We start from the raw sequence: 72,089 nt of genomic DNA on the forward strand, positions 1-72,089 counted from the left end.
GGGAAATTCTTGGGATTCATGGTTAACCACCGGGGAATTGAGGCCAACACGACAAAAATCAAGGCTCTGTTGGACATGAAATCTCCCAGCAGTGTTAAACAAGTGCAGAGCCTGACAGGAAGGATTGCGGCCCTAAATCGATTTGTCTCAAAGTCATCAGATAGATGCAAGGAATTCTTCAAGGCAATCAAAGGAATGGAGAAGGATTTTGTGTGGACCCCTGATTGTGAAGAAGCTTTCTTGAAAATCAAAGAGCAGTTGGGAAATCCTCCAATGTTGGCCAAACCAGAAGATGGAGAGACATTGATTCTTTACTTGGTAGTATCTGAATACGCTGTCAGCGCGGTGTTGGTGAAGGAGGAAGCAAGCCATCAGTGGCCCGTGTACTATGTGAGCAAAAGGTTGCTGGATGTAGAAACCAGATATACCAACATGGAAAAACTGGTGTACGCTCTTATTCTTGCAGCACGAAAGTTAAGACCATACTTTCAGGCTCACCGAATAGAAGTTCGCACCGCTTATTCGCTCCGGCATATTTTGCACAAACCTGAATCGTCGGGAAGAATGTTAAAATGGGTAGTAGAGCTAGGACAATTCGATTTGGAATATTTTCCTCGCACGGCAATCAAGGGATAGGCATTGGCTGATTTCATACTTGAGTTTGATTCTGAAGTTGATGATAAGGCCATAGTATTGGCAGAACCTTCCTCGCAAGGAAAATCTCATAATAGTAAAAGGGAGGAACTCCCACACCCGTGGTGGATGATACATGTTGATGGGGTCGTGAACAACAGTAGATCAGGTGCCGGGATTGTCTTGATCACTCCGGAGGGGTACCGTTTGATGAGTGCTATCCATTTCAAGTCTTATGTCACTAACAATGACACTGAGTATGAAGCTTTGATCAACGGTCTGAAAGTAGCTCTGGAGGTGGGGGCTGTGAATCTGATAGTTCGGAGTGACTCCAAATTGGTTGTGAATTTAGTCAACGGAGGTTTCCAGGCCAGGGGACCACGGACGGAGTTATATATGAGATGTGTGCAACGTCTATTGAAAAAATTTGAAAATGCTAGGCTAGAAAGTTTTCCGCGAGAAGAAAATAGTAATGCGGATGCTTTGGCCAAGATGGGATCACAGATGGACAGCGTCCAACTTGGACAAATCCCTTTGGAAATCCAGGAAATCCCGAGTATTCCAGAGGTAGAGGTATTTCAGATGCAAGAAATCCCGCGAGAAAGCTGGATGACCCCCATTCATAACTATATTCAAACAGGAGTTGTACCAGAAGACAAACTACAGGCTTGATGCCTTCGGTACCAGGATGCAAAGTATGTTGAATATGATGGGATATTATACAAGAGAGGGTTTAACCAGCCACTGTTACGCTGTGTAGATATAGAAGAGGGAGATTATATTCTCAGAGAAGTGCATGAAGGGATTTGTAGCAATCAATCGGGGGTGGTTCGTTGGCATTAAAGGTACTCAGACAAGGATATTACTGGCCAACTATGAAAGAAGATGCCTTCAAGTTTGTCTGGGCCTGTGATCACTGCCAATGATTCGCTAACTATTTCAACACCCCGGCATCTACCATTACCTCATTGGCAAGTCCTTGGCCTTTTGCCATGTGGGGAATCGATCTCATCGGAGAGTTGCCCAAAGCAAAGGGAGGTGTGAAATACGCCATGGTGGCTATGGACTACTTTACCAAATGGGCGGAGGCTACGCCACTAGCCACGATCGCAACAAAGAAGATAAGGGACTTTGTTTTCAATTCCATAGTATGCAGGTTCGGTATCCCCTATAAACTCATCTCGGATAATGGGAGGCAGTTTGATAGAAGAGAGTTGAGGAAACTTTGTGAGGACTTGAACATCAAAAAGGACTTTGCCGCAGTTTATCATCCGCAAAGTAATGGTCAGCTGGAGGCTATAAACAAAATCATAAAACATACCTTGAAGGCAAAGTTGGAAGAGAAAAAAGGAGATTGGCCAGAGGAGATGCCCATGGTCCTCTGGTCTTACAATACAACTCCCAAATCGACTACAGGAGAAACCCCATTTCTGCTGACTTATGGGTATGAGGCCATGGTCCCCGTGGAGGTAGGAGCTGGATCCCTCCGGAGAGACGTGTTTGTTGAGGGAGATGCAGAAGTTAACCAGGGGCTCCACTTGGATTTGTTAGACGAAGCCCGGACAAACTCTCAATTAAAGCTTGCTGCATATCAGCAGAGAATCGCAAGGTATTTTAATAAAAAAGTAAAATCTGTGCCATTCAAGGTTGGGGATCTTGTGTTGCGAAAGGTTATGCCTAACACTAAGATAGCTCAGCACGGGGTGCTTGGAGCTTATTGGGAAGGACCGTACAAGGTCAAAGCTATACTCTGGAAGGGAACCTATTGCTTGGAAGATCTGGATGGTAAACCTATTCCTCGAGCATGGAATGCGGAACATTTATGGAAGTATTATCAGTAGGGTATGGCTGTGTCCCCCTCATTTCCATGCTTAATTCCTATGTAATAGACTAGTAGCAAATAAATTCCTCCTAGCCTAGGGGGGTAGTACATATGACTACAAACCTTGGAACTAGCAGAAGGAAGAAAATTTTCAAATAATTTCCCCAAACAGCATAGTAGCCATGGGACTGGTGTAATTTGTACACTAGAGCGCATTATCAATAAAAGAAAGAAGTTACTTCAAATTGCTTTATCTGCTTGGCATAAATTTTTTTTGAAGAAAACCAGAGGCGCGCCCTATCGAATAATTGTTATTCTATAATCGAGATAATATAGTATGCATACATGAAAGGACACGCCTAAAAACTGATAACGAAGAAATAAAAGTATATGGCTAGTCAAATAAATTAAGGTAAAAGTCCTTCAGATGAAGGCACGCCATTGGGCTAACACTTAAATAAATTATCGCAAGGGAATCACTAATAAGAAAAAGTACTTATCATTTGCATTTTGAAAAGAAATAAGGCGCGCCCTGATTTCTGAATGCTCCGGGAAAGGAGTCTATAGATCTCTATGACATGAGGACAATTTCGAGATCACATGAAAAGAAAAACACCCACAAATATGCTAAATAAAAATTCTCTAAATGTCAAAGAGCGCGCCCTGTAGTGACATAGGTCATAACAAACTGACTGAAGATTTATGAGAACATGATATAAGGGCGCGCCATCATGGAAGTATGCGTCTCATGTTTTTGGAAGTATAAAATGGCCAAGAAAAAGTCGAAGTGCCTTAACAAATTTTTATGCATATTAAAAAAATATGAAATTATATGAAACCATACGAAATATCATGGTGCAAAAGGTGAAGAGTAGCAAAATAATAAGTCATACAACCTTGCACAGCATCAAAAGAGGGTTGGCTCCTCAGAAGTATTTAAAACTTAAAGTATAAATGCTGGATAAACATGCATCAGGGCGCGCCCTGAGATTTCTCTGTTAAGGGTTGGTTTGAAGAGGAACAGTAGGGTCGGCTTCAGGCACGTCCTTGGGGGTTTCCTCTCCTGGCGTGCCCTCACCTTCTTCCGCTAATCCAAGCTCTACCCTCCTCGCCTTGATTTCAGGAGCATGCTCCTTCTTAAATTCTACCATCTCAGCAACCATTTCTTCCCCAAACTTCTCAAAAGTGTAATCAGGGTCATTGGTCATAAAACCAATCCCGTAGAAGTGGAAACCATTGGCAAATGCTTCATCAGTCATTTCCCTCTTCTCATCAGGCCAGCCCGTTTTCTGTTGCTCCTCAAGATACTCAATCCTTAAGTTGGCTCCACCAAGCTCAGTGTGGAGGGAGGTAGCCTTTTTATTGGCAATCTCCAGCTGAGAAGTAAGATTAGCCACCTCATCCTTAAGAAAGGAGATTTTAGAGTCCTTGGCTTTGATGTCTTTGGCATGCAGAAAATCCTTGTCTTTAAGGGTGTCCTTCAAGATGTTATTGTCACCCTGCAGCCTCTTTAGGCGCGCCCTCTCTTCAAGAAGCTTGTCCACCACTCGGGTGGAGTGGACGAACAATTGGCAGGATGCTTTTATAGAAGCACGAGTGGCCTCTTCCAAGTCCATGGCTTGCCACTGTTCCACTTCTTCATCAGAAACATGAAGGGAACCCACGGGGCCAAGAGAACTCAAAGCAGCAGATGAGCCTAAAGGCGCGCCCTCTGTTCTGGGCCTTTTAGGCGTGCCCTGTTTCTCCGTGAGATCAATAATGGGCCTTTTCGGGATATGAGTTGTTTGAGGAATAGGAGTAGCAGTTGGGACGGATGCCTGTGCTGTAGGAACATCTCTCTTTGGATTGGGCTTAAGTTTATCACCAGGGCGCGCCCCAAATGACTTGGGAATTCTTGGAGGAGCCATTTCTGCATAAAACATAGAACATGTTAGTTAAACGTGACAAATAGGCATGCTGAACAAAACAGTAAATAAAGGCAATTTATAAAGATAACATCGACAAAATGTATAAAGTGCTACGCCTAGGGCGAAAGGGCGCGCCCTGAGGGATGGAAAGTTTAACAATATTAACAGGAATTTATATCTAGTATGCTAATGCAAAAGCTAACAAAAAGGAAGCTAGGACGCGCCAAGTATGGAAAGGCGCGCCTTTAGACTCTGGAATGATTGAACCTAAAGGGTCTTGGCCTTGAAAAGGGCTGTCTTCTGCTTCTTCTTCTTCTTCAGCCTCTTCTTCACTATCTAGGTCAATGGCACGGGAAATAGGGGCACATTTCCTAAACTTTATAAATTTACATTTCGTTCCTACTTGGTCAGAAAGGATTCCGACTCGCATCAAATTGGTCCGGGTGACTAAAGTCTTTAAGTTCCATCTGTCAGCAGCCACTCTGAGAAGGGCTTCAGCTCATTTTTTGGGCTCGCCCTTAAGTGGTTTGGCCGTTGGTCTGTCTGAAAAGAATAAAGATGTAAAAAAAAGGAACATAGAAATAATATAGGGTAAAGAGAATGAAAGGGCGCGCCCTTACTTGGTGACTTGTAGAATCTTATTCATAATCTGGGAACATCATACAAGTAAAAGAAGTTTTCCTTCCAGCCTTTTTCATGGCTGAGCTTGCCAGAGGAGAAACCTTTCTTATTATGTTGCTTGTCTACAACCAAGTAGTAGTACCCGTGGTCAGACTTTCTCAGGTTAAAGAAATAAGTGACTTCAGCCATTGAAGGCTGAGGAAAACCCAGGTCCGTGTAGAGAATGAACATAGCCAGAATAAATTTGTAGCTGTTGGGAGAGAGTTGGAGTGGAGCCACATCATAAAGTTCTATCACTTCCCTAAGATAGTGATATAAGGGCGCGCCTAAACCTAAAGATACCAGCTTAGGACTGGTTACCATTCTGGGGATCTTGAAGTTCCTCCCATAGTTGAAAATATGGGGACACATCATGCTTAAAGGGCGCGCCCATATGCCTTCCATCTCATAAAACTCCATGAGTCATTCTAGTTGCTCGTCTGAACAGGCTGAGGACAGGCCCAAGCAAAAAATCTTCCCATGCTCCTTTCTAAAGCTTTTCTTCAGAGCTTCACTACATGGTTCGAATTCATCCCAATCAAATTCTAATTCACTGTCAGAAACTTCCCAGTGTTGGAAGGGGATTGGAGAAGGTTCAGGAGAGGTGGAAAACTGGAAGGAGTCCTTATCAAAGAAATTTCATTCATCGCGAAGGGGCGATACATTTCCTTCAGGCGCGCCGTCAGAAATAGGAGAGGTAGGTGCGCCCTGTGGTTGTTGTGGAGATAGGCTTGGAGAAACAGCCATGTGGGAAACTTTGGAAGGCCCTGCATCTACATTGATGCCCCTTTCAACACCCGTATATCTGTCAGCGTTTAAACTCTCAAACCAGTCATCATCGTCCAGTTCTCTACTAATAAGGGGCTGGAGATCTCTCTTTTTGGATTAGTTTCTGCTTCCCATATCTACAAGACAAAGGAATGTTGTCCGTGGAAGAACTGTTTGAAGAATCTGCCATCAAGGTACCCTTTTTGGAATCCTGAACAAGGCGCGCCACCTGATTCAGAAATTCGGGAGTATGGTGGGCGTTTGGAGGTTGAGGGTCAAAGTAAGTGTTTGGAGGCGAGTAGATTCCCAAATTGGTAAGAAAATCCTTGAATGGGTGAAAAGGAGAGGAGGCGCCTGATAAGTGGCATTTTATACCACTTAGAACGTCTTAAAATGGCTTAAATTGGTGTCTTGAAATCAAGTATTTTGTGTATTTGATGCGTTTTTCTAGTGTTTATGCATTTCAGGGTATTAGTTACATTTCGGAGGAGGAATCATCAAGAATAAGCCTTGGCATGTGTTCACCATTGCGAGAGGAAGAGAACGGGCAGATTACGGCGAAGAAACGGAGCAAACCGGGAATTTTTCCAGTAGGGTCCTGCGCGCCCGCGTAGCAATGCTGAGCGGCCGCGCAGCAGCCTTGCGCGCCCGCGCAGAAATGCTGAGCGGCCGCGCAGGGTCGGGGAAAAAGATATATTATTTTAGACTTCTACTTCTGTTTGGCTTCCAACTTCTATGTAATCTGAGTTTTATGGGACTATTATATAAGTAGATTTGAGACATTTTTCACAGAGTATTAAGAGGAGATTATGTTTTAGATTGTGTTTTGCAAGAAGCGAAGGAGATAAGGAGGAAGACCGATTTAGCACACCGCAACGAAGAGGAAGCATATATTCTTGTGATTCTTGTTTCGTTGTAATGTTGGATGCTAGTTTTCTTGCTTTGACTTATTTACTCTTGTGACGTACTCTGTTTTAATATAATTAGTTTAGTTATTATTTTCTTGTGTCGTTTATCATGATTTCATATGAACCCATGATGGCGATAAGTTCTATTATGGGTTAATCGTGATCATGGGGTTGCAACGGATTTATTATGGAATTCTTTAGTTAATTGTTTAATACTTTAGTATGTGATGATTGCATGATATCTAGTATTGGTTGTGCGTATTCGTCTTATGTGCGTCGCGAACATATAAGATAGAGTGTTAATCTCTTGTGAAGCGACGGTGGATCTTGAGATTTAGAACTTGCCATGCTAGCATAGGTTCATGTAAGTTGTGCATGATTAGTGGGTAACTCTAACAGTTTTATTTGCCTTATGTAATCAAAAGGAATAACTTGTGCTTAAATCGTTGTGTTGTCAATTTCTGTAGACATATAGGAACTCAGCATAATTGATGACTATTCAACTTCGATCTTAATTGTGGATGCTTGGTAGAATGGTATTAGTACAATGAAAGTTGGCTTTTATCAGTTTCGTGTTATTCGATTAATATCATCATTGTCACATGCTAAAGGTAGTAACAATGGCTATAGAAGGAAGTAATAATGAAGTTGTGATCTCATGAGTGTTTTATTATTGATAAATTGAAGTGTTAGTTAAGTGGTTAATTAAGTAGTTAATTATAGTTAATATTTAATCAACAATTTTAAGTGTTATTATCTTAACATTGAGAAGTAATCATACATTGGTGAGTGAGTTAAATTAGACAATAACTTAGTCTGAGTCTCTGAGGGAACGAACTAGAAAGTATTCTATATTACTTGCGAACGCGTATACTTGCGTGAATATTATTGCGTGATTTCGCCCTAACAAGTTTTTGGCGCCGCTGCCGGGGACTCGACGTATTTGTTTAGTTTATGTACTTACCATCATTGGTCATTAGGACTCAGTGATTAGGACGTAGTAGTTAATTACTCTTTTCGGTTGTGTTTCAGGTACTTTAGCAAGAGTTTATGCAAACTCGTTCTCGTGCTCGCAAGAGGACCTTAGATACAGCTGAGGAGAAAGACGAAGTTCTTGATACTCTGGAGAAGTTAGATTTTGAGGATTCGGATTCAGGAACTGAGCAGAAAGAACCAGTAAACATGGGAGATCGTATTGTTCAAGCTGATCCAGCTCTTATGGATTTTTCTCAGCCTAAAATTGATGACATTCAGTCAAGCATCCTTCATCCGGCTATTCAAGCTAACACCTTTGAAATCAAGCCGGGCACTATTCAGATGGTGCAGAATTCTGTTTCTTTTGGAGGAGCGGCAACTGAAGACCCCAACATGCACATAAGGAATTTTGTTGAGATCTGCAGCACTTTTAAGTATAATGGCGTGACTGATGAGGCTATCAAGTTGAGGCTTTTCCCATTCTCACTGAGGGATAAGGCTAAAGACTGGTTCCATTCTGAACCAGCTGGGTCCATCACTACGTGGCAAGATCTTGCGCAAAAGTTTCTGGTGAAGTTTTATCCAATGGCAAAGACTGCTGCTATGAGGAGTGCTCTTACTCAGTTTGCGCAGCAACCTACAGAATCTATGTGCGAGGCTTGGGAATGCTACAAGGAAATGTTGAGAAAATGTCCACATCATGGAATGCCGGATTGGATGGTAATCACTGGTTTTTATAATGGTTTGGGGGCCCAATCTCGGCCCATGCTCGATGCAGCAGCTGGAGGCGCCTTATGGGCTAAAAGCTATACTGAGGCGTATAATCTTATCGAGACGATGGCTGCAAATGAGCATCAAAACCCAACTCAGAGGATGACGTCAGGCAAGGTAGCAGGTATTCTGGAAGTTGATGCAGCCACCGCTATTGCAGCCCAGCTCCAAGCGCTATCAATGAAGGTTGATTCTTTGGCTACGTATGGAGTTAATCAAATAGCTATAGTTTGTGAGCTTTGTGCAGGTTCTCATGCTACGGATCAGTGTTCTCTTGTCAACGAATCTGTTCAGTATGTGAATAATTATCAGCGACAACAGCAGCCTGTGCCAGCAACCTATCATCCTAACAACAGAAATCATCCAAATTTCAGCTGGGGGAATAATCAGAATGCTATTCAGCCACCATATCAGCAAGGAGTGAGTAAACAGTTTAACCCACCTGGATTCCAACAACCACAGCAGTATGCTACAAGGCAATCATATCCTCAACAGGGAAGTGCAGCTGCACCTACTAGTGCTGATTTTGAGGAACTTAAGCTGTTGTGCAAGAGTCAGGCGGTTTCTATCAAGACCTTGGAAAATCAAATCGGTCAATTAGCCAATGCAGTGCTCAATCGTCAACCTGGCACTCTTCCCAGTGACACGGAAGTACCAGGCAGGAAGGAAGCTAAAGACCAAGTCAAGGCTATTACCTTAAGGTCAGGAAAAGTAGCTGATGCTGAAAAGGCAAAAGAAGTAGAAGCTGAAGTTAGAGATGAAAAATCTAAGCAAAAGGAGAAAGTGGCGGAACCAAGGAAGACTACTGTTGAACACACTCTGCCTGAGGCTAATACAGGGGAGAAACAGCTCTATCCTCCACCACCTTTTCCTAAGAGATTGCAGCAACAAAAGCTGGATAGACAGTTCGGGAAGTTTCTGGAGGTGTTCAAGAAACTTCACATCAATATACCTTTCGCTGAGGCTCTGGAACAAATGCCTAGTTATGCGAAGTTTATGAAGACTATTCTTTCAAGGAAGGTGAAACTGGATGACCTTGAAACCGTTGCTCTCACGGAAGAATGCAGCGCTGTTCTGCAGCAAAAGTTACCACCAAAACTGAAAGATCCAGGAAGCTTCACCATTCCTTGCACCATTGGCAATCTAACTTTTGACAAGTGCCTTTGTGATTTGGGAGCAAGCATTAATCTGATGCCCTTGTCGATCTTTAAAAAGCTGGATCTGCCTGATCCAAAACCCACATACATGTCGCTACAATTGGCGGACCGTTCCATTACTTACCCAAGGGGCATAGTTGAGGATGTGCTCGTCAAGGTGGATAAGCTCTTCTTTCCTGCAGATTTTGTTATTCTGGATTTTGAGGAAGATAAGAAGATTCCCATAATCTTGGGGAGGCCTTTCTTGGCTACTGGCCGTACCTTGATAGATGTGCAAAAAGGGGAACTTACTATGCGGGTCCAAGATCAGGATGTGACCTTCAACGTATTCAAGGCAATGAAATTCCCTACAGAAGATGAGGAGTGTTTAAAAGTGGATGTGATTGATTCCGCAGTTACTTCGGAACTCGATCACATGCTAATGTCTGATGTATTGGAAAAGGCCTTAGTGGGGGATTTTGACAGCGATGATGAAGATAGCAACGAGCAATTACAATATCTGAACGCTTCTCCATGGAAGCGAAAGCTCGACATACCATTTGAATCTCTTGGTACTTCTGACCTTAAGAATGCTGAAGGGAAGCTCAAACCATCAATAGAGGAAGCACCTACCTTGGAGCTCAAACCATTACCTGAACACTTGAGGTATGCTTTTTTAGGTGATTCATCTACGTTACCTGTTATTATTTCAGCTGACCTTTCAGGTAGTGAGGAAGACAAGCTCTTAAGGATTTTGAGAGAATTCAAATCGGCTATAGGATGGACCATAGCAGACATCAAGGGGATAAGTCCTTCATATTGTATGCATAAAATTCTGTTAGAGGAAGGTAGTAAGCCAACTGTGGAACAGCAGCGAAGACTGAACCCGATCATGAAGGAGGTGGTGAAGAAAGAAATTCTGAAATGGCTAGATGCAGGCATCATTTATCCTATTTCTGACAGCTCGTGGGTGAGCCCCGTGCAATGTGTACCTAAGAAATGAGGTATCACTGTGGTCACAAATGAAAAGAATGAGCTCATCCCTACTCGAACAGTTACAGGATGGAGAGTATGCATGGATTATAGAAAATTGAACAAAGCCACAAGGAAGGATCACTTCCCTCTCCCATTTATTGATCAAATGCTTGACAGATTGGCGGGACATGAGTATTTTTGTCTTCTGGATGGTTATTCCGGGTATAATTAGATTTGTATTGCACCAGAGGATCAGGAAAAGACTACCTTCACTTGTCCATTTGGCACATTTGCTTTTCGTAGAGTTTCGTTTGGGTTATGTGGCGCCCCGGCCACCTTTCAGAGATGTATGATGGCTATATTCTCTGACATGATTGGAAATAACGTCGAAGTGTTCATGGATGACTTCTCCGTCTTTGGACACTCATATGATGAATGTTTGAATAATATGCGCGCCGTACTCAAAAGATGCGTGGAAACTAATTTGGTGCTTAATTGGGAGAAATGTCATTTTATGGTGCGTGAAGGCATTATCCTTGGGCATAAGGTCTCTAGCAAAGGTCTGGAGGTGGACAAGGCCAAGGTGGGAGTCATTGAAAATCTTCCCCCACCTAATTCGGTGAAAGGAATCCGTAGTTTTCTCGGTCATGCGGGTTTTTATCGGCGATTCATCAAGGACTTTTCAAAGATATCTAAGCCGTTGTGCAATTTACTTGAGAAAGATGTGCCTTTCAAATTTGATGATGAATGTTTGGCAGCATTCGAGACTCTCAAGGAGAGTTTGATCACGGCACCAGTTATTACAGCACCAGATTGGACAGAACCGTTTGAGATGATGTGTGATGCGAGTGACTATGCGGTAGGTGCAGTTCTGGGACAGCGCAAGAAAAATCTCTTCCATGTGGTCTACTATGCGAGTAAGACTTTAAATGGGGCCCAATTGAACTACACCACTACTGAGAAGGAGCTTTTGGCTATAGTCTTTGGCTTTGAGAAATTTCGATCTTATCTGCTTGGTACGAAAGTAACAGTATTCACTGATCATGCAGCTATTCGCTATCTGGTTTCTAAGAAGGATTCGAAGCCGAGACTCATTCGTTGGGTGCTTTTACTTCAGGAATTTGAGTTAGAGATCAAAGATAGAAAAGGTACCGAGAATCAAGTAGCTGACCATCTCTCTAGGTTGGAGAATCCCGATTCTACTTCACAAGATAGGACGTTAATCAATGAATCTTTTCCGGATGAGCAGTTGTTTGCAATTCAGGAGGAAGAACCATGGTTTGCAGATATTGTAAACTATCTTGTCAGCAATATAATGCCGTTTAATTTGACATCCGCTCAAAAGAAGAAGTTTCTGCATGAGGTGAAGTGGTATATGTGGGATGAACCATATTTGTTTAGACAGGGAGCTGATCAGATCATCTGGAGATGTATCCCGTTCTGTGAGACGGAGGGGATATTACGAGACTGCCATTCCACGGTTTATTGTGGACACTATGGAGGTGAGAAGACGGCAGCTCGTATTCTGCAAGCAGGTTTTTTCTGGCCTACTTTGTTCAAGGATGCTCATCAGTTTGTTTTAAGGTGTGATCGTTGCCAAAGAGTGGGAAATTTGTCAAGGAAGGATGGGATGCCATTAAATGTGATGCTTGAAGTCGAGGTCTTTGATGTATGGGGAATAGATTTCATGGGGCCTTTTATCTCATCTTGCAATAATCAGTACATCTTGCTGGCAGTCGATTATGTCTCAAAATAGGTCGAAGTTAAAGCTTTACCGACAAATGATGCAAAGGTAGTACTAAATTTTCTTCATAAGCAAATTTTCACAAGGTTTGGAACGCCTCGGGTAATCAAAAGTGATGAAGGATCGCATTTTTGCAACCGTAAGTTCACTTCTATGATGCAGCGTTATAATGTGAATCATCGAGTAGCTACTGCCTATCATCCGCAAACAAATGGTCAAGCGGAAGTGTCTAACAGAGAGATAAAGCGCATTCTAGAGAAGGTTGTTTGTCCGGAAGGATTGGTCTTTAAAGCTCGATGAAGCTGTTTGGGCTTACAGAACAGCATACAAAACTCCACTTGGGATGTCACCGTTTCAGTTGGTGTACGGTAAGGGATGTCATCTACCGGCGGAGCTTGAGCATAAGGCCTACTGGGCATTGAAGAAATTGAACCTGGATTTAGATGCAGCTGGTAAGAAAAGAATGCTTCAGCTTAATGAACTTGATGAATTTCGACTTCAAGCGTACGAGAATAACAAAATGTATAAGGAAAAGGTGAAGAGGTGGCACGATAGGAAGCTACATCCTAAGTTATTTGTGCCAGGGCAACAAGTTCTGTTATTCAACTCTCGGCTCCGACTTTTTCCTGGGAAGTTGAAATCAAGGTGGTCTGGACCTTTTATTGTTAAAACTGTGTTTCCACATGGAGCGGTGGAAATTTTTGAGAATGATTCGGACCAAGCATTCAAGGTTAACGATCAGCGGTTGAAGCACTACTATGGGGACATGGCAAACCGAGAGGTGGTTAGTGCCATTTTGTTGACTACTTGAGAAAGGTACGGAACGTCAAGCTAATGACGAAAAAGAAAGCGCTGCGTGGGAGGCAACCCATGAATTGTTGTTACAGGATCCCTTAGAAGTTAATAACCTATCCAAAAACACAAAAAAATCAGAAAAAAGGGGCTGAAAATTTTTTTTTCCAGAGACCCTCTGCGCGCCCGCGCAGAAATGCTGAGCGGCCGCGCAGGGGTCGAGTTCCAGAAAAAATTTTTACAGTTCAAAAAAAAAAAAAAAAAAACACAAAAACCCATCACAGCCCATAAACCCACGAATTCTTTTCCCATTACCCCATGATTTTATCCCTCAACCCCACTCCTAATCTAATTTAACCTACTCCACACACTATATATACATACACCTATCCTACATATCTCCCACAAACTTCCTACACTTAAACCCTCTCATAAACATCAAAAATCAGTTCTTACACACTTTTATTCACAAATCAATGGCACCCAAGAGAGCACACACTATTGACAGCAGCAGCACAGTTCCTACTGCTAATTCATCAAGGGGTACTGCTGCAAGGCCTCGGTTAACTGACAGAGCTGCGGAGGAGGAGTACACTAGGCTGTTGGGGAAGCCGATTCTGAAGGAGAGGGGGTTTTTACCATCAGGGAGGGATGGTGAGTTGTTGCCCATGATTGCAGAGAAGGGGTGGATAGCTTTTTGTGAGTCACCCGAAGCAGTACCGATGAGTATTTTTCGCGAGTTCTACGTGAACGCGAAGGCTAAAAAGAATGGGTTTTCTGTAGTTCGTGGGCTGATGGTTGATTATCATCCTGCGGTGATTCACCGTGTGATTGGACAGCGAGAGAGGAAGCCCGAGGAGGAGAACTGGAATGAAAAGACTGCTGAGGATTTTGACTTGGATTTGATTTGTGCGACTCTCTGTCGACCGGGCACAGTTTGAACGGCAGTCCAGCCAATAATGAGTATCGTCACTTTCCGGCGATCGCCATGAACAGGTATGCCCGTGCATGGAATGCATTTATCTGTGCTAATATTTTGCCTTCTTCACATGCACACGAGGTCACAGTTGAGAGAGCACAGTTGTTGTGGGGAATTCTGAATGAGGAATACTATGTGGACCTTGGTGAGTTTATCTACCAAGGAATTCTGAAGTTTTTGAGGGGAGCAAAGCATATGAACATCCCTTATGCATCCACGGTTACGAAGCTATGCCGAGCAGTAGGAGTGAACTGGCCGGCTCATGAGCAGTTGCAGTTGCCAGCAACTCCGATAGATTCTGGCACTCTGAATGGGATGCAGGAGTGGACCGGTGGTGAGCCTGAGGAGCATGGGCTGGGTTATCGTCTTCCAGGAGGGCGTTCAGCACGAGGTGCTACTATGGCTAGGCCAGGGCGTGGTGAGGCTGGTTCTTCGAGAGCTCAGGAGGGTGCTGGGATGGGTGATGCCCAGTATAGGAGGCTTTCACGGCGGATGGATGCCATGTATGAGACGCAGAGCAGGTTTGCTCAGGAGCTCACCCTTGCGTTAGGGACTGCTTTTCGAGGCCTTGGAGCTGATATCCAGTGGCCAGTTTTTGGTGAGGACTCTGCATACCCACCGCCTGATACTCCACCCACTGAGGGTGATGATGATGATGACTCCGAGTAGGTATACCCTGTGTTCCTTTCTACTACCTTCACTGGGGACAGTGAAGATTTTAAGTTTGGGGGTGGTAGTTAAGGAATATTTTGTGTGTGTCATATAGCTGCATATTCATGATAGTTAGTTCATATAGTTGCATAATTTTTGCCATATAGTTTTTTTTATATAGCTTTATTTGTTTGTCATATCATATAGCTGATGCATATACCATGATCCCTTTTGCAATGATTTATCGACTGAATTGTGATATTGATGCGAGTGTAGTGATAGCATTAAAGTGTTATTAAGTTGTGTAGGTTGATATGCATGCTAGAAGCACTTGTATTTTCACTAAGTCTTAGAGAATGCTTAAGGGCTAGATTGTTGTTATGATCTGATTATTTTCGAGGATAATCTATTTATTATGCTTAGAATTTGATAATAGGTTCTTAGTGGTAAAGGCATGAAAAAGAAAAAAAAATGGAGTAAAAATGGAATTTGTTGCTAGTTGTGGCTAGGCGTCAAATGGCTAGTAGCCGGCTCGCATGTTATGCGAATAGTCTAGGGTTGAGCAAGATGGAGCGAAACGCACTTGCTCAGAGAAAAAAAAAAAATTTGCATAATTGATCAAGAGTGGGCTCTTTGGTATTCGAGTTATTAAGTTCTTAGGGGACTTTGTGCCTAGTGACCTAAGGCTTTTAGAGTCTGGGATCCGCTAACCTAACGCTCGTTACATGGATACCATTGTATAAGTCTTTTGTGGACCTCACTCATTGCACGGTCAAATAAGCATTTGAATTGTAAATAAAAAGCACGATTACGTAGTAAGCTCTAGAGTTCTTGTAGTGTTGTATATCACCTTGTGCCTAGAATTTTTATTCTTTGTATAATCGTAGGATTGCCTTGAGGATAGTCTAGTCATAGTAATTGGTCTAGTTCCGAAGCATATCTGTTAAGCATTTGCACACACCACGTTTCTGGCTGTATGTCCGTTTGCATGAGTTTATTGATCTTTAGTGTCTAACTGCATTCGTTGAGATGTGACAATTTGGATGGTTAATTGTAGTAAGGGGGATCGTTGCATTTTCATATAGATTGCATTCATGCATATTTTTATTTGTTTTGAGTATGTGACGCTTGAGGACAAGCATCGATTTAAGTTTGGGGGTGTGATAAGTGGCATTTTATACCACTTAGAACGTCTTAAAATGGCTTAAATTGGTGTCTTGAAATCAAGTATTTTGTGTATTTGATGCGTTTTTCTAGTGTTTATGCATTTCAGGGTATTAGTTGCATTTCGGAGGAGGAATCATCAAGAATAAGCCTTGGCATGTGTTCACCATTGTGAGAGGAAGAGAACGGGCAGATTATGGCGAAGAAACGGAGCAAACCAGGAATTTTTCCAGTAGGGTCCTGCGCGCCCGCGCAGCAATGCTGAGCGGCCGCGCAGCAGCCTTGCGCGCCCGCACAGAAATGCTGAGCGGCCGCGCAGGGTCGGGGAAAAAGATATATTATTTTAGACTTCTACTTCTGTTTGGCTTCCAACTTCTATGTAATCTGAGTTTTATGGGACTATTATATAAGTAGATTTGAGACGTTTTTCACAGAGTATTAAGAGGAGATTATGTTTTAGATTGTGTTTTACAAGAAGCGAAGGAGATAAGGAGGAAGACCGATTTAGCACACCGCAACGAAGAGGAAGCATATATTCTTGTGATTCTTGTTTCGTTGTAACGTTGGATGCTAGTTTTCTTGCTTTGACTTATTTACTTTTGTGACGTACTCTGTTTTAATATAATTAGTTTAGTTATTATTTTCTTGTGTCGTTTATCATGATTTCATATGAACCCATGATGGCGATAAGTTATATTATGGGTTAATCGTGATCATGGGGTTGTAACGGATTTATTATGGAATTCTTTAGTTAATTGTTTAATACTTTAGTATGTGATGATTGCATGATATCTAGTATTGGTTGTGCGTATTCGTCTTATGTGCGTCACGAACATATAAGATAGGGTGTTAATCTCTTGTGAAGCGACGGTGGATCTTGAGATTTAGAACTTGCCATGCTAGTATAGGTTCATGTAAGTTGTGCATGATTAGTGGGTAACTCTAACAGTTTTATTTGCCTTATGTAATCAAAAGGAATAACTTGTGCTTAAATCGTTGTGTTGTCAATTTCTGTAGACATATAGGAACTCAGCATAATTGATGACTATTCAACTTCTATCTTAATTGTGGATGCTTGGTAGAATGGTATTAGTACAATGAAAGTTGGCTTTTATCAGTTTCGTGTTATTCGATTAATATCATCACTGTCACATGCTAAAGGTAGTAACAATGGCTATAGAAGGAAGTAATAATGAAGTTGTGATCTCATGAGTGTTTTATTATTGATAAATTGAAGTGTTAGTTAAGTGGTTAATTAAGTAGTTAATTATAGTTAATATTTAATCAACAATTTTAAGTGTTATTATCTTAACATTGAGAAGTAATCATACATTGGTGAGTGAGTTAAATTAGACAATAACTTAGTCTGAGTCTCTGATGGAACGAACTAGAAAGTATTCTATATTACTTGCGAACGCGTATACTTGCGTGAATATTAGTGCGTGATTTCGCCCTAACAGCGCCCTCGTCTTCCAGCTGTTAAGAAAACCAAAAAATATTGAGGGCGTGCCCGATCCGAGGGAATGAATAAAGAAAACATGAAGGAGAACTGATAAAAATGGAAGACTTGAGAAGGCATTTATTGTGTTAAAGGCGACCTATGCTAAAGCGTACATTATACTAATAGGCGCGCCCTGTTAAATAACAGACCTATGGAGTCTAGCATTAAGACTAAAGGATGGAGAAATTTAAAACTGGAGGCCATAATAGGTGTGCCTTAAGGCGTGCTACAGTCAGAATTACTGGTGGCGGAATATGAGGGCACGTCTTACAATTTAAAGGGCGCGCCGCGGTTGAGTTTCGCAAAGTATACGTTTTTAAACCTAATTGGAAGCGAACGGTTGAAATTCCTAGAAACATAAAATTGAAGATTGGACCAAATAATTTTGGATCTAAAATAGCAAATATTCGAAATTCACAAATATATAGACACAGATATGCAGGCCATTTCCTATATATCAAGAACAACTATAGAAGTTGAAAGGACAAAGTAACATGCAATGTGACATACATACTAAAACACAAAAAGGGGAGAAGGCTTTCATACCTTTTTAAGAGAGGAAGAGATTGATCGGAAAAAGCTGGGGAAATAATGGCCGAGAGAGAGGATTCCGAGCAGTAGAGTAGTGCCGCCTGTGGTGGTGCTCTGAAAAGGAAAGAAAGGTAAAGTAAAAGAGCGGGTAAGAGTGAAAAGTAAAAAAGAGGATATGATTGGTATTTATAGCTGAAAAAGTGACAACTGTTAAAACAGATCACGTCAATCACGTCAGGCACAATTTCCAAATAATTAGGGGAACCGTTTCAAAATAATTCAAATTTTAGGGCGCGCCTTCCTCGTATAATTATCTCTAACTAGAAATCCTGAATGCAAAATTTGGAACTTCAAGAAGGCATGCCCTATTGAAGGCGCGCCCAGTATAATAATATCGGAGAGTTTGTTTATACAAATTTTGATAATGATGAGGAAAAAAAATTTCAATCTCATTTTCAATGACATATGGAATTTGGGGTGTAGTTGTTATGCCTAAAAATGGGTATAAACAATATTCAGATTAAGATTGATAAAATAGGCAAAATCGAAGAAGAAACACCTAAAATTAAAGAACAGATAAGATTGCCTTTCCATAAAATGAAAGACGGCGCGCCCTTTGCGAAATTAGGACGCGCCTCATAGATTGGATGGTTGATTGACAGTTGTGGTTGACCATGCATTAAAGGCGCGCCCTCAAGTATGGTGAGGAGGCGCGCCCAATTGTTGAAGAAAGGGTGAGGAATTCCTTTCTATGGTGAGCCTTAGGGCGCGCCCTAAGTGAGAGAGAAGGCTTGGATGGGACTTCAACAGGATTACTTGGATGGGTTTTGTGGAAGATTCAAGGAAGATGGAGAATATTGTTACTAACTTATTTGGTGCAGGTACTCTATTGAAGAATTCCTTCATGTAGCACATCTACAGGAAAGGCGGTGTCCGTGGTCAGAGACCTCCAGGGGTATGCCTGGACTGAAGGCCTCCTCCTGTAGTCAATGGGTGTCCTCATTGGGGATGTAGGGTGAAATCTGGTATGTGCTTTGGGAGCTCTATCTCTGTAGTCAACTAGTGTCCTCGTCGGGAGACTTTGGGGTATCCTACACTTTGCACCCAAAAGTTTGGGATCACTTATCCTGCAATCTGGTAGGGGCACCTTATCGGGGGATAATGATGCGTCCAACATTTTGGGTGAACCACGGCTATACCTGCGTCCGCGGACTAAAGAAATAGCTGGTAGCAGAGGGTTATCCTTGGCCAGGGAGATGCCTTATCCGTGAAGTCTCGAAGCCGCGGACGAGACTTGGATCTTTGTGTTTGGGCCTCATCGGCAGACATTCCTAAAGCTAGTAGAAGACGGTTTCCAGTAGGTTTCCTACTGGGCCTCAGGATAAGAAATCTAAGCCCATTAGGTTTCTTGTTCCCCAAGAACTACGTAGGCTTGATCCCCTATAAATAGGGGTACGTAGGCAAATTGTAAGGGGTCAGAAGCGAGAGTGCAAAGGAGCCACCACTAACCCTAAGCAATCTCAGCCCCCAATAATCACCACCACCAAACACTGTTCATCTTTTCCGATGAATACTGTTCATTGGATCTACCGATTACTGTTCACGTTTTCGACGAAGAACCACCATCACAGATCTTGTTTCCGGCTACGAACCACAGACTTTGTTGATCCCAAATTCCTCCATCAACACTAAGGACCAGTTCATGTTTATAGAATAGCAGCACGGGTTTACAAGACTTGCACTAAAATGTTAAACTACTTTCTAAAGCAACCATTTTCTATTTCTATTTCTAGCTTAGAAAATTTGTGCAGAATTTTGCAGGTCTGTGACCATCCTTTGTCCAGTTAATCTTGGATCTTGATCTTGTATTCTTCCAGCTACTTTGTAGACTTTTCAGTCTATTTGATAGATTGTATGTTGACTGATAATCTTGAATCGTTAGCTTGTATGCATTCTGTACTTGAGAGGCATGTCTAGATCTCCCGTTTGTTCTATAGAGAAGTGACATCTCGATAAACATAATGATTTATCGATATCTCTGAGTTCTTTATAGGTTTATTTGACTTGTCGAGGTCTCTAAATCCTTGTTTTCGAAATGACTTGTTGATATGTATGAGATCTCTACATGTAGAAATGACTTGTCGATATCTCTGAGATCTCTATATACATTTTGACTTGTCAATATCTATGAGATATCTATATGAGAAATTGACTTGTTGATATCTCCAATTCTTCATAATTTTATTTAACTTGTCGATATCTCTGAGTTCGCTACATGCAAAAATGACTTGTCGATATCTCCAATTATCTACATCTTCATTTGACTTGTCGATATCTCTGAGAATTCTCTATAATCCATTTTGGACTTCTCGATAAGCCATTCTGGACTTCTGTAAAGACTTCTTGATATAACTTGATCTATTACTTGTCGATATCTTGACTTAGAACATTTTTAATAGAACAGTTTTATTCAACTCCAAACTTCTACACTTTTCTCTGAGGCATGACCATGGATTAATCTTCTTCCAGAGTTTATTCCTTAACTTGAATCTGTTCACAGAAAAATACTCCATTCTAATCTTCTAACCTTTTTATAGACTCAAGAAATACAATACATAATACAAAACTAATTATCAAACAACTAAATCTCAAGGTTGTCAAACTGACTTAGTCATGTCATTATACAGGCAAGTCTTGCACAACAATTAGTGCTTGATTTTTCCAACATTAAAATATTAAGGCTCAACTTTGTTTGATGCTAAAAATTAGCAACCGTAATGCTTGAACTCTACATCATGCATTTTGTACAAGATTAATAAAAACAATTGTTTCATTAATTGTTTATTTCCTTAAACCTTTAACTCAATATCTATAATCCTGGGCTGTAGTCTTTTGTATCTTCAAGTCTTCTAATCTACTAATTTTCGGTACCTCGGGTCTTCGTACTTAAAAATAATATTCAATCTTTTTTAGTACAAAAAACCACTTAACAAATTTTCAAAAAATAATATTTAGTTTCCTTTCACGGATCACTGACGCCTAGTGCAAGGGTCTGGTTCACAGGCGACTAGTTCCGCTCCCAGGCCCTCATATTATATCTATACAAACCACCATTAAGTATTCTGTTCTATCCGGTCAGCATCACTAAATCCTTGAGGTTTTCACACTACCCCTAATAACTGCTTTGAATAACACCAACTTTATTACCCCGTTGCCTGAAAATATTAATGAAGTTCATATGGTCTTCTGTTGATGTTTTCTTCACTACTATTACTATGGTCATTATGTATATACCAAATATCCATTATGAACTGATTCTAGTGGAACATAGATTATTTGCAAGTCCTTGTTCTATATTGAGTTATCCAAACTAGTATTGTTGAGTTAAACATTTAGTTTCAATTTTGCTCAACAGTGAGAACTAGACATGCCACATAGAACGAATGTCACTTCTCAAGATTTCATTCAGAAATGGAGCCTAAGAAAGTGAATGAGGCACTTGAAGATCCAAATTTGGTTATTTATATGCAAGAAGAACTGAATCAGTTTGAATGGAAGAAAGTATGAAAGCCCGTACCCCGACCTAAAGGCAAAGCAGTGAGTAGCACTAAGTGGGTATTCGGAAACAAATAGGATGAAGATAGCATTGTAACGAGAAACAAGGATAGACTATTAGCTAATATTTACTCTCACGAGGAAAATGATAGATTATGATGAAACCTATGATGCAGTAGCTAGGCTTGAGAGAATCAAGATGTTTCTGGAATTCGTTGCACATTCATCAAATGGACGAAAAGAGACAGGACTACTAGAAATAGTAGAATAGACATCGCCTCAAAGACATCGGTTGTTTTTGACCCCGATGTAAAAGGTGTTTAGACATCGGTTTTGAGCAACTGATGTCTTTTGGTTTTATAAACATCAGTGTTTTAGCGGAACCGATGTTATATGTCTATTTTAAAAAAATAATCAGCGCGCCTTCCCCGTATTCCCCCTAGCAAATATTTCATTCCGTCCATGTTTCCTCCCTCTATTTTTTGCCTTAGAAAAATTCTTCCCCCTTTTCTCACACACATTTCCCCCCTCTTTTCAATTAAAAATAAAACATAAAACATTAAAAACATAAAACAAAAAACAAAAAACTCAAAAATATCTCTCTTCACTCTATCCTCTCTCTGAAGAACACCCACACCACCTCTTTTCTCTCGAATCTTGATTACACTCTCTCTCTCTTCACTCTCTCCTCTCTCTGAAGAACACCCACCTTAATTTCGTCAATTTTTACCCTAATCTGCATCATAATTTTTATCTGATTCCGTCTGTTCACTTCTCTCGCCGCGGAATTTCATTACAATGTTCATTTGGATTTTCTTGCCGACGCATCCCAATTAGACATCGCAACGATATTGTCCATCTCTACTCTTTTATTATTACAATCTCTCTCTCTTCCTTCATGATATATTAATGTTTATATGTTTGTGCTTGCGTGTATTTGATTTCGATATTGTTGATTTTGCAAGGTTTTCGTGACGTTGATGGCGAATAAGAAAGTAATATAGAGCAAAAGAGCCTCTGGATCTGTATTTGCCGATTCTTGTATCATTTTCGATATTAGCTCCATTGCTGTTCTTCGTAGGACGGGGACTCTACGTTACTACTTCTACTATTTCATTTGGTTAGTCTATGTGTAATTATATATATGTTGTATTTATGTATAAATTCGACGAAAGAAGAAATTTCAGAATTTCTTGGGATCGAGAGGATTTAGGGGTTCTAAGACTGAGGTTTGTGATTATTTGGGTGAATGTCCAATTACTTGATTTGGTGACTTATTCTTGTTAATTTTTAAATTTATGAAGGCTAGTCAAATGCTACACTCTAATTATGACTAAAATGTTCGACTAGTGTTAGTAGTTTTTTTAAAGAATTTACTTGCTTTCAGATGAATTAAGTTGGAAGCAAGTTAGCTTGTGTGGTTAAAAAGAGTAATGTGTTAACTTTCGTTGTTATAGAATGCTTCTTCTGTAATTGAAGGAAGCTGAAAAATTTGTGTATTTGGCTAGTCAGCAGAGGATGAAATGCCAGTTACATGCCGCCTACGTATATTCTATTGGACCGGTCTGATCCGGTAGTAGATTTGGGGGGGGGGGCTGGGGGTTGCAGAGGTATTAATAAATTTGTAGAACAGGATCAGTTTAACACGTGCAATTATGTTATAAGTCTAGTTGTTTGGTTGTCATGTTTAATTGGTGCTTGACTGCTTGGTATGTTAGGAATTTATTATACAAATTAGGCTCACAGTTCTTAGAAAGAATTCTTTATCTTTGTAGTTCGTAGATATGCAAGTTCAGATTATAGAATCATTATCTTTATCATTATCTTTATCTTTATTTAGAATCATTTAGATGTTATCGTTTTGTTGTGTTTGTTTACGAACAGAGCAGAGCTTTAAATGTGGACTGCATGCAACAAATTTCACTGGCCCTCTGCATAGTTACTTTATTTCGCGAGCTTTAATTATGAGGTAGCCTAGTAATTTTATTTGGCTTATATTTAGGCTAAAGGTGATGTTTCAGGGTAAATTTTTTGATGGAAACTTAGTAGCAGCTAAAAGGCTTTCAAAAAGGTCTGGACAGGGTCTGGAAGAACGAAGAAATGAAACATTACTGATTGCCAAACTCCAACACATAAATCTTGTTAGAATACTCGGATGCTACATTGAACAAGATGAAAAGATTCTAATCTATGAGTACATGCCCAACAAAAGCTTAGATTGTTTTATTTTTAATTAGTGATCATCATACTCTTTGCTTAATGGCCAAACATGTTTCTTTAATAATTAGTTAAACTTTGATATACTATTGCTTGTACTTTTTGAGATATGTGTCCATTATGATAGATCCTAGTGAACAAGTTCTATTGGATTGGAGTAAAGGAGTTCAAATAATTGAAGGGATTGCACAAGGACTACTTAATCTCCATCAACATTCCAGATTACGTATAGTTCATAGAGACCTGAAGACTCGTAACATTTTGTTCGATAATGAAATGAATCCAAAGATATCTGATTTTGGCATGACAAGGGTCTTTTGCAGAGATGTGCTGCAACCAATACTTACCGGATCATGGGAACTTAGTATGTAAAAATGACACATATCTAGTGTATTGTACAACTTCACTCCTACCAAATTTTGGCTACATACATTTAGTACTTAAATTTATTTCTTTATTCTATGATATTGTATTCAGCGGCTATATATCCCCGAAGTATGCAATTGAGGGCTTATTTTCTATAGAGTCTGATATCTTTTCTTTCGGTGTTTCGCTACTGGAGATCCTCAGCGGGAAAAAGAATACTGGTTTCCGTCACTCAGATTGCTAATGAGGCTTGATATGTAAATTTACTAACAAATTTTCAATAAAGCTTGATATATGTATTAGTGCATGATTTATAGTCTAATGAGGTATCTTTTTAGAAGACTCACTTTGTACACATTCACTCTTCAGGCATGGGAGTTGTGGAGAACCGATAGAGTGCTTGAATTGATAGATTCAAATCTGGAGTTGCCTGCCTCGTTCTTGCCACTAAGATTCATTCATGTCGGCATCTTGTGCGTTCAAGAAAGTCCAGCTAACAGACCAACCATGTCTGATGGTTTAGCTATGCTCAAACTGGTTTCTCCTAAACGTCCTGCTTTATGTCTGGTGGAAGCGTAAGTTCGGGGATAGACAAAGCCAAAAATTGTTCTGTAGATAATATTTTAACTGTTCCAGTGATGGATGGTCGCTGAAATTTGTTGCATGCACTCCACATTTTACGAAGTAAGATTGCTGCCTTTAAACAATTTAGCCATATGTATGTACAAAATGTACTCCACTGACTATACTTGTTTAAGCATTGATGAAAGACATCTTAGGAATATTTGACTAAAGGATTTATCTTCATCCATGTCAAAACCTTCTCTAAGTTCAGGGACAATGAAACTTTCCCCTATTATATGCAAGTAGTCATGCAAAACATGACATATATTAAATTATTGGACATGAAAGACTAAAACTATGATAAGGTCTTCTTCTGATACAGTGAGAAAACATTTGATAAATCACCAGCTGCTGATAATCTTTGGTCGGTGTATTTAGGAAGCTTAAGCACACCTAATACCTCTCTATTTAATCTTCTCCACACAAAGCTTATCAATTAGCATCTTTGACACATTCTTTTTGCTATAAGATCTATCAAGACCCTACTATAACATGGACTATGCACTGAAGACATTCATGTCTTTTCATAGAAGAAAGCTTCATGGAATTTTACAACTTTTGTACAATATGTTATATTGCAACCTACAATGTATCTTTATTTGCTCTAAATGATAAAGCACACTGACCCTAGTGCCATATTGTCTGCAGAAGTACTAGAAATAATTATATAATTGTAATAATAATGATGATGATAATTAAAATTAATTTTATGACATTTGTGACAGGTATATGATTTCCTCAAACATTGGCGAGGTTGCCTCTATATTCCTCACTGCTGCCTTGGGTATACCTGAAGGCCTTATTCTTTTCATCTTTTTCGTGGGTTAATTTAGTCACTGATGGCCCCCCTGTAACTGCCTTGGGTAAGAAAATATTAAAAAATTTAACAAAACATGGCACTAGTAAACTCTTTAAAAGAGTAGGACTGCTTCACCAGAATATTGATTTGCTTCTGTTTATACTAAAAACAAATGAGACATAGCATTCCTTTTTACCCTCAGTTGGATGCTGTGATAGATGCTGACAAGCAAGCTGCCAAAGACTTGCTTCGGACAAAGAAGAAAGAAAGGGTCTTGTTAGAATTGAAGAAGAAGGTGCAAGAATTATTGAAGCAAGTTGACATGGCTCATCAATGTTGAGCAGCAAGTCAGTTTCTCTAGTGTTAATGTCAATTAGGTTCTTGTAAAATTTTCCGTTTCCTTTTTTTTGGCTCCAGTAGTAATATCTTATGTATGTAAATATAGTGAGTTAAATAACTATGCAGTTTTTTAGTAGAATAGATGGATGGATATGTGTAGTACTTGGATATGTGTAGTACTTGATGTTTGGATTAGATGAATCTATTATACCGGATGTTTAAATATTGGTTGTTAGATTTATAGTTAACTGTTATTATGCAGTAATTGGTTTTGGTAGTTCATTGGTTTGACTAATTTTTGGCATACATACTTTTAGAATGTGCAACAATAAATCAGGTACAGACATCATTACAGTGGAAAATGATGTATGTCAAAACTTAATATATCAGTTTTAGTTGAACATTGACATCAGTAATACCGATTAAAACCGATGTTGAATACTACAACAAAAGAAATCTTAAAACAGAAAACCGATGTTATTAAGTTTTATAGACATCGGTTTGTCACCAATAGATATCGGTTTGAAATAAAGAACCGATGTCAAAAGTTATATTTACATCGGTTTATCTTGAAAACTGTTGTTACTGGTATTAGTAACATCAGTTTAATGGGTAAATGGAAATATTTTGCTTATCTCACATGTGTTTAAATTGTTAAAATATTATATTATGATAATATATGAAGATTAGATATGCATTAAAAATTTAACATCTTTAAAAACGGATGTTATACGTCTTCTTTAACATTTGCTTGTGTGTTTGCATTTAGTATTTTATCACAACAAGTTCATTTAGTATTTTTCTAGTTACTTTTAAATCGATGTCTACAAATACTTTGACATCGCTTAAAAAACAACCGATGTTAATTTTTTTTTCAACATCGGTGGCTTTGCGAACCGATGTTAAAAGGTTGATGTGTATTACACTGTTTCTTGTAGTGTAGCTGGGTTTTTATTTTCAAGAACACGGCTTTGTAGAAAGACAAATTTAATTTAATATAAATCAATTGTGTTTTTGATAATTTGCTTGTGTGTTTGCATTTAGTATTTTATCACTACAAGTTCATACAACTGTTTTGTTCGATAAGCCAAAAATCATCACACCTAAATTAAAATTAAAAAATACATTCACACCCCCTATGTATTGTTAGAAAATGGAAAGTTTGAGGCATATTTTATATATGTTCTTGATATGATTTCCGGAAGCTAACACGTGGAGGTTGTTCCTTGACATGAGGACTTAAACTTTCATATTTGGATCTAAGATATTTTCTTAGTGGAATCCATGAATATATTCAGACAAAGTTGCTTGTTTGAAATGGGTTATGGGGATTTTGTCCCACATTGGTATTGTAAAAGAAAGATATTGAGTTTATATAGTATCTTGAGTTAGTGTTGTTTACAACTACTAGCATAAGTGGAATGCTTGTGTGGCCTAGTGCTAGTGGGAACTCTTATATTTTTCTTTTCTATTACAAGTTTAATTATTTATATTGATTATTTAATTATTAATATAAAATATATTTAGTAAGGATTATTTTAATCATACTCTGAATATATTTTGTAATATTAATATTAATTAATGAGGATATAATATAAATAATAAGAAAAACCCATTTTGTTTACTTTTTCTGTTTTGTTACTTGGTGTACCACATCGAGTAAAATAGAAGAAGAGCAACTTGAGATGCCTATATATTGAGAGGTATATTTGAGATTAAAAGACACAAGTCTCGGTGCCTACCTCGCAAACATATATGAGTTGCATAGGTTTTTTGGGCAAACTGAGGTGTGAGTCGCCGTTGATCATTGCTGGTTCTGTGGCTAGATTGACCTGTTGCTGTTTTATCCTGGAAGCGATATTGCTGCATTCCATCACAGCTTAAGTGGGGGGCAATAATCTCTTCAAGAACAGTCAAGTCCTCTTGAAGGGTTTGGCGACTCAGCTGTTGTGTTCTTCTTCTTATCAGAATTTGGAAAGCGATAAGAGATAAGTTTTCTTTACTTTCTTTATCAATTACAGTCTTTATAGTTTGTTATTGCCTTCGTGTTTTATTTCGTTAGTTGGTTATTTGTCATGTTCTTATTATTATATATATAACTGCCCATTGTTGCTGTGTAGTTAGAATTATACCCAACAATCTTGAAGAGATTATCTGTGTTATATATTAATTAGCAAGATGGTTAACGAAACTGCTGATGTTCCTAAATTTGTTGAGACTGGTTTTGGTTCTGGTGGTACTACTACCATTGACTGGACCACGTATCGTTTTCCCCATCTAATTGATTTATCGGGTATGCCTAATAAATTTAGTGGTGGAGCTTCTTTTTCTCGTTGGCAGAAAAAGACGAAGCTCTAGTTAACGGTTAAGGGTCAATTGTTAGTGGTACAGTACGATCCTCCTGGGTTGGATCAAGAGAAAGCTGAATCTGTTAAGGTTTATGCTTTATGGGCTGAGAAGGATGGGGTGGCTAGGGCAGCCAATTTTGGCATCCTTGGAGAACACCTTATTCGATGTTTATTCATCAGATGCCTATACTGCTAAAGTCTTATGGGATAAGCTGGACCAAACCCATAATACTGATTCTCAAGGATTTGAGAAGTATTCAGTGGCTAGGTTTCTTGATTTTAAGCCGGTGGATGGAAAATCCATGACTGAACAGGTTCATGAGTTTGAGATGTTAGTTCATGATTTGGGTGAGTCCGGTATGGTCTTGCTTGAGAAGTTTCGAGTGATGTCTGTGATTGAAAAGCTCCCTAAGTCTTGGGAAGAGTTTGCTCTCTCCCTGAAAAGATAGAAAGGAGAGATCACATGGACTAACTTGATGTTGGACATCTCAGTACGGGAGCAGCACAAGTCCAAATAGGGACATGTGTTACATGGGAGCTCGAAGGTGAATGTAGTGACTGTAGGACAGAAAAGAAAGGTAGTCACTAAGAAGGCTAACACTAAACCTGACAAGAACAAGGCTAAGAAACCAAAGGCGAACAAACCATGTTGGTCTTGTGGACAGGTTGGTCATTGGAGCAAGGACTGTCCAAGTAAGAAAGCTAAAAAAGCTGGAGTGGTAGCTCAAGCAAATACTGTGCTTGGACTTGGAACCACGAGTGAGCCAGTAGCTAACATGGTCATTGGTGAGGTTGTTGCCTCTGGAACCGATGACGGGTATGTTACTTACAACCCTATACTACTTTCCACTTATCTGTCACATGAGTGGTTGATTGATACTAGAGCTAATGTACATATTTGTGCTAATATTAGCTTGTTTGTATCTTATCAACAGAGTCATGGAATGACAGTGACGATGGGGAATGCTAGTGCTGCACAAGTGCTTGGAATAGGAAACGTGGACCTGAAGTTTCCTTCTGGGCAGATTATATCTCTCACTAGAGTGTATCATGTTCCCTCTATTCGTAGAAATATTATAAGTGGAAGTTGTTTAGTTAAAAACGGCTTTGAACTTTCTTTGAAGTGTAATAAAGTAGTTATTACCCATTCTGGTACATTGTTTGGCAAGGGTTACTTGTCTGATGGTTTGTTTTTAATAAATACTGAACCCGTTTTGGGTGGTTTTATTAATGATAGTGTTGCACCTTCTGTTAATTGTGTAGAATCATCTGATTTGTGGCACTTACGACTTAGTCATTTAAATCTTGGTGCTCTAAAGAATATGTTGAATTTAGAGTTGATTCCAAAGTACGCCATTGATAAGAAATCTAAGTGTCAAGTGTGAGTAACTGCTAAACAAACAAGGAAACCTTTTCATAATGTTGTTAGGGATTCAGACTTGTTAGATTTAGTGCACTCAGACATATGTGAATTTAGTGGTGTGTTGACCAAGGATCACTGTAGATATTTCATTACCTTTACCTTTATAGATGATTGTAGTAGATATTGTTATGTTTATTTGCTTAAACATAAGAATGAAGCACTAGATAAATTCATTATGTATAAAAATGAAGCTAAAACACAAATTGGCAAAGTACTTAAACGTTTGAGGTCTGATAGAGGTGGTGAGTATACGAGTACCTTGTTTAATGAATTTTGCACAAATAATGGTATAGTTCATGAGGTTACTCCACCATACACACCTGAGTATAATGGGTGGCAGAACGGAAGAACAGAACTTTTAAAGACATGATTAACAGTATGCTAATTAATTTTGGGTTGCCTAAGTACATGTGGGGAGAGGCTCTGAATACGGCTTGCCATATTCTGAATAGAGTCCCTCTGAACCATATGGACAAGACACCATATGAATTATGGAGAAAGCATAGGACAAGTTTGAGTTATCTTCGTGTGTGGGGGTGCCTTGCTAAGGTGCTTTTCCCTGAACACAAGAGAAAGAAACTGGGTCCGAAAACTGTTTATTGTATCTTTCTGGGCTTTCTTGAAACCACAACTGCTATGAGATTTTAGTATTAAAATCTGACATAGATGGTGTTGTGGCAAATACGATAGTTGAATTTCGTGATGCAACTTTCTTTGAGGAAGTATTCCCAATGAAGACTGGTATATCTTTGGGTAGTTCTGAGGATGATCCCACTCACACATCAAGTTCTATTCCTGATTATGTGGAAAAGATGACAGATGTGGGGGTGGATCCTGGTAGTAGCTCTACTCCTAACAAAGTAGAGGAACCTAGAAGGAGTAAGCATTCAAAGGTAGTCAAGGACTTTGAAAGTGACTTTATCACTTACAATATCGAGGATGAGCCTTTAACTTTCCGTCAAGCCAAGGATTTTTCGGAGTCAAGGCATTGGAAAGGCGCTGTAAAGAGTGAAATTGACTCAATTATTTCAAACGGAACATGGGAGTTAGTTGATCTCCCTCCAAGGTGTTCTACTATTGGATGTAAATGGATCTTCAAGAGGAAGCTAAACCCTGATGGCTCAATAAATAAGTACAAGGCTAGGTTAGTTGCTAAGGGCTTTAGGCAAAGGGAAGGCATTGATTATTTTGATACATATTCTCCAGTTGCCCGAATGACAACAATCAGAATGCTTATTGCATTGGCTTCTGTACATGGTCTTATCATCCATCAAATGGATGTAAAGACAGCTTTTCTTCATGGTGACCTTGAAGAAGAGATTTATATGGATCAGCCTGAGGGATTTGTTGCTTCTGGTAATGAGAGGAAAGTATGTAGACTGGTCAAGTCCATCTATGGCCTTAAACAAGCACCTATAGAATGGCATAAAAAGTTTGAATGAAACTGTTTTAGACTTCGAATTTTTTAGTTAATGAAAGTGACGAGTGTGTCTACTATAAGGTTAAAGGTAATGATTGTGTGATGGTGTGCTTGTATGTAGATGATATCTTGTTGTTTGGAACCAATATTGAGATTATTAACGAGACAAAGAGTTTCTTGAAGATGCACTTTGAGATGAAGGATATGGGTGAAGTTAGTGTGATTCTTGGGATCAGGTTGACTCAGTCAACTGATGGAATAACTTTGTCACAGTCTCATTATATAGAAAAACTATACTTGAGAAGTATGGTTATTCAAATTGTAGAATCGCTAGTACATCATATGATTCAAAAGTTGCCTTAGTCAAGAATAGTTCAGGAGTTCCTGTGTCTCAGTTAAGGTATTCTTAGATTATTGGGAGTTTGCAATATCTTGCTAATGTGACTAGGCCAGATATTTCTTATTCTGTGTTTAAGTTGGCTAGATAAACAAGCTGTCCAAACAAGACTCATTGGGAGGCACTGGATAGAGTTCTTAGATATCTGAAGGGAAATATTTCCCTTGGCTTGCATTACCGGAGATTTCCGGGGGTACTCGAGGGGTACAGTGATGCAAGATAGCTAAGAAATCTGGTTCCAATTGAGTGATTGGATATGTGTTTACCCTTGCGGGTGGAGCAGTGTCCTGAAAGTCTTCTAGACAGACTTTGATTACTCGGTCTACTTTTGAGGTTGAGTTGTGTGCACTTGATGTCACGGGGACGGAGGCTGAATGGTTACATGGACTCATGAGTATGTTACCTCTAGTAAGCAAGCCGCTTCCTGCCATTTCTGTTCATTGTGATAGCCGTACAACTATCGACAAAGTCAGAAGTATAAAGTATAATGCTAAAACAAAGAGAAACATCCAAGTTAGACTAAAGTCTATAAGGGGTCTTGTGTCGGATAGGATTATTGCTATAGAGTTCATAGGAACTCAGGATAATATTGCTGATCCGCTGACTAAAGGGATTGAGCATGCTATAGTCCTTAAGTCGAGGTTGGGGATGGGACTGGTAACCCATCATAATTCATCAACAGCGGGAACCCACTACACCTGAGAGGAGATCCCTCGAAGTGTATTCAATGTGGTAATAACAAGTTGTAAGGATGAATTGGTAGTACCTCTACCATATACATTTAGATACTTATGTATCTGAGTCGATCCCCTATAAAACCTTAAGAGGTACTTGAACTGCTAGTTAGCAAGAGTTATTTGAACTCTGAATGGGGTCAAGTCGTTTGACGAGATGATAGCAGTACATCTCTGGAGATGCCCAGCTAAGCGAATGTAATTGTGTGGTCGCAATTAGAGGAAATGGTTATTCCTCGAAACATTCGACGAACAGGATCGAGACATGACCATTAACGTCTCAAAGCCGTAGATTGGCACCATAGCCTTTGACTTGTCGTCGTCTATGGAGTGTGGTTACACCCAACGGATAAAGATTCAAGGTGAAACATTCCATCTGTATCCGGTAGCCATCGAAGTAGAGGACTTAGCAGGGTTTAAACCCGGGAAGGTACCGACTCTGAAAAGCAAGTCATGATAAAATCTGGTATGCAATTTAATTATGGATTTGTGGGGGATTGTTAGAAAATGGAAAGTTTGAGGCATATTTTATATATGTTCTTGATATGATTTCTGGAAGTTAACACTTGGAGGCTGTTCCTTGACATGAGGACTTAAACTTTCATATTTGGATCTAAGATATTTTCTTAGTGGAATCCATGAATATATTGAGACAAAGTTGCTTGTTTGAAATGGGTTATGGGGATTTTGTCCCATATTAGTATTGTAAAAGAAAGATATTGAGTTTTTATAACATCTTGTGTTAGTGTTATTTACAACTACTAGCATAAGTGGAATGCTTGTGTGGCCTAGTGCTAGTGGGAACTCTTATATTTTTCTTTTCTATTACAAGTTTAATTATTTATATTGATTATTTAATTATTAATATAAAATATATTGAGTAAGGATTATTTTAATCATACTCTGAATATATTTTGTAATATTAATATTAATTAATCAGGATATAATATAAATAATAAGGAAAACCCATTTTGTTTACTTTTTCAGTTTTGTTACTTGGTGTACCACATCGAGTAAAATAGAAGAAGAGCAACTTGAGATGCCTATATATTGAGAGGTATACTTGAGATTAAAAGACACAAGTCTCGGTGCCTACCTCGCAAACATATATGAGTTGCATAGGTTTTTCGGGCAAACTGAGGTGCGAGTCGCCGTTGATCATTGCTGGTTCTGTGGTTAGATTGATCTCTTGCTGTTTTATCCTGGAAGCGATATTGCTGCATTCCATCACAGCTTAAGTGGGGGGCAATAATCTCTTCAAGAACAGTCAAGTCCTCTTGAAGGGTTTGGCGACTCAGCTGTTGTGTTATTCTTCTTATCAGAATTTGGAAAGCGATAAGAGATAAGTTTTCTTTACTTTCTTTGTCAATTACAGTATTTATAGTTTATTATTGCCTTCGTGTTTTATTTCGTTAGTTGGTTATTTGCCAAGTTCTTGTTATTAAATATATAACTGCCCATTGTTGCTATGTAGTTAGAATTATACCCAACATGTATTGCACTTAATACCTAGCAATTGATTCACATAATCTTTGCATGGACATCTTATAAGACCATTATCTTCTTTAAGATGTTCTATAGCAAATGTAATGAAACTATCAACACCATCTTTGTATTCTTCTGTTAAGTACTTTGCCTCATTAAATCGATTACAACTAATCCAACTATGATCAAATGCCATCTATAAATACATACAAATTGATATTAGGAGATTATACTAATTAACAAATTCAAGTAATTGGATAATTCAATGAAAAATAAAAGATAATTATATAAAAAATACTAGCAATTATATTAATTAAAATTGAAAAACAGTCAACATAAAATTCACATAAAATACTAATGATTTAAATGCTAAAAGATATATGTAACACCCCAAGATCCGGGGTCAGGGATCCGGGTCGTCACGGTCTTTCTTTCCACAATATCACTTCACTTAATTAATAAATAACCTTATGCTGTGACCTCACACTAACACACACCACAACCCGTTATAGTCTCAGAGATGAAATTGAAATAAGTACAAGTCCTTGAATCCACAATTAAAAGTTATTACAACCCAAAATGATTACTTGATAAATTTACAGTTAATTGCCATTATCTGCAACAAGTTATAATTATACATACTTTGATTCTCAAAAGTAGAATGCCTGATCTACCAATAGATCTACCTCTGCAGCTATAGCAGCTACAACATCAACGGGAAGACGCGGGACGCTTCCCACGCGCTTGCGCTGGGTCTGCTGGAGTCTGGCCATCTTTTCTAACTGTTGTTGTGTGATGAAGAAATAAAGCAAGAGTGAGCCTTACAGCTCGCAAGATAATATATAGTGATAACAATAATATAAGTATCTAAATGGATACTTACTAGAATTCTGTAATAACCCCAATTTTTGGAATTTTTGAAACACGGATGAATAGTAACTTTTGCTGATAATGCTGATTAAGAAAAATTATCAGACCACGCTATATAGGAGTACTGTTATGGAAATTCTAATATCGTATTAGTATTCCATAAAGTAAATAAGTGTATGTAAAGATCGTCAGAATCCAATTCCGAACACTTTGATTTTCCCGGAAATCCAATAGATACGGAAAGAATTGAGTATAAGGTAACAGGATAAAAAGGATTTAAATTAAAGGATTATAAGAGAGGATCATAAAAGGAATACAATATATTGAGAAAGGTTAAGGGAACCTAAGTAATAAGATCCCGGGTATGATCCCTCAAACGATCAACGAGAAAGAGAGTTAAGCGAACCGTAAAACAAATAAACGTCCAAGGGGTAAGCACATGCAAGTAACATGAGAAGGAAGCTTCTAATATAAGCTAAAACATGTGGTTAGAAGCAAGGTGACATCATCACACCACAAGAATGAGACATGTGGCAAAGTAGTGATGCAAGCAATGACATAAGCAAGTGAAAACAAGATATTTAGCCAATAATTAACCACAACCATGCATTCTTTGCACAAATATCAAGGCAAGACAAGCAAGCAAAAGCTCTCCCCCATTTCTTTCTTCTTCCATTCGGCCTTTTCAAGAAATGAAGAAATAGATTTTCAAAACTCAAGTTCTAGGCCATGGAAAATTACAAGGTTTGTTTCCTTGGATCCTATATTTCATAACTTAGTTATACCATGAGTTTAAGATCAAGATTCCATGGTTTGCATAGCTAATCCACTCATCAAATATGATGATGAATAGTAGTGAATAGTAACTTACTTTGATTTTCTTGATTTTCATGAAAGCTTAAGGTTGATTAAGCATAGATCAAGGTTCCTAGAGGCTTGTTAGTGACTACCCACTCTCCAAGGAAGGTATAAACTCTTGAACCCTTAGTTTTAAGTTTGGTTTGTTTGGATGATAATAGTGCTTAGATGAATGGGTTTAGTTTGATGTTGATGGATATTGGATTGTTGTTGAATTGGTGATGATTTGGTGTAGTTTAAACTTTGGAAATCGTTAGGTTATAGCCGTCATAATGCCCGATTTTCTATAAACTGTTTTGTGATTAACTGTTGGATCCGAACACCCACTTCTATAAACTAACCACTTCCATGCTTAGATAGGTTATGTTTCAAGCTTCGTTTTGATATGTGGTTTGCTTCAATCCGATGTACGGTTTAGGAGAAACGACCATTTTAAGTAACGGTGAACGAACCTTTACCCCTCGCCTTACTTTGAAACCTTGGTTAAGGCCCTTAAGTGACTAATTGGAGCATGAAACATTTATGTAGAGTGTGTTAAAACACACTCTACATAAATGTTTAAATTATTAAAAATGTAGAATGTTAAAACACTCGCGAAAGAATCGCCTTAAAACTCGTAATGGTTAAATTATTAAAAATAGTGGAGCAGAGGGTACTCGAGTGACTTAAGAGAATCAGTAAGCACAAAACGAGCGTTAGAGTCTGAGTTGGTTAGAGTATAGATTTACAAGTGAGTTTGGTTCAATTCCAACTTACTTGTTGCTTATAGGTTACCAGACTCGTCCCGAGCCATTCGTAACCCCCAGTCGCTCAGGCAAGTATTCTATCCGTTATACTGTTGTTGTGATGTATACATTTGTATATGCATGATCTTGCGATAAATGCATATTGGTTAATTAGCAAATATTGCGATATATTGAAGCATGCTGATATGGTATATATATATGCATGCCTGTCTCATATTCTTGAGTTATATATCTGTTAGTTTAGTTGATAATACCTATGCTAGAGGATAGCGGTAACTTGCATATACCCTTAGTATAGGGACCCAAAGGTGAAAATATTTTCTAAAACCGGGAGTCGAGGATCCCGAGTAGATTTTTGTATATATGGATATGGATATATATATATATATATATATATTTATATATATATATATATGGTTATAGTTTTTCCAAACTATTAATCGAATAAGGTTTATTCGATAACTTTAAACTTTATTTTATTATTGAATATTATTTCGAATATTATTCGAAGGCGTATGACTCCTTTTGTTTATTTATCTGAATATTACTTGAATATTCATCGGAGGGCTTATGACTCTTTTATATTATTTATTGAATATTATTTGAATATTCATTCGAAGGCTTATGGCTCAGTTTATATTATTTAATGAATATTATTTGAATATTCATTTGAGGATCTATGACTCCGATTATTTGTCGAGGTATATTCTTTATTTTATTAAAGAATAAGGTGTCAATAATCAAACTTATTTTCGATTATTCAAATAAAGATAGTACTTTCATATAAGTATATCTTTGGTTATTTAATACTCGTTTCAAGTATAAGTTTTAATACTTCTACTTCAATTATTTTTATAAAGATTATTCTTTATGGGAATATTATTTAAATAATAATATTCAGTCATTTTCTAAATATTCTGGGGACTGATTTACTTCATTAAATCAGTTTTACTCCAAACACTCTTTAAAGTGTTTTCGAGTCTTTAAAATGATTTTCAAAAGTTAGAGCGGATCCCAAAACTATTTTTATATTTAAGATCTTCCTTTTAAAAAGGGGATTTAAATACTCGCTCAAAACATGGGGGATCCGGCTCGGTGGTGTGTTTTATATTCGCAACAAGGTTGCTGTCTTGGTAAAAGAGTTTTTGATTACTTACCCAATATTCGGGAAGTAAAATTCTTGGAACAAGTTAATCCATTAACAGGCATCGCCTGGGAAATATCGGTGAGTTCTCCTTTCCAAATAGATACGACTTCTTGGTGGAGCCGTATCAACAAGTTTCTACTTGGGGAAAGTGGGAACGAGCTTTACGTTTCAGAGTCATGGATTTCATCTGTACTAGGAGTGGCGTAAGTGGTCGAGTAGCGCCGGCCCAGCCTTATTATATTGGCCCAAATGGCCCGGAAGTTCCGCTAAGGCGGTCCATTCCTTAGGAGTTCAGTGTTCGGTTGACAAGTAAATCCGACAGGTTCTCCTCTACATGTAGAAAATGGTGGGGTTGCACTACTACGACTGATCATCGTAAGTGGTCTTCCTGGCGCGGCAAACTCCCGTAATGAGTTCATCATCCAATTGGATATTTCTGCAACACTACCCAGAGCACTTCGATAGAAAGGCTACGGTTGGGCGATTGTTGAGTGTTGGCAGGGTCGAGTTTTCAAAATGATGTTTGCATCAAATGAAGTATCTCGTAACTTCATTTTATTTTGATGATATTTTAAAGATTGATTCTATACAAGTTTTGTCTTGTAGCTTAATCTATGGGATGAACTATTTATACATTGAACGGTGGTAGTTCAAGTAGTATTCAGAAAAGATATAAGTATATTGGAGTATCTTGTAACTTCATCTTTTAAACTTATATCTAGTAAATGATTATCTTGTGCATGTCAAAGATTTTCAGAAAAACGTTGAGACAAGGTTAGATATATGAGATCACCTTGCAACGGTATTTTTATACAGTTATACACTGGAACTCTGTGTGTATTATGCATGGAAGAGGACTTCCAAGATTTTGAAAAGTATATATGTATATATACTGAATATTTTGCGACTTCATCGCATTAAGATATCAACTTGGTTCATTTCTTTTGACCAAGACTTTCATGAGTACTATGAGAAGGCTCATATATTGTTAATCATTATACATATTATTTTGGTGGGCTTGCTGCTCACCCTTGCTTTCTTCTTTCATCACACAACATCAGATAGATAAGATGAACCGGACCAAGCTCCCGATTCGCAAGAGGTTAGGAGACGTTCCGCAGTTTTCTAGAAGCACTGATGCCGCCGTAGCTGAGGTAGGAACTACCAATAGGCTAGGCTTTCAACTTCTGATGTACCAGATTTATGTATATTTATGAATTGTAATAATGGCAAAGAAATGTAAATTTATTCAGAAAACCTTTTAAGGCGTATTGGCATATAATTGTGGAACAAAATGACTTGTGTTATTTTTTTGAGTATTCATCTCTGAGACTATAACTTGGGGTGTGTGTGTGTATATTGTGGGGTCACAGTAAAAAGTAGTTGATTGTTTAATAAGATTGGGTGTTGTTAAGGGAAGTGAAACTCGTGACAACCCGGATCCCCGACCCCGGATTTGGGGGTGTTACAAATTCTTTATCATGAGTAAGGTAATTACTTACTGGGTATAAGTTTTAAAAGAAGATGAAGTTACCAATTACTTCACTATACTTATACCATTTTTAGAAATCTACTTGAACTACTACTGTTCAAAGTATAATAAGATTCACGAGGTCATCCCATAGATGAGACCACAAATAAAACTTGAAAATATTTGATCTTTGAAATATTTTGAAAAGAAATGAAGTTATGAGATACTTCATTCAATGGATACACCAATAAAACTGTTTGACCCTGTCAATGCTTCGGCAACCACCCATTAGTAGCCTTTCGATCGAAATGCTACGGGTAGTGTTGCAGAATTATCCAAATGGATGATGAACTCATTACGGGAGTTTACCGCGCCAGGAAGACCACTTACGATGATCAGTCGTAGTAGTACAACCCCACCATTTTCTACATGTAGAGGAGAACCTGTCGGATTTACTTGTCAACCGAACACTGAACTCCTAAGGAATGGACCGTCTTAGCGGATCTTCCAGGCCATTTGGGCCAATATAATAAGGCTGGGCCGGCGCCACTCGACCACTTACGCCACTCCTAGTTCAGATGAAATCCATGACTCTGAAACGTAAAGCTCGTCCCCACTTTCCCCAAGTAGAAACTTGTTGATACGGCTCCACCAAGAAGTCGTATCTAGTTGGAAAGGAAAACTCACCGATATTTCCCAGGCGATGCCTGCTAATGGATTAACTTGTTCCAAGAATTTTACTTCCCGAGTATTGGGTAAGTAATCAAAAACTCTTTTATCAAGACAGCAACCTTGTTGCGAATATAAAACACACCATAGAGCCGGATCCCTCAGGTTTTGAGCGAGTATTTAAATCCCCTTCGAAAGGAGGATCTTAAATATAAAAAATGAGTTTTGGGATCCGCTCTAACTTTTAAAAATCATTTTAAAGACTCGAAAATACTTTAAAGAGTGTTTGGAATAATGCTGATTTAATAAAGTAAATCAGTCTCAATAAAAAGAAATATCTGGATATTATTATTTAAATAATATTTCCATAAAGAATAATCTTTATAAAAATAATTGAAGTAGAAGTTTTAAAACTCTTACTTGAATGAAAATTAAATAATCAAGGATATACTTATACAAAAATACTATCTTTATTTGAATAATCGAAAATAAGTTTGATTATCGAAACATTATTCTTTAATAAATTAAAGAATATTATTAAATAATAAGCGGAGTCATAATACCTCGAATGAATATTATAATTAATATTCATTAAATAAAATAACGGAGTCATACATCCTCAAATGAATATTCAAGTAATATTCAATAAATAATATAAAGGAGTCATAAGTCCTCGAATGAATATTCAAGATAATATTCATTAATAAAATAAAGTTATCGAATAAACCTTATTCGATTAATAGTTTAGAAAACTATAACCATATATATATATATATATATATAAAATCTACTCGGGATCCTCGACTCCCGGTTTTAGAAAATGTTTTCACCTTTGGGTCCCTATACTAAGGGTATATGCAAATTACCGCTATTCTCTAGCATAGGTATTATCAACTGAACCAACAGATATATATGGCAAGAATACGAAACAGGCATGCATATATACCATATCACATGCTCCAATATATTGCAAGAATTTGCTAATTAACCAACATGCATTTATCATAAGACGATGCATATACATATATACATCACAACAACAGTATAGCGGGTAGAAAACTTGCCTGAGCGACTGGGGGTGATAAAAGGCTCGGGACGAGTCTGGTAACCTATAAACAACAAGTAAGTTGGAATTAAACCAAAGTCACTTGTAAATCTATACTTTAACTAACTTAGAGTCTAACGCTTGTTTTGCGCTTACTGATTCTCTTAAGTCACTCGAGTACCCTCGGCTCCACCATTTTTAATAAATTAACCATTACGGGTTTTAAGGCGATTCTTTCGCGGGTGTCTTACCAACTGCCTAACACATTTACCATAATTGTTTAATACATTAATTAACCCTTTTTGGTCTTTAACCTATGTTTCAAAGTAAGGCGAGGGGAAAAGTTTCGTTCGCGAAACGCCGTTACTTAAAACGGCCGTTTCTCCTAAACCGTACATCGGAATGAAAAGAACTACATATCAAAACGAAGCTCGTAACATGAACTATCTAAAAATGACAATGGTCAACATCTAGCAGGGGGTTCTCGGGTCCTAATGTTATGAACAAAAGCAGTCTAAAGTAAATCGGACATTACGACGGCTATGTTTACGCGATTTCCCAAATTTAAACCATTCAAAAACCATCACAATTCAACCTCAACCCATTCATACAACCAAAGTTCATCCTTATCACATCATAACAGCCCCAATCAATTCAATATTAACATTTATACTTATGCCTAAGCTTGAATTTAACTATACTTAAGTTCTTTTAACCAAAACAACAAGATTCACCATTCCATTTCACTACCACTCCAACCCAAACTCTAAACCACAAGCATTAAGCTACTTTATCACCATAATAATCAAAATCATCTTATTATACAAAGGAATCTAGGGTTTGGAGATGATATACCTTCCTTGAAATGGTGGGAGTAGCTAGGAAGCCTTAAGAAGCCTTGAGAAGTCTTAGGGATGCTTGGATCTTAAAGGAAAACAAGAAAAATTCAAGTTAAAAACTTTGAAATCACTACTCATTGTCTTCTTCATTAATTTATTGAAGAAGATTGAGAATGAATGGGGTGCTTAAACTCATGATATAGCCATAACTATGCATAAGGATGATTAGGGAATTATCTTACCAATTTAGGAAGCTTGGATCTTGGATTTTGAAAATTTTTCCCTTTGAAATGCCAAAAAGCCGAGAGCAAGTTCTTGGTGAAGAGAAATAGATTTTTGTTTTGGTAAAAAATGATTTGTTTTGGCTTGGTTGATTTGGTTTTGTTTTTGTTTTAGTTACTTACCTATTTAACCTTGGACTTTGTGTGGTTAATAATCCACCACATTTCCTTCCTTCTTATGTCATGCTATGATGTCATCTTCCCCTCCTTGTCCTCTTCCCATTGGTTGGGTGACATCATCCTCTCTAATCCCTTTAATTAACTTCCTAATTGTTTGCCTAATGACCGATGATCTATTATACGGTTCGCTTAACTTTCATTTTCGTTTATCGTTTGAGGGATCATACCCGGGATCTTATTACTTAGGTTCCCTTAACCTTTCTCAATATATTATATTCCTTTTATGATCCTCTCTTATAATCCGTTAATTTAAATCCTTTTTATCCTGTTACCTTATACTCAATTCTTTCCGTATCTAGTGGATTTCCAGGAAAAATCAAAGTGTTCGGTATTGGATTCTGACGATCTTTACATACACTTATATACCATGTAGAGTACTAATAAAATCTCAGAATATCCATAACAGAACCCCTACATAGTGTGGCATGAAAAGTTTTCTCATTCAGCTAAAACACTATTCATAAGGGTTACAAAAAGTTGAAAATTTTGGGGGTTATTACAGTCTCCCCTCCTTAAAAGGATTCCGTCCCGAAATCAAATAGAAAACAAATGGGGGTACTTTTCTAGCATTGCGCTCTCTAGTTCCCAAGTTGATTCTTCTATATTATGATTCTGCCATAGTACTCTGACTAGCTTGATCACTTTGTTCCGAAGCACCTGCTCCTTCTTATCTATAATCCTTACTGGCTTCTCCACGTAAGTCAGATCTGGTTGCATATCCACCTGCTCGTACTCCATTATGTGTCTGGCATCCCGATGATACTTCCTTAGCATTGACACATGGAACACATTATGAACTTGTTGCAAGTTAGGGGGTAAGGCTAGCTCGTAAGCTAACTTTCCAATCCGTATTAATATCTCAAAAGGTCCAATGTATCTTAGGCTTAGTTTTCCTTTCTTTCCAAATCTCATTAATCCCTTCCAAGGGGATACCTTTAGCAGTACTAAGTCCCCGACTTCATATTCCTTATCCTTTCGGGCTAGGTCTGCATATTTCTTCTGTCTGTCTTGGGCTGCTACAAGCCGTCCTCTGATAAGATCCACTATGTCTTTGGTCCTTTGGACCACTTCGAGTCCGAGCATCTTCCGCTCTCCTACTTCATCCCAGTATAAGGGAGATCGACACCTTCTTCCGTACAGGGCCTCATAAGGCGGCATTCCGATGCTAGCATGAAAGCTATTGTTATAAGAAAACTCGATCAACGACAAGTGATCATCCCAACTTCCTTTAAGGTCTATTGCACAGACTCTCAACATATCTTCTAGTGTCTGGATGGTCCTTTCACTCTGCCCATCCGTCTGGGGATGGTACGCGGTACTCATATTTAACTTGGTCCCCGCACATTCTTGAAAGCTCCTCCAAAATCTGGAGTTGAACCTGGGGTCTCGGTCTGAGACAATGGACGCTGGGACTCCATGTCGCGTCACTATTTCCTTAAGGTAAATGTCCACCAGTCTATCGACTGTGTATCTCTCATTGATATGAATGAAATGAGCTGACTTTGTCAGTCGGTCTATAATTACCCATATGGCATCATGATTGGCTTTCGTCCTTGGCAAGCCTACAACAAAATCCATCGCTATCTGTTCCCATTTCCACTCGGGAATCTCCAGGGGTCGTAAAAGTCCACTGGGTCTCTGGTGCTCTGCCTTTACTCTTTGGCAAGTCAAACATTTGCTTACCCATTCTGCTACGTCCCTCTTCATGTTGGGCCACCAGTAATATTCCTTCAAATCCCTATACATCTTGGTACTTCCCGGGTGAATGGAACACCTTGAATTATGGCTTTCATCCAAAATCTCATCTTTAAGCTCTTGAACGTTTGGAACCCAAATCCGGTAGGAATACCTCAGTATCCCCTTATTGTCCCTCTCAGTATGGATCTCTTCTCCAGTCATTGACTCTCTGCCCTCCTTCATCATTCTTTCTTGGCATAATCTAATCTTTTCCAATAACTCTGGCTGCATTGAGATCTCAAAAAGCTTTTCAGTTCCGGTTCCGGTTACCTTTACTTCTATTTCCATTCTCTCAAAATCCCTTATCAATTCTTCCGAAGTCGTTATCATTCTGAGTCTTTCCTTTCTACTAAAGGCGTCAGCCACCACATTGGCTTTTCCCGGATGATAGAGAATCTCACAATCATAGTCCTTGATTAGTTCTAACCATCTCCTCTGGCGCATGTTGAGCTCTTTCTGCGTAAATATGTACTTGAGGCTCTTATGGTCTGTGAAAATCTCGCACTTCTCTCCATACAAGTAGTGCCTCAAAATTTTTAAGGCAAATACTATTGCCGCGAGCTCAAGGTCATGAGTAGGATATCTAATGTCGTATTCCTTCAGTTGTCTTGACGCATACGCAATCACTTTACCGTGCTGCATAAGCACACACCCTAATCCTTTGTGCGACGCGTCACTATATATCACAAAATCTCCTTTTCCGTCCGGCAATGCCAACACCGGGGCCGTTACCAACCTTTTCTTTAATTCCTGAAAACTGTTCTCACATTTCTCCGTCCATTCAAACTTCTCTGTCTTACGAGTAAGTCGTGTCAAAGGGGCTGCGATCTTCGCAAAGTCCGGTACAAATCTACGATAGTAGCCGGCCAATCCTATGAAACTCCTTACCTCTGTGGGTGTGGTTGGCCTTTCCCAATTTGAGACCGCCTCTATCTTGGAGGGGTCGACCAATACTCCTTCTTTATTGATCACATGTCCTAAAAACTGTACTTCATTCCGCCAACCATAATTCACACTTCGAGAATTTGGCATATAACTGCTCCTCTCTGAGTATTCCTAGAGCTATCCTCAAATGCTCTGCATGTTCTGCCTCAGTCCTGGAGTATATCAAAATATCATCGATAAAAACTATCACACACTTGTCCAAGTACTTCTTAAATACTCTATTCATTAAATCCATGAAAGCCGCTGGGGCGTTGGTTAATCCAAAGGACATTACCAAGAACTCATAATGCCCATACCCGGTACGGAACGCTGTCTTGGAAATATCTTCGGGTTTAATCTTTAGTTGGTGATATCCAGTTCTCAGGTCGATCTTGGAAAAATAAACAACATCCTTTAGCTGGTCAAACAGATCGTCTATTCTAGGTAATGGGTACCTGTTCTTTATGGTTAGCTTGTTCAACTCTCGATAGTCGATGCACAGCCTCATGCTCCCATCTTTCTTCTTCACAAATAAAACTGGTGCTCCCCACGGAGACACACTGGGTCTTATCATACCCTTATCCAAGAGTTCCTGCAATTGGATAGCTAATTCCTTCATTTCTAATGGGGCTAACCAGTAAGGTGCTTTTAAAACTGGCGCCGTCCCGGGAGCCAATTCAATAGCAAATTCAATTACTCTATCGGGTGGTAATCCCGGAAGGTCTTGTGGGAATACGTCTTCAAATTCGTTGACGACTGGAATATCTTGTAAGTTGGGCACCTCCTTCTGCGTGTCCACCACATAGGCTAGGTAGGCCTCATTTCCTTTTCGTAGCATCCTTCTGGTCTGGGCCATGGTCAAAAATTTCTGCGTCTGCCTCTTTCCCCTAAATATGACTTCTTTCTTTCCTGGAATATTCGACTTAACTTTCTTCCCCTTACAGTCTATCTGAGCATCATTGCTAGATAGCCAGTACATTCCCAAAATTATATCAAATTCCCCTAACTTAAAAGGAATCAGATCAACACTGAAAGATTGTCCCCCTATGCCTAACTCACAGGCGGGGTGAATCAGATTAACAAGAATAACTTCATGGTTGGCTATTTCTACTTGTAAGGGCTCTATCAAGGGTTCAGCTTTAAGTCTTAATTTACGTGCAAAGTCCCTTGATATAAAAGATTTAGTTGCTCCCGAATCAAATAAAACGTTTACACTGACTGAATTTAGAGAAAGGGTACCTGCTATCACATCTGAATCTTTCATAGCATCCTGGACTGTCATGTTGAAAGTCCTTGCAGTAGGTGGCTTATTGGAGGCAGCCCTGCTGGCTCCTGAAGCTGCTGGTTTATTTATTGGGCATTCCCTCTTCCAATGACCCGGGCGTCCACACTGATGACAATTGGTGGTTGGAATGACGGCAGAGGCTGACGAAGGGCATTTGTGAGAATAGTGGCCCACTTGCCCACACTTAAAGCAGGTTACTGGCTTTCCCTTATATTCCCCAGAATGCATTCTTCCAGAAGTGTTACAGGCTGGTAATGGGGGTCGGGACTGGTTGGAATAGGACATTCTTGACTTCTGGCCGCTCTGGCTCACACTCACGCTTATTGGCCGCTTAAACCCAGTGTTCTTTCCCGATAGGGACACTGCTCCTCGATTAAATCTAGTTGGGAAGCTCCTTCCTGCTGAACCTCCACCCATGCTCATACTTTTCCTCTTTATTCCCTTCTTCTCCCTTTCCTTCTGCATCTGTTCACTTCCGGCTTCTACAATCGTTGCCTTTTGCACCAGAGTGGCATAATCCGTAAGCTCAAGGATTGCCACCCTATTCTGAATCCATGGTTTCAGTCCCTGCTGAAACCTCCTAGCTTTCTTTTCCTCGGTGCTCACAAACTCCGGCACAAACCTTGATAACTCAGTAAATTTCGCTTCGTACTCTGCTACAGACAAGTTATTCTGCTTTAGCTCCAAGAACTTGAGCTCCATCTGGTTTTCCTTAAACCTCGGGAAATACTTTCCTAGAAACAACTGACTTAATCTCTCCCAGGTTATAATAGCATCTGTCTCCATGTTTTTCTTGGCCTCCCTCCAGTAGTTGGCTTCTCCTTTCAGAAGGTAGGTAGCAAATACAGTCTTCTGTGCCTCATCGATACTCAGAATCTCAAAGGATTTCTCCATTTCCTTTAACCATGCCCTTGCCTCAACTGGGTCGGCTGATCCGTGGAACTCAGGGGGCTTAAGGGACTTGAAAGCCCTGAAAGAGTTTGCCACAACATTGTTATTTCCTTGAGGGGGTGGGTTGGGTTGACGTTCCAAGTTCTTCCTTAGGAGTTGCATGAACTGGCCCATGGGATCCATGCCTGGGTTTGGTACTGGTTGCTCAACCTCAGTTTCTCCTTCTTCAGCCTCTATCTTAAATCCCTCAACATCATATGTTTCCTCTTCCTCTTCATACAGGGAGTCATCCTGTTCCACATAATTCTCATCTTCCTCTTCACTGTGTTCCTGGTTTCTATTATCCTGATTATGGCTTCCCTGGTCCTCAGATCCAGGGTTCGCCCTAGTTCCAATCTTTCTTGGCGGCATGATTCTGATAAAAAAATATTATTGGGAAATTCAACGTTAGGTCACAATCATATACAATATTGTGCCTTGCACAACTCTTATAATAGGGAGAACGTATATCGCAATTCTATTACTTATGACAGTTCTAATACGAAGTGCAGTAATAAGAATGATAAAAACAGTGATCTCGTCACTAAGGAACTGAACCGAAGGAAACAAATATATACATAATGCGAAAAATACATAGTTTGATCTGGTCAAAAGTACAACAGTGCTACAGCCATCTGTCCCAAAAGTGATACACAAGAGTCTATCTGTCTAGTCAGAAAAAGGGATGCTATATACAAGTCAACTATCCCGGAAAATTGGCTCTTACTAAGGCCTCGACTAACTAGACAACTAGACTATTCCATCGTCAATCCTGAATCACACACTGGAGCAGGTCAGCTCCCATACCCTTTCCATCGCATGACGGAAGATATAGTCGGCCTGCCGCCTGGAGATCCTACCATGCCTGTCCCCCTGGAGAGATCTGAGTCTCGCTCGGGACGTGAGATCTATCCCCGTAAGCTCCCTCCTCAAGGATCGGGGTATAGAAGCCCTAGTCTCATAAGCTCGGGTACGCCTACCCGCCCTCTCCGCATCCAACTCCCTCCTGGCCTCATCCAGTCTGGCCTCAGCAATAGCCACTCGGGTCCTTAGTATATCCTGAACATAGCCATGGGCTAACACAGACTGCCTGTGGGCAGGGTCGAGAGGTGGTGAATCCGGAGCCGCTGGGGGTGCCTCCTCAGTCTGCCTAGGCTCGGAAGTATGGGTCTCTGAGCTGTCATCATAGGGGATCCAAGATAGTGGTGGAGGGGTAGGAGCTCTGATCACCGGAAGTGTGGGTAAAGGGGTACCAGCATACACTACCATAGGTCCGACACGCTCCTCAGCTACTGGGACCTCATCCGGGTCCTCCTCATCTGGAATAACAATGACCTCTGTCTCTGACTCCTCTGAGGGGTCCTCCTCATCTGAAATAGCAATGACCTCTGTCTCTGACTCCTCTGAGGGGTCCTCCTCATCCTCCTCCATCTCAGGCTCCTCCTGATCCTCAACATCTAGCAGTGCCTCATCATGGTTACGCTCGAAAATCTCAGGGTCCTCTATCTCAGGCGCCTACACATTAAACGAGCTAAGTTACTATCATGATACTTATAAGGGTTCCCGCAAGGGTTTTAACTGTCAGCACTACTTTAAGTAGTCCGACCATGAACTTGGCAAGAGTTCTTATTATCTTTGTGAGTTTGTTATTATATCGTCGCATCATCTCTGAGGTTTATAACGCTTAGCTCTGATACCATTTCTGTAACACCCCCAGATCCGGGGTCAGGGATCCGGGTCGTCACGGTCTTTCTTTCCACAATATCACTTCACTTAATTAATAAATAACCTTATGTTGTGACCCCACACTAACACACACCACAACCCGTTATAGTCTCAGAGATGAAATTGAAATAAGTACAAGTCCTTGAATCCACAATTAAAAGTTATTACAACCCAAAATGATTACTTGATAAATTTACAGTTAATTGCCATTATCTGCCACAAGTTATAATTATACATAATTTGATTCTCAAAAGTAGAATGCCTGATCTACCAATAGATCTACCTCTGCAGCTATAGCAGCTACAACATCAACGGGAAGATGCGGGACACTTCCCACGCGCTTGCGCTGGGTCTGCTGGAGTCTGGCCATCTTTCCTAACTGTTGTTGTGTGATGAAGAAATAAAGCAAGAGTGAGCCTTACAGCTCGCAAGATAATATATAGTGATAACAATAATACAAGTATCTAAATGGATACTTACTAGAATTCTTTATCATGAGTAAGGTAATTACTTACTGGGTATAAGTTTTAAAAGAAGATGAAGTTACCAATTACTTCACTATACTTATACCATTTTTAGAAATCTACTTGAACTACTACTGTTCAAAGTATAATAAGATTCACGAGGTCATTCCATAGATGAGACCACAAATAAAACTTGAAAATATTTGATCTTTGAAATATTTTGAAAAGAAATGAAGTTACGAGATACTTCATTCAATGGATACACCAATAAAACTGTTTGACCCTGTCAATGCTTCGGCAACCACCCATTAGTAGCCTTTCGATCGAAATGCTACGGGTAGTGTTGCAGAATTATCCAAATGGATGATAAACTCATTACGGGAGTTTTCCGCGCCAGGAAGACCACTTACGATGATCAGTCGTAGTAGTACAACCCCACCATTTTCTACATGTAGAGGAGAACCTGTCGGATTTACTTGTCAACCGAACAGTGAACTCCTAAGGAATGGACCGCCTTAGCGGAACTTCCAGGCCATTTGGGCCAATATAATAAGGCTGGGCCGACGCCACTCGACCACTTATGCCACTCCTAGTTCAGATGAAATCCATGACTCTGAAATGTAAAGCTCGTCCCCACTTTCCCCAAGAAGAAACTTGTTCATACGGCTCCACCAAGAAGTCGTATCTAGTTGGAAAGGAAAACTCACCGATATTTCCCAGGCGATGCCTGTTAATGGATTAACTTGTTCCAAGAATTTTACTTCCCGAGTATTGGGTAAGTAATCAAAAACTCTTTTATCAAGACAGCAACCTTGTTGCGAATATAAAACACACCACAGAGCCAGATCCCTCAGGTTTTGAGCGAGTATTTAAATCCCATTTGAAAGGAGGATCTTAAATATAAAAAATGAGTTTTGGGATCCGCTCTAACTTTTAAAAATCATTTTAAAGACTCGAAAACACTTTAAAGAGTGTTTGGAATAATGCTGATTTAATAAAGTAAATCAGTCTCAATAAAAAGAAATATCTGGATATTATTATTTAAATAATATTTCCATAAAGAATAATCTTTATAAAAATAATTGAAGTAGAAGTTTTAAAACTCTTACTTGAATGAAAATTAAATAATCAAGGATATACTTATACAAAAATACTATCTTTATTTGAGTAATCGAAAATAAGTTTGATTATCGAAACATTATTCTTTAATAAATTAAAGAATATTATTAAATAATAAGCGGAGTCATAATACCTCGAATGAATATTATAATTAATATTCATTAAATAAAATAATGGAGTCATACATCCTCAAATAAATATTCAAGTAATATTCAATAAATAATATAAAGGAGTCATAAGTCCTCGAATGAATATTCAAGATAATATTCATTAATAAAATATAATTATCGAATAAACCTTATTCGATTAATAGTTTGGAAAACTATAACCATATATATATATATAAAATCTACTCGGGATCCTCGACTCCCGGTTTTAGAAAATGTTTTCACCTTTGGGTCCCTATACTAAGGGTATATGCAAATTACCGCTATTCTCTAGCATAGGTATTATCAACTGAACCAACAGATATATATGGCAAGAATACGAAACAAGCATGCATATATACCATATCACATGCTCCAATATATTGCAAGAATTTGCTAATTAATCAACATGCATTTATCACAAGACGATGCATATACATATATACATCACAACAACAGTATAGCGGGTAGAAAACTTGCCTGAGCGACTGGGGGTGATAAAAGGCTCGGGACGAGTCTGGTAACCTATAAACAACAAGTAAGTTGGAATTAAACCAAAGTCACTTGTAAATCTATACTTTAACTTAGACTCTAACGCTTATTTTGCGCTTACTGATTCTCTTAAGTCACTCGAGTACCCTCGGCTCCACCATTTTTAATAAATTAACCATTATGGGTTTTAAGGCGATTCTTTCGCGGGTGTCTTACCAACTGCCTAACACACTTACCATAATTGTTTCATACATTAATTAACCCTTTTTGGTCTTTAACCTGTGTTTCAAAGTAAGGCGAGGGGAAAAGTTTTGTTCGCGAAACGCCGTTACTTAAAACGGTCGTTTCTCCTAAACCGTACATCGGAATCAAACGAACTACATATCAAAACGAAGCTCGTAACATGAACTATCTAAACATGGCAATGCTAAACATCTAGCAGGGGGTTCTCGGGTCCTAATGTTATGAACAAAAGCAGTCTAAAGTAAATCGGACATTACGACGGCTATATTTACGCGATTTCCCATATTTAAACCATTCAAAAACCATCACAATTCAACCTCAACCCATTCATACAACCAAAGTCCATCCTTATCACATCATAACAGCCCCAATCAATTCAATATTAACATTTATACTTATGCCTAAGCTTGAATTTAACTATACTTAAGTTCTTTTAACCAAAACAACAAGATTCACCATTCCATTTCACTACCACTCCAACCCAAACTCTAAACCACAAGCATTAAGCTACTTTATCACCATAATAATCAAAATCATCTTATTATACAAAGGAATCTAGGGTTTGGAGATGATATACCTTCCTTGAAATGGTGGGAGTAGCTAGGAAGCCTTAAGAAGCCTTGAGAAGTCTTAGGGATGCTTGGATCTTAAAGGAAAACAAGAAAAATTCAAGTTAAAAACTTTGAAATCACTATTCATTATCTTCTTCATTGATATATTGAAGAAGATTGAGAATGAATGGGGTGCTTAAACTCATGATATAGCCATAACTATGCATAAGGATGATTAGGGAATTATCTTACCAATTTAGGAAGCTTGGATCTTGGATTTTGAAAATTTTTCCCTTTGAAATGCCAAAAAGCCGAGAGCAAGTTCTTGGTGAAGAGAAATAGATTTTTGTTTTGGTGAAAAATGATTTGTTTTGGCTTGGTTGATTTGGTTTTGTTTTTGTTTTAGTTAATTACCTATTTAACCTTGGACTTTGTGTGGTTAACAGTCGACCACATTTCCTTCCTTCTTATGTCATGCTATGATGTCATCTTCCCCTCCTTGTCCTCTACCCATTGGTTGGGTGACATCATCCTCTCTAATCCCTTTGATTAACTTCCTAATTGTTTGCCTAATGACCGCTGATCTGTTATACGGTTCGCTTAACTTTCGTTTTCGTTTATCGTTTGAGGGATCATACCCGGGATCTTATTACTTAGGTTCCCTTAACCTTTCTCAATATATTATATTCCTTTTATAATCCTCTCTTATAATCCTTTAATTTAAATCCTTTTTATCCTGTTACCTTATACTCAATTCTTTCCGTATCTATTGGATTTCCGGGAAAAATCAAAGTGTTCGGTATTGGATTCTGACGATCTTTACATACACTTATATACCATGTAGAGTACTAATAAAATCTCAGAATATCCATAACATAACCCCTTCATAGTGTGGCATGAAAAGTTTTCTCATTCAGCTAAAACACTATTCATAAGGGTTACAAAAAGTTGAAAATTTTGGGGGTTATTACAATATACTTACTTGAAGATGATTACATGGATAAAAAAATGAACAAAAATGGAAAAAATAAGGTGAGAAAATTGTGAGAGGATGTGATTGTGCGGCTACCTCAAAAGGAAAGCGGAGAAGCAGTAGGGTAGGCAGAAGTCTCGGTTAATTTCGATCTAGAAAAATTCGTAAATACACTTCGAAATGTGATGGCCTTTAGTCGTAATTAAATAGCTAAATATGACAGTATAATTATGACGTTACAACGTCGTAAATTTTATGGATAGATAAACGGCTAAATAAGACCCCACAAAGTCATATTTAACCACTAAATATGATCACATATTCAGTCGACTTATGCTTGTAGAATTTAATTTATATTAAAACCTTTAAAAAATATTATTTTTTAAAATTAATTTTGATAAATAGCCGATTTGTATTCTAACGAATTAAAAATAAATTAAAATTTCTCTTCATACATGATTAATTTTGAATACTACATTTTGTAAATAAACTAACTTTAGTACTTTTGCATATCCATTTTTTAAAACATTAATTTTACCTTTTCTGAAAAAATGTACACTGAACAACGGTTGTTTTTGCACATACACCCAAATATGCTTACTCCCACATTTGAACCATTTCAAAAAATGGGAGCTTATAAATAATTTAATTTTTCCCTCTTCAACAAAAAAATCAAAAAAACCAGGAATTTTCTCGGTTTTTCTTAAATCGATCGAATTTAAGTTCAGAATCTAAAAAAATAAGCGGGATTTATCCCGCTCATATTTTGCTTAAGCTAAATAGGACGACCACGAATGTTCGGTCGTATTTTTTTATAAATACGACGGGTTTAATACGACGACGCCTAAATACCACATTTTTCGTCATTTTTGAGTTTGATCAGGCAGGAAATTAGACGTTCACTAGGTTGACTCTAAATACGACCGAAACTTGTCGTGTTTAGACGCGGTCGTAATTTGACCATCGTTTTTTGCCTTCTTTTCTTGTAGAGAATGATTGTGACATGAGTTATGAGTTTTGAATTGTTGTTACTTATGTGCTATGTGTATCGTGTGTATCGAATAGCAATACGAATATGTATCGAAAGTGTTTGGATCGTATATCGTATATCGTATCGTATTGAATATTATATTTTATTATATGTGTATATGTTTCTTGGCTATATTAGTTGGATAGATTGGTTTCTTGCTGAACTGTGTAGCTCTTACATACATTAATTTCCGGTTTTGTCTAAAATTCGAGCTAAATAATATTGGAGTTTGAGGACTTAATATATCGGAATAGATTGACTATTAGATTATGTTTTTTGTTGCATTTTCATATTATAAAATTTTGCAATAGACTTTTGAATTAAAAATTTTATTTTTATTTTTATTTTATTTTTAAATTTAATAGTCCGAACAGTCGGAGGTCAGATAAGTCTGGACTTATCAAAATCATTGATTAGGCTGATTTTCTTGGACCGCTGGGCTAGCAACTAGCAAAAAGGTAAGAATTCATCATAATTATAATCGATATTTTCGCTTAAACCAAAATTTTAAATCCAATCAACAGAAAAGAGAGCAAGTGTTGCGATGAAAATATTAAATAACGCAAGCACTACAAGAAAACAGGGTAAAACCGACCGGACATAACCGAACGACGTCGATTTGGTCACCTTAAAACCGACCGACATCAGTGGTCGGTTATATACCAACTAAACAACACTGTATCGATGACGTAGCAACATAAAACCGACCATAGATAAGTGGTCGATTTTACTGAAAAAAATGACACTATTTTGCTGATGTGTCACTTTTAAAACCGACCACCTACATGTGGTCGGTTATATCCACAAATTCTGCAGGTTAAAACCGACCATATATGGTGATCGGTTTTGTAGAATAATAAAAAATTAATTTAAAGTACAAAAAAATTACCCGTTACAGAGAAAACAGTGTCGTTTTATTCTTCTTCCTAAAAACCGACTGCTGACGGTCGGTTTTAACCTATTTTTTTAATTTTTTTGTTATATCCCTTATTTCTTGATTTTGGGCAAAAAATTAAAAAAACAGAGGATTGAAGTGAAGGAGTTTCTGAAAATTGTAAGTTATTTCCATATTTTGTAATAATGTGTGTGTGTGTGTGTTTATGTTGGTGGTGTATGTATTAAATGTTGTTGTATGTATTTAATGTTTTTATTTTTTTATATAATGTTTGTTATGAGAATTGAAGTTTGGTAGTAGATAATATGTAAGTTAGTTTCATTTATTGTAATTATAGTGTGTGTGTGTTTTATGAAATACATCAATAATTATGAGATTAATGATAAATTATTTGTTAAATATGTTTTTTTAATTTTAAAAAATATTATTGTAGATGGAAACCATTGATCGAAGTTGGATTGGTAATCAATTGCAAAGCGATAAAATTTCATTGTCCCTGGTATATAGAATTGGTGTAGAATTTTTTTTTAAAATTTACTAGCGAAAATGGAATGAAAGATGGTACAATGAAGTGTTCGTGTAAACGTTGTAAAAATTTGAATTGGGCAAAGATTGATGACGTTTGATTTCATTTGCTCGCTAAAGGGATGCTTGAGGGTTATACCGTGTGGACGTCGCATGGTGAAAAAATAGGAAGAAAACGTAGTCGAACATCACATCACCGTTATTGTGTTCGGGATGTTTCTAGGAAAGATGGTAAAAAAATAACAAAAAAAATCTTAAGACACTTTCCTCCGATCACATGAGATGGTACAAAAATAGAGATGTGAAAGATGGAGAAATAAGTCATCCCTCGGATGGAGAAGAGTGGAAAATTTTTGACCGTCGGTATCCTTCATTTGCTCAAGAGATTTGTAACATAAGGCTCGGTCTTGCGACCGATGGTTTCAACCCTTTTGGCCCTACCGGGAAAAAAAATATATAGTGTGTGGCCCGTGGTGATAGTTGTCTACAATCTTCTACCATCGATGTGTATGAAAAAGCCTTATATGTTCATGACCGATATAGTTCCGGGTCCAAATAGTATTGAAAAACATAATAACGTTTGTCTAAGGCCTCTCATCGATGAATTGAAGATATTGTGGAATACCGGGGTGAAGACATACGACCAATTTTTGAAACAAAATTTTAAAATGAGAGCGGCTATTATGTGGACAATTAGTGACTATCCCGCTATGAGTATGATAAGTGGGTGGTTGGGCAATGGAAAGATGGGATGTCAAGTGTGTCTTGGAAGCGTACAAGGTTTTCAGTGAAAATATTGTGGAAAATATAGTTTCTATGGCACGAACCGAATATTCCTTGAATCAAATGATCCATTCCGTCAAAAAGTAATTTGTTTGATAACGAAGAAAGAAGATTATTTCGTGGTCGTTTGTCCGATGAGGGTGTTAAGGAATTACTTGATGGTTTAGTTTTTCCACCACCCGGAAAGACTAATTCGAAGGCAAGGAGTGTCGGATACGGGGAAGAGCATCATTGGACTCATGTCCCAATCTTTTACGAACTCCCTTATTGGTCATCACATAGTTTACGATATTTAATTGACATCATGCATACGGAAAAAAATGTTTTTGAAAACATTTTTTTACTATTGTCAATGCGGCAAAGTCAAAAGATCATAAAAAAGCAAGAGCGGATTGTAAGCATTTTGGGGTGTTACCACATTTGTGGATCGATGAGAAAGGAAAGTCACCTAAAGCACCGTATTCCCTTACTCGAAAACAACGTAAACTTTTGTATGAATGGATTAGTTCACTAAAACTTCCGGATGGGTATTCCTCAAATATATCAGGTTATTGCAATGTTGAGGAGTGTACATTTTATGGATTCAAATCGCACGATTGTCATATTTTTCTTCAAAAATTATTGCCTCTCACAATTTATGAACTTCTACCGGTGCCTATTACCGATGCAATCACGACAATTTCTAACTTTTTCCAAGATTTATGTTCATCCGTGGTTACAAAAACTGACTTGGAAATAATGGAAAAATCGGTTATCAAAGCGTTGTGTTTGTTGGAAACGATTTTCCTCAAAGTTGGTTTGATTCGATGGAACACTTGGTTGTATATTTAGCCTAAGAAATTAGACTTGCTGGACCTGCTTATTGGCATTGGATGTATCCGATTGAGCGTTTGTTGGGCAAATTAAAACAAAAAGTCGGTAATAAAGCAAGGGTTGAGGGGTCAATTGCTGAACGATATATGGAGGATGAGATTCTTAATATTTGTTCCTTTTATTTTGCCTCTGACACAATCCATGATAAGGTACGTCGTAACGAGGTTTTGTTTGATGTGCAAAATTCTGAGAATTTAGAAGTGTTCAAATATCCAATTCAATCTCTTGGAAAGGAAGGAACTCGATACATAAGTGATGATGAACGAGAGTTAGCGGAAGAATATGTTCTTTTAAACTCTCCTAAAGTTCAACCTTATCTAAGGTACTAAAATCTTACTTTAAAAAATATGCGTAATAATTTTTGTGAATGACACATGCCTAATTTTTGTTAATTCTGTTTATATTTTAGGAAGTACCAAGATCGTGTTATACGACAACGCCTGGAAACAACACCTCAAGATTTAGATCGTATTGTCAAAAGTTGATTTAAAACTTAGTTTAAACAAAAGGTATTTATCTATTTTTAATTGCATGATTTGTTTTTGTTTTAAATTCTTATAATTACAACGTCTCATCGATTTGAATTATTTTTAGGTTGATAAAGATGAGGTGGAAGGACCTCGTTTTAGGGACTTACTTGAAGGGCTGGTATTAAAAGTTATGACTTTTGAGACTTGTCAAGTTAATGGATATAAATTTCAACAAAATCTGCATCCGGTTCTGGTATTGTTGTTAAAGGAAATTTGCACAGAAATAATCTTGATTATTATGGTCAACTACAAGAAATTATTAGACTAATTTATCAAGGATGCAATCATGTATATTTGTTCAAATGTCTATGGTTTGATAGTGTTGGTAATGGTGTGAGGATTGATAAGAATCGTGTGATTACAATTGATATGACTTCAAGATTGAAGTCAAATGAGATTTTTATTTTAGCTAGTAAAGCCTCACAAGTATATTATGCTCCTAGTGTATTGGATCCAAAAGCGAAAATATATATGGTGGTCAAATCTAAAAGTCGCCCAATTGATGAATCTATCGTTGCGCAAAATGATATAGAGGACGCTTTTCAGGAAGATAGATCTAATGCATCGACCTCGTTTTCGCTCTTTGTCGATTTTGCACAATATTGAAAAATACCGTTTATTCGGCGTGAAGAAGAAGAAGATGAATTGAAGGATGACGAAGATGAAAACGAAGGAGAAGAAGTAATAAGTGAAGGTGACAATGAGGATGATGATGATGACGAAGATGATGATGGTTTTGATGATTTTGAATAACGTCATTTATATTTTAAAGATGATTTTTAGTAAATTTTGTAATGATTAGGATACTTTATTTATAATTTATAGTAAATTTTTAATGGGTTTGTGAATTTTCGGTTTTAATGCTAAATTTTTATGCGTTTACGTTCGGTTAGGGCCAAAAAATCATAATATTTGACCGTAATATTTCCCAGAAAACCGACCGTCTTCTTTCCTAAAACTGACCACCTTCTTGATAAAACCGACCGTTTCCTTAAAGGGTCGGTCGGTTTGAAGGTGGTCGGTTATAAGAATTAAACTGGCTTTTGGTATAAAACCGACCACTTTGGACATTTGACCTCGGTAGGTTTTAGCAGTCTTGGTCAAAGTACATTTTTAATACTTATTTTCAACGATCGAACCGTACGGATGTTAACTTCATGTCAAAATATGCTTATGCACAAAAAATTAGCATTTTGAATGAGTACCATTACGTTTCTATGAGTAAATTAATAAATTTAATTAAAAATTAAAAAAAATGAATTCTATGTGAAAAGTATAATTTAAAAGGTATATTAAATGATCGAACCGTACAGATGTTAAATTCATGTCAAAATATGCTTATGCAAAAAAAAGCACATTTTAACGAGTATCATTACGTTTTTATAAGTAAATTAGCAAATTTAATTAAAAATTAAAAAAATATAAAATATAAAATACACATGATCGAACCGTATGGATGGACTGACGCGGTGAAAATGAAAATTATACCAAAAATTAGGCTATTTGAAAAATATTATAATCAAAATCATATGGAATATAATTATTTCAGTAAGTATGTCGGCATTCTGTAGACATAATAAGTTGAACATACCATTCGATACTATAAGTATAATTTTAAAATTAATTTTTAATGATCGAATCGTACGGATGTTAACTTCATGTCAAAATATGTTAATGCACAAAAAATTAGCACATTTGAACGATCACAAATACGTTTTTATAAGAAAATTAGCAATTTTGATTAAAAAAGTGAAATAATTAATAAAAAAATAAAAATTATGAAATACACATGATCGAACCGTACGGATGGACCGACGCGGTAAAAATGAGAAAATGTACCAAAAATTAAGCTATTTAAATAATAATAATCATGTTTTTATAAGATTTTTTTTAATTTAGGGATTTTTAACCCCTAAACCCTAACCCTAAAATTTAAAAATAATTAAAAAATTAAATTCTATAAAACCGACCAATTTGGGTCATAACCGACCACCTAAAAAAAATGCGGGTTTTTTTTGTGAAAAATTAAAAACCCCGCCTTGAACAAAACGACACCGTTTTGCATGCTGCATAAGGTTCAAGGTTAAAACCGACCGACCTGGTGGTCGATTTTAAGGGCCAGGCGGTCGGTTTTAAGTCTGTTATAAATAAAAAATGGTTCACTTTTCTTTTCTCTATTTCTTTCTCTATCTCTATATTCTCTCTATCTCTCTCTTACACTCAAAACTTCACTAAAATACTCCGATTCAATGACGTTTAATTCACGAAGGAGCCCCAAATCATCTCTCATTGCCTCTGATTTCACTCTCGATGTAAGATTTTCTTACGATTAAGCTATTTTTTTACTCGATTGCATATATGTGTGTATGTGTATGTATTTTTTGTGTTTATATATATGATTCGAAGTTAATTACATGTTTTTTGTGTTTGTTAAAGTATTATTCTCACTTAAATTGATGTGTTTCACTTCAAATCAAACTTCATTGATTTTTTAGTTTTTATGCAAAGTTTTGCATGTAAAACATTCGTCGGTTATGTCAATTTGTTGAATATAGGTTAAAGTCATAATTTTTGGGTGTTTCGTCGGTTTGTTTACTCTTTTTAGAAGTCTAAATGTATTTTTAGTATTAATTTTTAGGGGTTTGCTCTCGTTAACACATAAAAGTACTCAAAATGGATAATTCTCACTTCAATTAAATTTTTTCACTTCCAACTGAAGTTCATATGATTTTTCAGTTTTCATGTAAAATTTTGCATGTAAAAGATTCATCGGTTTTGTCAATTTTTTGAATATATGTATAAGTATAAATTTTAGGTTTTTTGTCGGTTTGTTTACGTTTAAGTAAAAGTATAAATGTATTTTTAGGGTTAATTTGTAGGGGTTTGCTCTTGTAAACATGATCCGTACTCGAAAATGGATAAATATTGCACTTTATATGTGAGTTTGGAACTTTAATTTGTTGTATATATAGATTAAGTTGATTTAATGATTTAATTTACGTAATTAAACAATGCTCTAATTAGTTGTCACTACAAGAAAAAGTTAAATAGACATCACACATTAGACATCAGTTACTACCGCCACTGATGTTAAAAGATATAATAACATCACCCCGCGTTAATCTGATGTCTTTGTTGTTTGAAGACATCGATTATTTAATAACCGATGTTTAAAATTGACTAAAAAAATTCAACTCGCGCCCACTTCAGTTTATTTCCCCCTTAATCAAAATTGTTAAAATTTTCCCTCTTTGATACCAATTATTTTCCCACTCTTCTTCATAGAAACTAAATTAACTCTCATCTCTCTCTCCCGTCTCTCATAAATCTCTCTCTCGTCTCTCACTTCCATCCCATCTGAAACTCTTCATCTCTCCCTCTCATCTCTCACTACTATAAATCACTTGCACAACCACTCACCTCTGCTCTACTTACTACAACCTGCACTCACTTTTGTTCCACTCCCCTCCGCCATGTTCAACTCTATTCGATTTGTCGAAACTCGACTTTCACTCATTCGATTCGTTCGAGTAGATACTCAATTCAATTTGTTCGAATCGGTATGTGGGTAAGATAAAAAATTTATGTGTAAACTTGGATTATTAGTTCAATTAAGTTTTAAATTGGGGATTTTTTAAACTGAAAACCCTAAATTCTTTAATATGTTTTTCTTACTTTTAGTTGGATATTTGTTTGACTCGATTGAGGATCTGGTTTCTATGGTGGGAACGAAGGAGATAAGGCTCACATTTGTTAGTATTTAAATGTTGTAGTGGGACTGAGCACGGTACTGTGTCCTTCTATTTTGTTGTAGTGAAATCTTTGTTTTACCGTATAATCAGGCTTGATACTTATTGCTTAATTTGGGAAGAACTATTGTATGTTTTATAAGGAGAAATTTGTGAGGTGTTATGAAGTTGGAATTAACAAAACTGCTACTGTTGAAACTATGGCTAATTATTTACAGGTTCTGCCTTCTCCTTTTAGTTAGTATGAGTTTATGAGCTTGCATTTTTTAGTAAAGTTGTAGATTTGAAATTTTACGGTTTATAATTAGTTTATGATGAGGTACTTGGTAGAGATTGGGATGCAGAAACGGAGAGTAAAATGATTTTAAAATCATTTTCATGTAATGTGATTTACTAGCATATGTTTTATATATAATGTGTTTTAATATGCATTTTATGTGATTTTATATACATTTTTTATGTGATTTTAAATCTATCGTTAATATGTGAATTTATATGTATCTCTAAGTGATTTTAAATGTATTTTGATGTAATGTGATTTTAAATAAATTTTTATGTAATGTGATTTTAAATACATATTGGCTAATATATTCTTATTGTTTATTTTAGGATATTTTTGCTTGGTTGTTGACATTGATGATGATTAGCCTCGTTGTTTCGGCAATGGCGAGGAAAGGGAAGGGAAAGGAAGTTGAGAAGGATAAGGGGAAGAAGGACAAGGGCAAGGGCAAGGCCAAAGCCATTAGTACTACAAAGGGCAAGGGTAAGGCCAAGGCCAAGGGTAAGGACAAAGGTAGCGTGCATTTGCGGGATGAGCCGACGGATTCGAATTCGGACCCGAATGATCCGACTCGGCACATGACAAATGCGAAGGAGCGAGAATGGCGAGGAAGATGACCTCGATCAAATTCGAGTGGCATATATGGAGAGAAACCGCCATTGAAGCCATATCGCATTGATATCTCCGATGGACAGTAAGCTAAAAAAAGTTTAAATTACATTATTCCTATATGTTTATATTTTTGGTTCATTGTTCAATATTGTTATGTAAATTGTTAATGTTTATTGTTTTCTTTTGTTTAAATATAGTATTGAAGATGATACGGCTAAGAAAACGCTTTTGGCTATGATTCGGTAGAAGTGACCTCTTGGCGTTACACTTATATCGATATCGAAGAACGTCACTCGGGTTGGTTGAATGCAAGAGTCGAGGAGTTTCAAGTAAGTTAAAAATTCATTTTTTTTTGTAATTGTCATTAATTTCTTGATTTTATGATGCATTTTTTCTCATTTTCTTTTTTTGTAATTTTAAAAATATTATAGGCATCTTAAGGGGCAAAGCCGTTCAAAGGCCCGAAAAATTATGGAAGATCACATTAAAATGATGATAAAAAGGACTTTGAACGAGCTTAAGAAGAGGGTGGAGCAAAAAATAAGGAGGAGGGCGTGAGCTTAAGAAGAGGGAAGAAGGTGGAGTATTGGAAGAAGAACGAAGGACACTTGCACTGATCATCGGTTGGATCCACCAACCGACAACAAGTTGAAAGATTGCATAGTGCCGATGCAAAGTCATTCAATAAAGTTCGGGAGGTAATATTATTATATTCCATCACACACACATACATACACGTTCACTATATTTAATATAATTAACTAATTATTAGGACGTGCTAATATAAGTTGTTTAATATTTTGAAAGGAAATGATGAACAAAAACAAGAAAAAGCCGACGAGACACGAGGTGTGGGATAAATGTCATAGGAAAGTTGGATCCGATCCGGAAAATCCCGTCTACACTACACCGGCCGCCATGCATATAGCGGTAATTTTTATGTGCTTTTATGACCATTTTATCTGATTTTAAATGATCTTTAATAAGTGAATTTATATGTACTTTCATGTGATTTTAAATGCATTTTTATGTGTTTTTATATGCATTTTTATGTGATTTTAAATGAATCTTTAATAAGTGATTTTATATGTATTTTAATGTGATTTTAAATGCATTTTTATGTGATTTTATATGCATCTTTAATATGTGATTTTATATGTATTTTAATGTGATTTTAAATGCATTTTTATGTGATTTTATATGCATTTTTATGTGATTTTAAATAAAGGTGAATATGTTATTTTATATTTATTTATGTGATTTTAAATGTATTTTTATATGTGATTTTATATGCATTTTTATGTGAATTTAAATGCATCATTAATATGTGAGTTTATATGTATTTTTGTGATTTTAAATGCATTTTTAAATGTGATTTTATATGTATTTTTATTTGATTTTAAATGCATCGTTAATTGTTTTAAATGAATTTGTAGGACCGATATACCGCCATTCTCGAGCGCATGCCCGTGGAGGTTACACAAACGGGTGATCGGGATGAGCCGTTGGATTGGTGGATGGAAGCCTTGGAGGTCCCCCAAGGTACAAATCCGAAAAAGAATTATGTGGTGGAGTTCCCCAATGCTCGGGCCACCGATCTCTTGCCTACACTTGCTACCCGGTACCGAGATTCCACACGAAATGAAGCCAGCTCATCCTCATCCGCTCTGAGACAACGTGAAGCCATCCCCGACAATGTATATCTGTTAGTGTTTGTGCCCTGGAGACAACACTATGATGTTTTAGTTTAAGACAGTAGGATTATTAATGTTTATGTTCTATCGATTATTCTATTTATAATTTATTAATTCTTAATTTACTGCGATATAAATGTTAGATTAATAAATGTCCTTGGAATATGATATGCAATTCTATATCTCTAAGTACGTGACTTAGAAATGAGATTATGAGAATAATATCAATATTCCTAAAGGTCCCTAGTCGAGTATTATTATTAAGGGACAATAATAATGCATTAAGACTGGTGTGTTTGTTGACTGATGATCACATCTCATTGATCATAGGTATAGTGATACTAAAGTCAAAAACACCAAGAAGATGTATATGTACATGGTGCTGGACAGACCCGATGTGAGATTCTACATGTCTGTTGTGTCATAAGTAATTCTCACAGTGATAATGATGTAATGGTCCTTAGACCGGAAGTTATTATATTTCTATACGAGAATTAATATACATTGATTCCATTAAAAGTTATCCTTGACTGTGTAATGATAAAAGTGGACATTGGGTATATTATGAATTGTATGAGAACTATGAATGATCTAGATGGGATTTAACCCTCCTATTTTAAGAGTGATATTATTGGCCTCTTGTGTGAGCTAGACTATGAAATGCATGGCCACGCTCAAATATTGATTTGATATGATAGTCTACTCATTGATCAAGGAAACTTGGATTAAACTGTGATGAGGATGACACATTACATACCTCTAGTTTAATCTATAATATTTAGTTAAAGGGATTATATTACATTATACATTATTCACAAAAGGTTTAATCAATCACCGATTCAATATTATTACTTAGGTAGCAATGATGTATTACTAGATGCCGCTCATTGTTTACGATTTTAAATTAGATTTAAAATTTGTTGCAATGTAATAATAACCTATAGGGTCACACACTAAGAATGCTTGAAGGATTATTTAATTTAAATTGGATTCAAATTATATTAAAGTAATTCAAATTATTTATAATATTAATTAAGTATGACTTAATTAATTAGATAAATATTGATATTCGAATTTACTAATATCAATTATGAAATTTATTTGTTAAATAATTAAGTGAGACTTAATTATAATACAAATAGAAATTTTGAATTAATAATAACTCCAAATTAGTTAAGAGTTATATTTTGTTTTTATACTCTCTATATAATATCTCTTGTATGGCTGATTTTGTAAGCAAGTTTTTTACTAAAATCCTAGCCACCAAGGTAGAAGATGGAGCGAGCAAGAAGAAATGAGTTTGTGCTAGTACACATCCAATCCTTGAGTTCAAGCATTCGTGTGGATACCGATAGAGCGTAGATCGCGAGAGCGGGATTCGTGGTGATTGAAGAAGCATTGGATCTCCATTAGTCAACCAATTGGTAAAGCTTCTTAAGGTAAACAATATGATCTACGAATTAAATATATGTTTTTCGCATGGATCCTGCGGCGGGTTTCGAAAATTCTGTTTTTTTACATTTTTAATTATTGTTTTTGTTGCGTTTATGTGCTCGAAACCCTACAATGGCATCAGAGCTACTTGTGAAAAGTGTTTAATTCGTTTATGTGTTTACTGGTTTTATGATGATAACATGTATACAATATTCCATGACTGTTATATATGCGATTTTGTATGTTTTACATGTTGTTATGTTTATATAGTGTGTATGTATATATATGTTTTGAATATATGATATTCATGAGAGTTGTATAATCATATGATGATTATATAATCTGTATACATACTGATATATACATATTTTGTGTTTGTTCTTATTATAAGAATCGTATTTGATACGATTCTAAATCAGATGCAGCGGATTTGCTGAAATCTGGGTCTGTTATTCGATTTTGGCGAACTAATATGCTATTTCATATGTAATCGAGCGAATGAACAAAACGGATAGATAAAGCTATCATCGACTGATCTGTAAGGCGTTTGACATCGTTTAGACCCTGTAATCTGCGATTTAATGTTATCAGATTTAATTTCGAATTTTCTGATTTTTGCTATATTTGGTTTTTATGATTAGATCATGATGGGTATGATATGTTAAGATCATATTATGTGTTTTAACATGTTCTTATGTGTTAATTGAACATGGTGGATGGTTATGGCTTATGACTTAGGATAATGGTTTTGGTTTTTTAAATACGGCTTGCATGTCGTTTGATCTTGTAATTATTAAATCTCGAATGTAACTCGAGTTCTTATTGTAAGTACATTAGATTAATTTTTATTTTTCATTCGTGTAATGTACATGAAGACATGAAGATTTGAAGATCAAGGAAGAGTAATGTCACATGGAGGCCATCCAAAGAAGCAATACAAGAAAGAAGACATGTAATAGTTAGCCTGTATTTATTTTTCACCTTAGATTGACCTAGATCTTTGTCATTAGCTTGATGAAGATCACATAGGATAAATCCATAACCAACCACGTTTATTTATTGCACTTTACATATATATGAGCATATGATGAATGTATGTGTAGAGTAGTTTATAAAGATGCATGCTTAATTAGACTAAGGATGTATGTATTAGATACGACACCCATGCCATGCTTTCTAAACAAGATAAAATCTGTAATGACTCAAGATTTTAAAATGAACAAACGATTATGAGATTCTCGTATTTATGAAACACGGAATAAAATACAAATTTTCTTTATTTCTGATATGGGGCGATATTGTCAAAAGCAAGTTCATTAAACTTATAAGGTTGTGGGTTTTAAGCGAGACCGTTGTGACTCCCTCACTACCTGGAAATCAAATCGTTGACGAATATTGATTTGAAGTATTTTATTCAAGGAAAAATTGGGAATCTCTTTATGATGGGATCATGATCGTTTTAAAATTAACAAAACCCTAAAGTTAATATTAAGTTGATCAGATGCCTTCCAATGAGTCCAATGCGTTAACGCCTAGATCGACCAGGAGTGGGTTCGCCAAAGCGAAGTACTCCTATCTATCGTGGGAGATGTGTTGAAGTATATTGATACTTTTTGACTATTGGGTTTGACTTAACTAAGTTACCATAACAGGATTGTGAACTTAGAGGCATAGAGTTTGGCGAGATTTATTAGAGGAATATGAACAAATGTTGTTCCACCAAGCTATCCAAGAGTTATATTGTTGATATAATTGACAAATGTTGTCTACCTAAATAATCATATTTTAGGAGAAAAGCCAAAGCTGACCTAACGCGTGGTGAAATATGGATCTTGGCTCACTAGAAAGGATATAAAAGATATTTTTTCCGAATTAATAGTTAGGGCTATTGATTTGATAAAAATAGTGGGAGATATATATTGTGAATATATATATATATATGAATAATCACTTGAACATAATTTAATGATCATCTGTAGACTAAGTCATTTGGTGCACTTTAATATTGTAGATATCAAATGACAAATAACACAAATAACTTCTCTATGTAATAGTCCCTGAGAAGGACAAGCTGCCATGAAATAATTTCCTCAATTGACACGAGAACTTGAGGATTGTCCTCAGGTTCAAGGATGTCACTCAAACCCCTCCCTTATTTCTTCTAGCTGAGAATGAAACATGTGCTGAACAAAATGCTTACCAGAAGCAAATTGATTATGCAACTGATGTTTCATGTCTCATGCTTGTAATTATGAGTGCTGAGCTTTAGAAGCAACAAGAGCATAATGATGCTTATGATATGATTGAGCATCTTCAAAGGATGTTTGAAGGATAGGCTCGTCAGAAAGATTTGACAATAATAAGGCACCATATTTTTGCATTAATGGGAGAATGATATTCGGTTGGACCACATGTTCAAAAGATGACAGGTATATGTACCTTGATATTTTGGGTTTCAAGAATAGTCTAGAGACTCAGCTTGATTTGATCAAACAATCTTTGAACAACTTCTATTCTTAGTTTGTTAAGAACAAAAGGAATGAGATAGACAGAACACCCACTGAGTTGTTAAGCATGTTTAGAACTGCTGAAAATAACACGGTAAAGGCATGAATTACGTCCATATTGATGATGACTTATACATAATGATGTATGTGGTTGAATGCGTATGATGGCAAGGGGGATAATACTACTTCATAACATTTACTGATGATTTCAGTAGATATGGATATATGGTTCTCATGAAGAACAAATCCGATTCTTTTGAAATGTTTAAAGAATATAAGGCCGAAGTAGAAAAGAAAACAAGGGAAAAGTATAAAAGTTTTACGATCAGATTGTGGAGGAGAATACTTAAACCTCAATTTCAAGAGTTTCTTGAAGGAGTGTGATAGTGTATAATAACTTACTCTTTCTGGAACACCTCAATGGAATAGAGATTCTTAGAGGAGAAATTGTACCTTGTTGGATATAGTGCGATCGATGATGAGTCAAACGGATCTTCCATTCAGTTTCTAGGGTTATGCTCTAGAAACGGCTGCATATACACTTAACCAAGTTCCGACTAAAGCGGTTCAAAATACTCCGTATGAGATATAGAGTGATAAATGTCAAAGCATGTCATTTATGAAAATTTGGGGACGTGAAGCGTTTGTAAAACGTTTAGCCTCTGACAAGCTTGGACCAAAATTAGATAGATGTTATTTTGTGGGATACCCAAGTGAGACTAGGGTATAGTTTCTATAATCCTTCCGTGAACAAAATGTTTGTTGCTCGGGCCGCTGTATTTCTTAGGGGAGAACTACTTTCTAAGAAAATCAGTGGGAGGATAATACATCTCGATGAAGATCGAGAACCATATGATAATATTGAACCAGAGTTCGAATAAGATCAGGATGTACATAAAAAATGTTGAAAGTAATCATGTCCAAGAAATACAGGTTATTCGTAGATCTAGTAGGATTCACCATGATCCCGGGAGAAATTATGAATTTCTTTTGACTCAAGATGGTGATATGATGCTTACGGATAATGATAAGCCTCTCACCTACCAAGATGCTATGAACAATTCAGACTCCAAGAGATTGCTAGAGGCCATGAAATCCGAGATGGAATCCATGTATCAAATTAAAGTACTGACTTTAGTTGATCCACTCGAAGGGGTAAAACCTATAGGGTGCAAGTGGGTTTTCAAGAAGAAAACTGATATGGATGGTAAAGTACAGACTTATAAGACGCGACTAGTGACAAAAAGGTTTCAAACAAATTCATGCTATAGACTATGATAAGACCTTTTCATCGGTTACTATGGTCAAGTCTATCAAGATTTTGTTAGCAATAGTTGCTTACTTTGACTATGAGATTTGGAAAATGGATGTCAAAACTGCTTTCTTAAATGGGAGCCTTGAACAGGATGTATATATGATACAACCTGAGGGTTTTATCGATCCAAAGTTTGCTAAGGTAGTTTGTAAGTTGCTTCTATCTATTTATAGATTGAAGCAAGCCTCAAGGAGAATGAATATTCATTTTGATGAAACTATCAAAGAGTTTGGTTTTATTCAAAATGAAGATGAACCATGTGTTTACAAGAAGGTTAGTGGGAGCCATGTGACATTTCTAATATTATATGTAGATGATATATAATAGATATGGAATGACATACCTTCTCTACAGACTATTAGGACTTGGTTGAGAAATAGTTTCTCGGTGAAAGACTTAGGCGATGCTACCTATATATTAGGGATCAAGATCCATAGAGATAGATTGAAAAGATTAATTGACCTAGTCGGAGTAATACATTGATAAAGTATTACATCATTTTACGATGAAAGAGACAAAGAAAAGATATTTTTTGATGTCTCATGGGATAGTGATCTCAAAAGATAACTGCCCTCTAAATCATTAGATGATAAGGGCCGTTTGAGAAAGTTCCAGATGCGTCAGCAATTGGATCTATAATGTGAACAATAATATGTATTTATCCTGATGTTTTGTATGCTTTGAGCATGACGATCAGATACCAGTCTAATCCAGGTGAGGGTCACTTGATAGTTTTCAAGAATATTCTTAAGTACTTAAAGAGGACTAAAGATTTATTTTTGGTGTATGGAGAAGATAGGGAACTGGTGGTAAAGGGTTACACTGATACTAGTTTCTGAACCTAATTTTTGGACAGACAAGGATGATTACGAATTTATGTCTGTTTTGTGTTTTGTCTAAATATAATTGATGTTAGCTTGAATAGTTCACAGCAAGAACATTGATGATTCTATGGAAGCCGAATATATTGATATTTTTTTGAAACAACCATGAAGACTGTTTAGGCATGTCCTTAGGCAATATCGCCTTATTAATGAGATTAATGATTAAGGAGATATAAATGTAAAGTGCATAGTAATGATAGTGTTGCAGACCCACTGACTAAGGCTTTGTCGCAGCAGAAGTATGATTATCATACTAGTTCCATGAGTATTAGATACATGGGTGATTGGCTCTAGTGCAAGTGGGAGATTATTAGTGTTTGTGCCCTAGAGACAACACTATGATGTTTTAGTTTAAGACATTAGGATTATTAATGTTTATGTTCTATCGATTATTCTATTTATAATTTATTAATTCTTAATTTACTGCGATATAAATGTTAGATTAATAAATGTCCTTGGAATATGATATGCAATTCTATATCTCTAAGTACGTGACTTAGAAATGAGATTATGAGAATAGTATCAATATTCCTAAAGGTCCCTAGTCGAGTATTTTTATTAAGGGATAATAATAATGCATTAAGACTGGTGTGTTTATTGACTGATGATCACATCTCATTGATCATAGGTATAGTGATACTAAAGTAAAAAACACAGGCAGATGTATATGTACATGGTGCTGGACAGACCCAATATGAGATTCTACATGTCTGTTGTATCATAAGTAATTCTCACAGTGATAATGATGCAATGGTCCTTAGACCTGAAGTCATTATATTTCTATACGAGAATTAATATACATTGATTCCATTAAAAGTTTTCCGTGACCGGGTAATGATAAAAGTGGACATTGGGTATATTATGAATCGTATGAGAAATATGAATGATCTAGATGTGATTTAACCCTCCTATTTTAGGAGTGATATTATTGGCATCTTGTGTGAGCTAGACTATGAAATGCGTGGCCACGCTCAAATGTTGATTTGATATGATAGTCTACTTGTTAGTCCCTTAACAATATAACAAGAATTACAGAAGGGGGGTTGAATGGAATTCTTGAAACTTTTACTTGAATAATAAATTGTCCTAACTCAGATATATATATATAGTGTGAATTGATTAGCAGAATGCGAAATAATCACTCGAAATGAATCAAAACACAAGTAATTAAAAATAAGAGTCTTTAAAAACTTTCTGGTGGATTTGAATGATTCCACCAGAGAATATAATATATATCGAGAGAACCCTGTATGCAAAATGCTCACAGCTGCTTACAAAATGATAACAACTAGGAATGAGAGAAATGCTAAGAATTCAGCTTATAAATGTTTCTCTCCTTTCTACTATGTTCTTCAGATTCTTAGTTATAATTCTATTTGCTTCTTCTTGGTTTATATATCACCAATATTACAAATCAATACGACAAGATAATAAAACAAAAACTATCTAGTCTATTACAATGCTACTTCATTACTCTATTCTAGCATCTTTGATGTCTTCATAATAGCATGGAAATGGAAATGCTTCTTTGTTCTCAAAAACCCAGTTGAATAGGCTACCACATTCCATTTGCATCCACTCGACGCATGTGACTGTGTTGTCACTTTCAACAGATATTTGAATTCTTTATCTGTCGGGTTCATGATCATCCATCGAGTTACTGATCATCCGCGGGTTGTTGATCATCCGTCGAATTCATTGTTGTTTATCCGTCGGGTAGCAATCAGGCACTTGACTTTATTTCACTTATGCAGAATTACAAGACATCATCTATGTAATAACCCCAAAATTTTTCAACTTTTTGTAACCCTTGTGAATAGTGTTTTAGCTGAATGAGAAAACTTTTCACGCCACGCTATGTAGGGGTTCTGTTATGGATATTCTGGGATTTTATTAGTACTCTATGAAGTATATAAGTGTATGTAAATATCGTCAGAACCCAATTCCGAACACTTTGGTTTTTCCCGGAAATCCATAAGATACGGAGAGAATTGAGTATAAGGCAACAGGATAAAAAGGATTTAAATTAAAGGATTATAATAGAGGATCATAAAAAGGAATATAATGTATTGAGAAAGGTTAAGGGAACCTAAGTAATAAGATCCCGGGTATGATCCTTCAAACGATAAACGAGAACGAAAGTTAAGCGAACCGTACAACAGATCAGCGGTCATTAGGCAAACGATTAGGAAGTTAATCAAAGGGATTAATGGGAGTGATGTCATCCAACCAATAGAAAGGAGACAAGGAAGGGAGGATGACATCATAAGGGTGACATAAGCATGACATGGAAGGAAGGAGGTGTGGTTGATTTAGGACCACACAAATTCAAGGGCAAGGTGGTAATTTGCTAAATCAAAAACAAAACCAAGCCAACCAACTAGCAAATCATTTCATCAAAAATCAAAAATCAGCCAAGGCATTATTCTTCATATTAGCTCTCGGCTTTCTTCATTTTTCAAGGCCAAAATTTTCAAAAATCAAGATCAAAGCATCCTTAATTGGTAAGAAAATTCCCTAACCATCTTTATGCTTAGTTATGGCTATATCATGAGTTTAAGCCATTAATTCTTTCTCTAGCTTCTTCATTTAATCAATGAAGAAGACAATGAATAGTGTTTTCAAGTTTTTAACTTGAACTTTTTCTTGTTTTTCTTGA

General features: G+C 37.2%; 1 long non-coding RNA gene and 1 other non-coding gene across 10 annotated transcripts; one reads left to right on the forward strand and one right to left on the reverse strand.

Moving 5' to 3' along the window:
- Positions 1-8,273: 8,273 nt before the first annotated feature.
- LOC141680012 (small nucleolar RNA R71) lies at positions 8,274-8,380 on the reverse strand. The gene has a single exon (XR_012558226.1). It is a non-coding gene; the product is annotated as a small nucleolar RNA R71 (small nucleolar RNA).
- A 13,668-nt stretch (positions 8,381-22,048) lies between these two features.
- Positions 22,049-26,082, forward strand: LOC141662849 (uncharacterized). 9 transcript variants are annotated; one of them, XR_012550985.1, is made up of 7 exons: positions 22,057-22,592; positions 23,357-23,441; positions 23,817-24,053; positions 24,167-24,312; positions 24,425-24,739; positions 25,405-25,542; positions 25,681-26,082. It is a non-coding gene; the product is annotated as an uncharacterized LOC141662849 (long non-coding RNA). The 9 variants fall into 9 exon arrangements; XR_012550956.1 differs by having other exon boundaries at positions 22,049-22,325; positions 22,438-24,053; XR_012550962.1 differs by having other exon boundaries at positions 22,054-22,592; positions 23,357-24,053.
- Positions 26,083-72,089: the final 46,007 nt, after the last annotated feature.

Source organism: Apium graveolens, chromosome 1, assembly GCF_009905375.1.
Source record: "Apium graveolens cultivar Ventura chromosome 1, ASM990537v1, whole genome shotgun sequence".
Lineage (NCBI taxonomy): Eukaryota > Viridiplantae > Streptophyta > Magnoliopsida > Apiales > Apiaceae > Apium > Apium graveolens.